The sequence below is a fragment of the Cannabis sativa genome, chromosome 3 (genome assembly GCF_029168945.1).
Source record: "Cannabis sativa cultivar Pink pepper isolate KNU-18-1 chromosome 3, ASM2916894v1, whole genome shotgun sequence".
Classification (NCBI taxonomy): Eukaryota; Viridiplantae; Streptophyta; class Magnoliopsida; order Rosales; family Cannabaceae; genus Cannabis; species Cannabis sativa.
Genome location: NC_083603.1, coordinates 7,642,219 through 7,714,307, shown reverse-complemented (window position 1 = coordinate 7,714,307; position 72,089 = coordinate 7,642,219). Strand labels below are relative to the sequence as shown.

The 72,089-nt window shown below is 31.0% G+C and overlaps 3 protein-coding genes and 1 pseudogene across 4 annotated transcripts; 2 read left to right on the top strand and 2 right to left on the bottom strand.

Annotated features, from left to right (window-relative positions):
* Positions 1-23,841: 23,841 nt before the first annotated feature.
* LOC133036403 (small nucleolar RNA Z247) lies at positions 23,842-23,980 on the top strand (annotated as a pseudogene).
* Positions 23,981-34,026: 10,046 nt separating this feature from the next.
* On the bottom strand, positions 34,027-37,926 carry LOC115715302 (carboxyl-terminal-processing peptidase 3, chloroplastic). The gene is made up of 12 exons (XM_061111605.1): positions 37,246-37,926; positions 37,072-37,153; positions 36,862-36,992; positions 36,544-36,630; positions 36,127-36,205; positions 35,851-35,939; positions 35,629-35,664; positions 35,352-35,471; positions 35,037-35,123; positions 34,768-34,917; positions 34,571-34,678; positions 34,027-34,456 (listed from the first exon to the last, which is right to left on the bottom strand). The coding sequence occupies exons 1-12, from the start codon at positions 37,603-37,605 to the stop codon at positions 34,205-34,207; spliced, it is 1,581 nt and encodes a 526-aa protein (XP_060967588.1). The 5' UTR covers positions 37,606-37,926; the 3' UTR covers positions 34,027-34,204.
* A 2,874-nt stretch (positions 37,927-40,800) lies between these two features.
* LOC133035595 (target of rapamycin complex subunit LST8) lies at positions 40,801-44,468 on the bottom strand. The gene is made up of 10 exons (XM_061111606.1): positions 44,082-44,468; positions 43,505-43,606; positions 43,281-43,393; positions 43,138-43,207; positions 42,515-42,592; positions 41,869-41,985; positions 41,692-41,786; positions 41,517-41,596; positions 41,367-41,426; positions 40,801-41,184 (listed from the first exon to the last, which is right to left on the bottom strand). Exons 1-10 carry the CDS (start codon positions 44,187-44,189, stop codon positions 41,057-41,059), a joined length of 951 nt encoding a protein of 316 aa, XP_060967589.1. The 5' UTR covers positions 44,190-44,468; the 3' UTR covers positions 40,801-41,056.
* Positions 44,469-48,806: 4,338 nt separating this feature from the next.
* Positions 48,807-51,890, top strand: LOC133035594 (uncharacterized). 2 transcript variants are annotated; one of them, XR_009686739.1, is made up of 3 exons: positions 48,807-48,894; positions 51,016-51,359; positions 51,467-51,890. XR_009686739.1 is itself a non-coding variant. In XM_061111604.1 (2 exons), exons 1-2 carry the CDS (start codon positions 50,732-50,734, stop codon positions 51,493-51,495), a joined length of 657 nt encoding a protein of 218 aa, XP_060967587.1. In that variant the 5' UTR covers positions 50,730-50,731; the 3' UTR covers positions 51,496-51,890. The 2 variants fall into 2 exon arrangements, 1 of the variants encoding a protein (XP_060967587.1); XM_061111604.1 differs by lacking the exon at positions 48,807-48,894 and having other exon boundaries at positions 50,730-51,359.
* Positions 51,891-72,089: the final 20,199 nt, after the last annotated feature.

Sequence of the window (72,089 nt, the reverse complement as noted above, 5' to 3'; positions counted from 1 at the left end):
GACACCAACCTTTATAAAGACTTAGCTAATAATTTGAGTGTTAAGATCTTCGTGTTCACGTGTCCCTGTGTGGTTGGTCCACGTATATTGTACAAAATCAGGGGCAACAAAAACAAACATAATTCTGCACAAAATTAATATAATCAATTGAAATACGCCTCTAAAATACTTTATAAAATGCACCTAAAACTAGCCTACCCAAACTTAACCTATACTCGCCCTCGAGTAAAAATCAACACTAAATTGAACTAAAGATAAAAAAAAAAACACTAGCAAGCTCCAAGCCTTACTTGAATTTACACTACACTACCACTACTCACAAGATTCAATTGTTATAAGACAAGATTTTTAATTTGATTGCTCCCAATACTCAACTTTAACATTCAAACTCGAAAAGGAAAATATAACTTGCAAATGACAAAAACTATTAGAACTTAATATACATGATTGAAATCAATCTATCTTGTCCACAACCCGATTATCAATAAGGGTGCAAGCCTTATCCACTAATGTCAACAACATGTGCTTTAAAATCAAAATGACTTAATTGGGTTACAACGTTAGGCTTAGACAAGGGTAGATAAAATTTTTTATTTAGGCTTACTTATACCATAAGTTTTTCCAAGCAAATCACCCTACAATTTTTACATATGATCCTGATATCTCTTTTTTCTCTAAATACATAAGAGAACGTTTTCTTTGATAACCTTGCAACAACTTTTTTTATGACACAACATTGCCAATTTTTTTTTTCAAGTTCTTTGCAAATAATTATATGTATTGAATGTATCTACACAATATATTTATTTTTCACAAAATAACACAAAATTTTCCATTACAATTCCCCAATCTTATGATCCACGGTATAGTTAAGGACAATGGAAATGCTAATGATAATTAATTGGGTAAATACCATTTTGGACCCTGTGTTTTGTAAAAGTTACCAATTGGACCCTGTATTTTGTTAAATGACAAAATGGACCCTGTATTTTCTAAAATAGTACAAATAGGACCTTGAATTGATTTTTAAAGTTTAATTATAATCCGATCTAAAAGTGCTATGACAAAACTGTTTACATTTTTTGTATCTGTTCATATTAGGAATTGTCTTCAAGTTGGTTGTATTAAAAAAAAATTGTCAAAAATTAAACTCAGGGTCCTATTTTTACCATTTTAGAAAATACATGGTCCATTTTATCATTTAACAAAACAGATGGTCTAATCTGTAATTTTTGTAAAACACAGGGTCCAAAATAGTATTTACCCTAATTAATTTGATGTAATTATATTTACAAAATAACAATAATAATAAATAAGGATATCATTAAAGACGTCTACTGTTTTTTTTAATCAAAAGAATAGTTAAAAAAATAGTCAAAGTTCATAACAGAAAATCAACTTAATCTGTTTTAATCAATTTTGAATAATATTTTATTTTGTAATCTAGTAAAATTTTTAGTGGAAGAAACCAAAATTTTTGAAAAAACTAACTAAAATAATATCTTATGATAGCACGTCTCCTAGGGGATACGAATTTCTCTAACTACAAATTTGATAATTTTATTTTTCCTAATAGACATAGATAATGATACGAGACAAATCTAGATAGTTTCCTTAATTACCACAATAAATAGTATATATATATTCATACACACTTGGTATCACAACACATTTCATCTCTATTCTCTACTCATAACTTCAAACCCTAAAATGCTTTCCAATCTTCGTCTAATAATAATTCCTTCATTGATGATTAAAAACACAACCAAAATTATTACTAAGTACCACTACTATTACTTCCCTATCACCCCAGACTAAACCAAAAATTAAAAACCTAAGTACTACTCCCTCTCAAACCCTAAACCCTAATTCATTTTCAATATTTGAAAAAATAAAACTAAACATATGTCAAAATGTTTGGTCTAAAGTTAAAGAAGAACTCAAAGAAAAGACTGATGTTAATCAGTATCACCTTCATCGGTAGCCCCGGGCCGATGAAACTGTTGGTAGATGAGGATGAGCTTGTCATTTCGGTAATTCGCACCGCCTTGAAATGTTACGCTCAACAACAACGAAGACCTATTCTCGGGACTAATGTCCATGATTTCGTCCTATATTATCCAAATTTTGATTCTCTAAGTCCTCTAGACAAAATTGGATCCAAAGAAGTAAGTCATAATTTTATACTTTACAAGAAACAAAAGGAGAAGAGGAGTAGTAATACTTCTGGCCATGGAGGATTAAGGATTTGGAAGGTGTGGATGCAAAGGAAAGAGTGTGCCATGTCAAATAAATGGCCTCATTTAATTTTTTAACCATGATAATGTGATGAAATTACAGCAACAATATAATAATAATTTTTAAAGATGACTAATTAAATCACATAATTAAGAGAAGAAATCACGTACGATCACACGGTAATGAATATATATGCGTACGTAGTAGTTAGCATAAGATATAACCAACAATGATCAATACCATATTTATATCATTACGTGCTTAATTAGCTTGTAATGTTTCATTTCAATAATATTTTTGTTTGCGTAATTTTTTATTTCATATATATTTGTGACAAAAATTTATATAATTTAAATTTTACATTTTAATTGTAGTGCAAATTATGTAATATATATTTTATTATATTAAGGTGATGTTTGGTAACACTTTTGTTTTTTAATTTTTTAATCACAAAATGAAAGTAAAATTTTTGGTGTCGTTTGGTAACACTTTTGTTTTTTAATTTTTTAATCACAAAATGAAAGTAAAATTTTTGTTTTTAAAAAATTTATTTTTTAAAAATAAAAATACGTTCTATAACCACTTTTATTTTTCAATTTTAAAAACAGAAAACAAAAGTGTATTCTGTAAAGTTCATTTTTATTTTTATTTTTTGATTTTATTTAAGTCGGGTCTAGGTCCGGGGTCGGATTCGGGTTCAAGTCAAAAGCCGGGTTTAGCGCCAGGGCCGTAGGGAGGGGATTTGGGTCCGGGTCTGGTCGTAATCTAAAAGATTGATTAAGAAAAAAAAACTGTTTAAAAAAATATTGAAAGTGATTTTTTTTATTTTTAAAATTTTGATTTCTAATTATAAAATTGAAAAGTAAAAACAGTTTTATAGAACATGTTTTTGAAAAATATTTTCACTTTTCTACTTTTAAAAACAAAAAACTGATTAAAAAAGTGTTACCAAACACCACCTTTGTTTTTAAAAATTTTGTCTTTAAAAAACAAAAATGCGTTCTGTAACCACTTTTGATTTTCAATTTAAAAACAGAAAACAAAAGTATGTTCTGTAGAGTTTATTTTCATTTTCATTTTTTGATTTTATTTACGTCGGGTCTAGGTCCGGGGTCGAATTCGGGTTAAGGTCAGAGGACGGATTCAGTGCTAGGGCCGTGGAAGGATTTGGGTCCGAGTCTGACCGAAGTCCAAAATATTGATTGAGAAAAAAAAAAATCTGTTTAAAAAAATATTGAAAGTGATTTTCTTTTGTTTTAAAATTTTGATTCTCAATTAAAAAATTGAAAAGTAAAAACAATTTTATAGAATATGTTTTTGAAAAATATTTTCACTTTTTCAATTTTAAAAACAAAAAACTGATTAAAAAAGTGTTACCAAACGCCACCTAAGCTAATTAGAATTTTTATTCCCCAAATTTTGATATATATTAAATTATGTCTTCTAAATTTTTCAACACGTTAAAACTTCTCCCGAATTATTGGAGTCATGGATTTTTGTCCAATTTCGTTCAATTATCTCTTAACTTAAAGTAATATTTTTTAGCGCTACACTACACCAACCAAACTTTATTATAATTTCTCATTATTTAGTATTTTATTTATACGTTAATAATGTTTTTGAGGGGCCGCGGAGGCATACGTCTATGAATTGCTTATTGATTCAAAACTTTAACATGTACTAAATTATCATCTTTATACTTTTATACATGTCAGACACCCGTCAATAAAATTAAACGGAAGTGCTTAAATAATTCAAAGTAATTAAAATTGGGTTATTTTATAGAGTTCCCCTAACATAACTGGGCACACATACACTAAAATGAAATAATTAATATTAGTAGTAGTAATGTATGATGGTTATTAAACTCATAAAGACCAACCCATCAACACATAAATTCCTGGTCCATTATGATTGTTATTGTCAAATTCAGAGATATTAATTTGTTACAATAATTATTATGATTTTCTTCAATCAAAACCAATATATAGAATTCAAAAGATTGAAATTATAACAAGAAAAAAATTTTGATTATGATGGAAACATAGCAACTAGTTTTTTCAACTACAAAAGTAGTACTATATGATCTTAATTAAGCAATGGCAGCTAATTAAACCTTATGATTGTTTGGGTCTAACAATCTACATTATTAACAAGCAGCTTTGCCATATTTCTACATTATTAATCAACCTGAAAGATCAAACCCACCTCATTTACTTTCTTCATATAATAATATATTTCATCCCATCCCACCATATAAATATGAGTATATTGTTATTATTTATTGGTCACTGGTCAAAAATGAAAAGACATATGCTTACATAAAATTCTTCATATATCTTTTACCCAAAGTCATCTTCTATTGAAATTTGAGTTGAGTGGTCATGGCTCATGTGTCCTTTTAACTTGAATATATGGTGAAAAAAGAAAAAAAAAAATAAAAACATTCCTTGTTAGGTAACATTAAAAAAATTGTTTTCCTTGATTAGAGGGTGTGGAAGAAAAGGAATGATATGAGCTGTCTTTGATTGATATAAATCAATAAATAACTAAGTGTAAAATTTTTCTTATTGAACCAATAGTTTCCTTCCACGTGTCTCAATTTCACACTACAAGTTTTTTCTATAAATAATGCTAAAGAGTAACTTGTGTGACTATTACCCTCTTATGTGTTACTATCGCTATTGGTCTAACTAAGTATCAGGTCCATATAATTTGATATAATAATTTTTAGAGAGTATCGCTAGCCAATCACAATGCGACATGTCTAAAGTTATTAGGCAATAGCAATGCTCCAATTGAATATTAATTAGGCTCACCTTTTTCCCTACGAAAATTAATTTACAAAAATTGTGGTTCCCACTAACCGTGACCAAAAAGGTAAGCCAAAATATACACATCAACCATTCTAGATATGTTAGTTTTGTGACATTTGAAATTTCACTCAATTACCTAGCCATAGCTTAAACCCTCTTAATAGTTTCATATAAATATAAGTAGTTCATTCAATTCAATCTCATACAAAAACCACAAAAACACCACAACTAGAGAATTGTCTCATAATTTCCAAACCTAATATATACAATTACAAGCAAAAAAAACAATAGAAAAATTAATGGAGAGCTTTGGTACTCGTTTTGTTATTGCATTAATGATGGGAATATTATTGGTTAGTTTAGTAACCAAAACCATGGCACAAGACCTGGCCCTTGCTCCCACATCCGGGTTAGAAACCGGAGCCGAAACTGGAGGCGGGTTCGCATTGTCGCTTTCTGGGGCTTCGACATTCTTTTCTCTCTTCATCTCTTTAATGGCACTTCTCCAAAGGTTTCATTATTAGTTGATCATTGTTCATTATTTGGAATAATAATATGGTTTTAGTATGAAGCTCTACCACACCTTTTTTTTTTAATTTTTTTTTTTTTTTTTTTTTTTTTTTTTTTTTTTTTATGTTTGGTGATTATATATTGAGACATTATAATAAATATACAGTGTGGTATTTTATAATAACGATTTATTAATTACTTTTTTATTTTTATGTAATAATATGTGTTTATAGGAATTTGTTTTGGTTTGATCTTTGATTCTTGTATATTAAGTTTTGCTTGATATTAATTGAGACAATGTTATAATTGTTTGCTTGATTATCAGAAATAAAAGCCATTATTACATATTTGTTCACAAATGATCAATTGCTATTTATTTATTTATTTTTTTTTGATTCCTACCTAGTCATTATAATAGCTTTTATTTTGTAATATTGAATAGTTTGATGAACTATTCAAAAGAAATGAAGAGCTTTGTGGAACTGGAAATCTTACTGAATTATTACACATGATCAATCAATTTTTGGAGTTCGAAATAAAATAAAATAATTCCGGAATGGATATATGAGATTCAATGAGAGTTATATAGAACTTAATTTAAAAAGAAATTACTTTATATATTATTTTTTATTTTTTTTTTAAATTTACGGTTTGGATCATTCCAATAATTTCTATATAAATTGTTAAATGAATTTTGGTTGCAATTAAAGTTGCTCCGTTAGTTGCTATAAAAAAAATTATTTTAAAGTGTAAAAAAAAAAAAAAAAAAACACCTTTAAAATATTATACTATATTCAAATATTCCACATTGCCAATCTGGTAGCATCAAAAATTTAGTGAACACAATCTAGTCATATAATATTGAAACATGAATCAAAACTATGGCCAACTGTACTTTTTCTATCTTAATTATAAAACAAATATTATAATCTCAATATTAATTCTTAGTTTTCTATGAAAGATTACAAGGTGCAATATGCATGCATTCTGTTATTACAGCAATAAGGCTGGCTCTAGGCTCACACAGACTAAGTTTCAAAAATATTTTCTTATTTGCAAAATTACCATATTTTCTTATATATAGATTCATAGAAGGATTCCAATTTTTTTTTTTCTATTTACCCAAAAAAAAAAATTAATATATATGATACAAATTTAATTACACTAAATATAATATTTTTTTAGAGAAAAACTTAAAAACATGCAATAAATCATTATAGATCAGAAAAAATACCATAAAAAACTTAAAAACCCCTACATAGATTTTACTTCTACATAATCAAAATCAATTTTCTAATAAAGAAACTAATTTCTTAATGAAGCATTTTTTGTGAGTTTTGCTCTGATCGATCGTCGCCGAATGGATAAAAAATTTTAAAAAGCGTATATAAATTTTACTTCCATATAAAAATCAGTTTCCTAACGAAGAAACTAGTTTTTCAAAGAAAAAATCATTTTCTTAATAAAGAAATTAGTTTTTTTTTTTTTAATTTACGGTTTGGGTTTCTAAACTGGTTGCAGCGCTAGTTGCAATAGGGGATCTGTACAATTTTTTGTTACAATTTAGATTGCAACGCTAATTGCAATAGGGGTTTCTGTGTAGAATTCTATAAAAATACAAAAAAAAAAAAAAAGCTGTTTTGAAGTGTAAAAATGAAAAGGCTCATTTTTTATTTTTACACTTCAAAGTATTTTTTTTTTGTATTTTACAGAAATCTATATAGCAACTCATATAGCAATTAACAGAACAACTTAAATCGCAACCAAAATTCATATAGCAACCCACATAGAAACTACCAGAGCAACTATCGAAACAACCCAAGCTGTAAATTTGAAAAAAAAAATAAATAAAAAATAGAGTAATTTCCTAAATTTTAATTTATGTTGATAGTTAAGTTAATTTACATATGAACCCAACAAAAATCTTTAGTTCTGCCCACTAAAATTTTTATAAGATCCTTCATCCATCATCTAAATTAATGGCCCAAACGACAAAATAAAGAGGAAATTACACTTAGTATGGGATTTTAAAAGTTCTTATAATAAATATGGCACATTTAAGTTTGGCCAATTTATATGGTATTTTTTTATTTTTAGGTTTTTGTATGGTATTTGATATGCCATATATATGTAATTAGGTTTCTAAATCCTATGTTTAATGTTTTTATTTGTTTAGGAAGTTTTATTTCTCATTGATGCCGGAAAAGTCATCGGAGTAGCGGTCGGTGCCAGAAAAGTCGTCGGAGTTGCTGCCGGCACCGGAAAATTCGTCGGAATTGGCATTTTCGCTGGAAAAATCACTGAAAAATCACCAAGAAACCGGTTTCTTAAAGTCTAAGAAACCGGTTTCTTGAAGTCTAAGAAACCGGTTTCTTGGTGATTTTTCCGTTGACAATGCCAATTTTGACGACTTTTCTGACGCTAGCAGCTACTCCGGCGACTTTTCGGCACCGACAGTAAACTTCAGAAAAGTTATTAGAATTGGCATAGTCGCCAGAAAAATTACCAAGAAACTGGTTTCTGGTTTCTTGATGAAGAAACCGGTTTTTTGGTAATTTTTCCGGTAATTTTTCTGACGATAATGGCCTGACGAATTTTTTAGCGTTGGTAGCAACTCTGACGACTAATACACCGACTACTCAGGTGACTTTTTCGGTACCAACGATAAACTCTAGGAAATTCGTCAAAATTGTCATTGTCATAGGAAAAATTATCGGGCTAATCACCAAGAAAGCTGGTTTTTTCGGTTTCTTGATGAAGAAACCGATTGTTGCTTGGTAATTTTTTTATATTTTTTTCTCTATTTGGTTGATTGATGAAACTGGTTTCAATTATTTTCAGTGTATATCATTTTTGTTTTGTTTTCATAATCTTTATTATTGTTGTGTAACAAAATTAGTTCCTTGATGAAGAAACCACTTTCTTGGTGAAGAAACCAGTTTCTTGACGAAAAAACCACTTTCTTGGTGATTTTTCTAATGATTTTGCTGGCGACAATGCCGATTCGACGACTTTTTTTACGCGGCAATAACTGCGGCGATTTTTCCAACACCAGGAACTACTCCGGAAACTTTTTCGGCACCGACATCAAACTCCAGAATAGTCGTCGGACTTGGCATTGTCCTTTGGTAAAATTAGAAAAATCACCAAGAAACCGGTTTTCTAACATCAAGAAACCGGTTTCTTGGTGATTTTTCCGGCGACAATGCTAATTCGACGACTTTTTGGGCGCAAAGAACTCGGCGACTTTTTCGACCGGCGGCTACTCCGACGACTTTTAAGTCTTAAACGGTAAACTCCGGTGAGTTTTCCAGCACGAGTGACAACTTCGGCAATCACTATAGTTTTATTTGTTTTATTTTTTTAAAAAAAATAAATATGAAGAGAATTTTAATATTTTTTATAGTAATTTAATTAAGTTTTTATTTTTTATGAATTTTAAATTCAGATTTCTTTTTAATGTTTTGTATGGTTTTTTTTAGAAAAAAACCATATTTTTAGTTTGATTGGTTAGATAATGCCATATTTAGTGGTATTTACTTTTTATGCCATATTTATCATAACCTTAATAATTTTTCCCATATTTTTAAAAATAGCCCCAAAATAAAAGGAGGAGTTTTTACAAAAGTATTAGATTTTGGACAAAATTTATAATTTTACTGTCACACAGAATTTTTTATAAAATTACCGTCTTTTTATAAAACAACCGTAAAATAACAAAACAGTTAAATTAAAACAACAATGAAACAACTAAAAAGCAATCGTGAAATAACTTTAAAAACTTAACACAATAAACAATATAAAATTTATACAATATTTTTTAAAAAAATTCACTCCACAGTAAAAGAATAAGAAAATTAAAAATTTCAATGTAGGTAAAAACCCAATAAAAGAATTGGAGGAAGATGAAATATAGACAAGTTTCGTATGAAATTGTTTGGGAGATAGAAACGACATGTCGTTAATCCGCATGAAATTGTTTGTGGGACAAAAACGACATGTCGTTAATATACCGTTTGTAATTCTTTACCGACTCAAATGGGAAATGACAAGGAGAGAAGAAACAACAACGTGGCAGAATCTTACGCGGCGCCGTATAAACCGACCATATTTCATCACAACCACTCTATAACGTAAACCTCTTTTTTCTTTTTTGTCAGAGTAACGTAAACCACTTTCTAATATTTTTATTTTATTATAATTATTCCAAATATAGACATATTATTATAATTATATTATATATAAAAGAAAAAAAAACACGTTAACATGGCCCAGTGCAGTGATAGCTGTTATATCATATAGCCGTTACCACTCCATTTCTTACCGTTATCGTTAGCCCAGTCAGTGGGTCCCATACGCCGCTTCACAAATCACCCCCTATAAATACCCACTTTACTCCTCTTCTTTCTTCATTCACAATCACAACTCTCACACCCAAACATTACAATCTCTCTCTCTCTTTGAAACCCTAACTTTCTTTCTCTATAAAATTATTTCAGCAATGGCTCAAGTAAGCAGTTCCTCCGCCAAGGCCTTTTCCTTCTTGATCGTCCTCTTCGTCGTCGCCGCCGCCACTCTAGTCTCGGCTCAGGATCTTTCTCCGGCACCGGCGCCGGCTCCAATGTCAGCTGGATCCGGTTACTCATTGCCAGTCTCCAGCGCCTTTGTTGGAGCTTCTCTTGTTCTCTCAGTCTTCGCATTATTGAAGCAATAGAGCATTTCTCTGAAAATATATATATACATATGTTTATGTATTGTGTTTTATTTGGGAGAGTGATATCTTTTTTGATCGAGATTTGATATTCTATTATTTTTGGATTCGGAGAGATTTATTTTTGTATGTTTAATTGATTATTATTACTTGGTGAATAAAATATTATTATATATTTTTTTAATTTCTTTTCTTGTCATTTTAAGTTTATATGATATTAATTTTTTTATAATCAAAGTAAAAAAGGAATAGAAGTACAGGCCAGAAAATTATATATATGGTTGTAATCAAAGTAAAGCATATAATAATGTAATATGTCCAAACTTAAAGAAATAATGTGGAGTAAAGGTAAAATATAGAGTTCATTTTTGGTAATGTATTTTTTGTAAGGGTAAATACTATATTCTTGTAAAAGTTATTAATTAAATTTTTTATTTTGTTAAATTATAAAATAGACTTTTTTTTAAAATTGCATAAATAGAGGATTTTTTTTTTTTTTTATTAAAATAAAACTTAATAAAATAATCTGATCTAGAGATTTTCTGTATCTGTTCCTTAAAAATTATAAAGATGATTTATATTAAAAAATAAAATTATTAAAAATTGAGCTAAATATTATACTACTCATCTAAGACATTCAAATTTTCAAGGGAGAGGGAGAAATTGAGTTGAAATGTGAATTTGTAAATTTAATTAGTTTTAATTATAATAAAACCGGTAAAAAATAATTATTGTTTTTAGTGTTTTAATATTTTTTAATCAAAATATTAGTTTGATGAACATATTATAAATTAAAAATACATTTTTATTAAATTTTTTAAACGATTTAACATTTTGATTATTTTTAACTAAAAAAAATTGAAGTGGTTATCTATTTATTTGTTTATTTTTGAGCAAGAAGTATTTAAATGTTTGATTAACCAACTTTGGCTATTATCACAATAAAAAATACGTAAGTGCTACATTATTTAAATATTAAGTATTTTTGTGGCAATTAACCTAAAAAAATAAATTGATCTTAAACTAAAAGGAAAAAAAATATTAATAAAACGTTATGATATCATTTTTAAATATTTTTGTTATTAATTTAATTAACTAATATTCAAAAGGAAAAAAAAATATATATAAATTACAGCAAGAATTTAGAAAATTGATTCCATGTTTTTTTTTTCTTTTTTGAATATAATAAATTAAAAGGCAAAAAAGCCAAAGCTTTTTCATAAGGATTCAAGAAACATCTATTAAGCTTTGTTAGAGATATTATAGAGCTTTAGAGGTTGTTTGGTTTCATAACTTAAAAACTGTTTTTTGTTTTTTAAAACTGAAAAATAATTTTTAAAAACTAATAGGAGTCGTTTGACCAAATTTTTTAAAAACAGTTTTTTAAAAATTGAGTTTTAAAAAATTAGAAAACATAAACATCAAAAATGTTGTTTTTAATTTTTAAAAAGATTTTTTTTTTTGTCTGACATATTATATTTTATATTTTTGCTCACATACTTAGATCTTAGACTAATACAAAAGTCACAACTGGGTAACTCTCTAAACAATCAGAGGTTAAAAGTATTATTTAACTAGACATCTGCTATTGAGTGGGAGCTATCTGAGATGTAATCAAATAGGGAACATTAGAAGATATTCAAGAAAGATTTAAGAAAGTGATCTATATGTTAGATATTAAGGAACTGTGTATCAGTTATCCTTGTATCTCACAATCTAATTTCGAAATCTATGAGATGGTGCTTACTTTGGGGGTGGAGGAATTATTGAATAATAATTCAAGCTCTACCAGAGAAGAATTGTAACTTGGTCTATTCGAAAATACCAGAAAGTTATATCACTGAAGAAAAGTCTACACTGTATTATCTCAATTACATATTTTAAAATATGAGAGATATGTCTTCTGTTTATTCAGATGTACTTTTAAAACAGTAAAGATTTCAGTATCCCTTGATGAGTAAAGCATATAGTAAATGATGTTTCATAAGTGAATTTATGAACTAGTTTCCAGTAGTTTGGGTGGATTCAAATATACTACACTCGATCTGAAGATCAAGACATCAGATTGACCTATTTGCACAGTTTGTTTTATATTAGTGCAAGTGGGAGTTTGTTGGGTTTTATGCCCTAAATAAAACTCTTTACAATCTGATTAGTTATCAATATAAGAAATTTGAAGTGATTGATGTTTGCATGAATTTTACATGCTAATGGTTTAATATGTTTAACATGTTTAAATATGTTTATTACATTTACACACAAAATCAGTTAAATCCAGATCATATGTTTATTCACAATTACAGTATCGTCAACACAGTGGAATGTGATTGTGATCATATGAATCAAAAGTTTTGGTCCCTGTTTCATCAGTGTTATTGGATTTACACTAATGTGATAATCAGCGATGATGTGTACTTACACTTGGAGTAAGTGTTATGTTCTTTCCAGGACATTAGTAAAGTATACTAGTTTCGAATGTATGGAGTATACATTGGACTGGACCGATATTGTAACTAAGTTAAGATATTACAAACTTACCGTTATACATATCTTTCCAAGTCAATATCAGTATATAGTTGATCTTAAGATTAAAAGAATCTAAATCCTGATATGCTTAGGCTCAACTCAGGAGTGCTATTCATGTTCTTAGATTTATTAGTTAAGCCTACTTTTGGGTCAGGGTGATACGTATATTTTGGGAACATGATAGTATGATTGAGTGGGAGTGCTGAACATAAATATGGAATCTATAGCTTCTACTGGTGTATAGAAGTCAAGTGATGATTCCCTTCGAGCTTAGCAAATAGAAGTAAATGGATGAGCTCTTGTTTAACTGACTAATTATTAGATCACTAAACACCATTTAATGGTAGCTAAGTGTTTTAAGGGGCAAAATACATTGAGGGGTGAGAACGGTAAAGAAATCCCATCTCGATGTAGATCATCTATATAGAGGATCTTTAAATCACAATAAGATTATAACAATGGTTAAATGAGATAGCATATTGATATCGTGGAGCATACAATATGCTCTATATAAGTCTGAGAGTGCAATTCTAAGTTCTAAGAGTGGATTCAACGAAGAATTAATAAGTAGGAATTTACTTGGTAAATTTGGTTCACTTATTGGAAGCTCAGCATATAGATCCATGGTCCCCATTCTAGTTGAGAATATTCTGCTTGTAAGACTCATTAATTGATTCGTGATTGATCAATTATAATTCTAAAGTTAGACTATGTCTAATTTTATGAATTTTCACTAAGCATGGGTGAAATTGTAAAGAAAAGAGTTTCTAGGTTTATTTATTTATTAATGGACTTTATATGTCTAATTAATAATTAAATTAAATGACAATATTATTTAATAATCTATTTTAGTTATTAAATAATTAGTTTTGGCATTTAAAAGGTTAGAATTGGAAAATTGGCGTTTTTGAGTAAATAGAGATAAAATTTGATAAAACTGCAAAATCAAGTGAGGCCCAATACAACACCATGGCCGGCCACTTAATGTGGGATTTCAAATTAATATTTTCATTATTTTAATGCCAAAAAATTCTTAACCTAAACCTAGTAGTTGCCTATAAATAGAAAGTGATGGCTCAGTCAAATTACAAGTTTTCATAATATGCTTTCATTAGTAATCTGACAGAAATTTCTCTCTTTAGAAAAACTGAGCCTTCCCCACTTTCTATACCTGGCCGAAACCCTCTCTCCTCTTTTCTCCTTCATCAATTTCGTGACCCTAGTGAAAGAGTGAGTGCCCACACACAGCAAGCAGTAACTCAATCATAGATTGGAAGACTGTGAAGGATCAAACTTGAAGAAGAAGGACATTCGGGCTCAGATCTTGATTATACTCTGCTACAGAAAGGATACAAGAGTTAGGGATCTGAGTGAAAGGAGACATTAATTCCGCTGCATCAATGTAAGGTTTTCTTAACTTTATATGTGTTTATTTTATCGTTTTAGAAAGTTCATATTTAGGGTGTTTAAACAACATACTTGTGAGTAGATCTAAGATCCTGGTAAAATAATTTCCAATAACTGGCCTCAGAGCCATGGTAATTGATTTACTTGCATGAAATTTGGACTTTAAAACGATTGTTTGTTTATTTTTGGATGGTATCATGTTGTATTGAGTGTTATTTGATGATTGATTGATGTTTGTAAATTTTCGTGAAAAGTAATTGCGATTTTGTTTCTGGAATTATTTTTATTGGATATTATGGAAAAAAATTAAGCAAGTTAGCCTTTTACAGAACTCAATTTCGATTTTATTTGAATTAGTTATGAATTTTTGAAGATTTGAAAAAATCAGGGCTGTGCTGAAATTTTCCTGCGATCGCGAAAACTGTCCGTACAGCTCACAATTTTTTCATTTTTCTTCGATTTTTCATGCTTTTTCATGGAATTAACTTCTGATTTTTTGTATAGTTTTGTATATATACTATTACTATTCCTAATTCAATTCTAATTATCATTTTGAATTAATTTAATATTTTTTAAAATTTAATTCAAGATATTAGTGTAATTTGAATTTGAATAGAATTAGTATCTATCTTCTTGCTTAAAAATCTATCTTATTTTTAAATTTGATTATATCTTATCTTATTTTTAAATTTAAGGTCAGATTTTATATATATATTTTTTTTAAATTAAATTTTTTTAAGATATTTTGACCTTATTTAAATTTGAAATAAGATAATTATAATCATGTAATTTTAAATAGATGTAAGATATTTTGCTAACTTTTAAATTTTATTATTTTATTTATTTAAATTAAATTTAAAATCTGATAAGATATTTCATTTATCTTTTCTAATTTTTATTTAATTTTTATTTTTAAAATAACATTTAATTTTTAAAAGTAGTTAGCAAATTTTTGAAATGATATTTAGGTTGGTTGAAACCTAATTTTTCAAAATAGTAGGTTTAATTTTAAATATTTTTTTAAATAATCTCGAAATTTAAATTTTTTATTTTTGAAATAAATATTTATTTTTTATTTATTTTTCGAAAATTAAATTAATTTTTTTTTAATTATTTAATTATTTATTTTTCGAAATTGTTTATTTAAAATTAAATAAATCCTACTTCCAACTATCCAGCTAACCTTGTTGCAGGAGTATGTGGTTTTAGCTTGTGTGTAAGTTTTCAAAACCTATTATTACTTGATTGCAAATAGCCATGGTTACTTTTTGCCAGATCTAATGATCTGATGGCTCCCTTGGTCAAGTTAATAATTTGTAACAGGTAAATTTTACAATCTTCTTTCATCTGTGTATGACCTAGCAACATGATAGGATCCATCCAAAGTGTGCCTGTGTGAGCCTATATGTTTATTTTGTTTTAATATAGATACATATAGGTTGTTGCTAAATAAAATGTCACACCATGATAGATTTTATTTAGGTCCATTTAGTTATTGGACCTATTCAATTAATAACAGTTATTTATTTTAAGGTTAAATTCCTCTCTTTTGGGCCTTGTGTGAGAGTTGGGAGCCATAGAAGTGGGTACGACATATTAAACCCAGCACCCCCTCACATGAACTACCCCAATTGTGAAGGCCCATTTGCCTGATTTGAATAACTGTACTAGGTTAATTATATTAGTTTGACCTAATAAAATTGAATTAGCAACATAATTAACTTTAAAATATATGAAATTTATTTTCATTTTAATATTTTAAAGTTAATTTTAAGAAAAACACTTTTAGTTTAGATATTATTTCTAGACAAACTATTTGTATTTTTCTTGTATTTAATTAAATATAGAATTTTAACTAACTAAGATTCTTTCTGGAGCTTATTTAATTAAATATTCCTATTTAAGTTATAAATTAGTTGTATCAACTGATTTTTCTTATCTAACTTAAATTTGAATATTTGATTTAAATTTTAAATCAAGTTGAGGAATCCTAGGCATTAGTTATTAAAGATTCTTAAGATATTTTTTAAGTTAATATCTTTTTGAATATTAACTTAAAATGGAATATTTTAGATATTTTTTAGGTTAATATCTTTTCAAATATTAACTTTAAAAAAATATCTTCAAATTAAGTGGTTACAACTTAATTTTTGATATTTAATTAAATCTAAATTTGAAATTATTTAAGTTTTAGATTTTTCTATCTAACTTAAATTAGATATTTTTCAATTTTTTTTTTTTTTGAAAAGATACTTAGTCAAATAAGATATTTTCTAGATAGTAATTTCTAGACTACTTATTATTTCTAATATTTAAATAGGAAAAATATTACACTTTGTGAAATTAATTATTTAAATAATTAATTTTGGTACAATTTTATTAAGTATATTTTTCCTAGTATTAAATAGAAATTAATAATTAAGCCTTCTCTACACTTAATTATTTATTTCTTGAATTTAATACATTTAATTAACTTGAAGAATCTAAATATCTAAGTTGATTTTTATCATGATACTATAATATTTATTGATTTTTCATGACACTTAATTAAATAGAAAATTATTTTTAGGTTGAAATTTAATTTTTCAACTTAAATTTAAATAATTTTCAAAATATATATTTTTTCTTTATTTTATTAATCAATTTCGAAATTTGCATTTTAATTATGCAATATTTTTCGAATTTTTTATCTTGAAAAATAGATTGAGTTGTAAATTAATTATTTATTTTAATTAATTCTTGGACCAACTCAAGTCAATGATTTTTTTTTTCATTTAATTGATTAATTTAAAATAAATGAATTTAAAAATATATATATTATTAGAAATTGAATTAACTAGTCAAAAGAAAATCTAGATAGGTGATATTTTTGCTTGAAGTATTTCTTTTCTATTTTTATTATTTTCGAAAATTGTATTTTTATATACTTTAAATTTTCGAACCCAATAAATATATTCTCAAAGGAAATTTTTAAGTTGCTAATTATTTAATTTAATTCAACTTAAATTAATTTCTTTAATATTTATATTTAAGATTATTACTAAGATGGAAATAATTAATTTTATTTCAATCACCATCAAAGTATAATTTTATAAATATTATATTAAATTCTTATTTTTGAATTTTAATTCTTAATTTAGAATTTAATGAGATTTATTTATTAGAATAATAAAGAAAATACATTTTAAATAATGAGCTTTATTATTATTAAGATATTCGATCTCCATTGTGGGTTTTACACCGCGTTTTTTTTAGTGAGTAATCCTCCCTAATGGAGGAACGTTCATTAGCAATTTCGCACCGTTTAATCTCGCATGATAAGTGGTTTGTAAGTGTTTTATATGGTATAGATCACCCTAATGGTGGCGACCATATTTGACTTGCAAATTGCGAAACAATGGTAGAAGCTCATGAGATAGAATAGCCTTGACTCTCGCCTAAACGGGACAACGCTGGATTCCAATCTTGATCGAATAAAAGGTTGCTAGAATTTTTAACATTTTAGATGAGCTGACAACTCTATTCAATGGATGGTAGCTTTGACTCTCGCCTAAACGGGACACTGATATCAGTTTTTTGAAAACCTTGGAAATTATTTAGGATTGAATTTTTTAAGTATTTTCTCATATCATTCCTACTTGCTATGTGCTTATAATTTCTGAATTGATTTTGTGTTAAACCATTATTAATTTCTATTTGTTGATTTCTATTATTTTGTAGTATCCTGTTTTGTCAAAATGAATCTCATGTTATCACTGTTGACTGAAAACAAGCTGAATGGATCTAACTTTAATAAATGGAATGAGAACATTAATATTGCTCTCATAGGAGAAAGTGCCTTGTTTGTTTTAACTGAGCCGTCACTTGATGTGCCTGGGGACAATGCTTCCAAAGCTGTGAAAGAAAAGTATGAGCGTTGGCAGAAAGCAAATGACAAAGCTCTATACTTTATGCTTTCTAGCATGGTTGACACCCTCAAAACTCGGTTTTCTAAAACCGAGAAGGCTGCTGAAGTAATGACGAAGTTAAATGAGCTATTCGGTAAGGCATCACTTCAGTCACGCTTTGACGCGACTAAGAAGTACATTAATGCACGGATGGAACCTCATCAAAACGTGCGTGACCATGTTCTCCTCGTGTCCAGTTATTTCCAAGAAGCCCAGGATCATGGTGCTGAAATGGACAGTGCTACTCAAGTTAGTCTTATCTTGAATAGCCTGACTCTAGCATTTCTACCATATACATCAAATTATGTCATGAATAAGAAGGAAATTGACTTTCATGAATTAGTCAATGACCTTCAAACTTATGAAAATTTGATTGGAGGACCCAAGAAGAAAGAGAGTAAACCTCACAATCCTGGGAATGGTAATGGGACGATAAAACCTGAAGCAAATGTTGCCTCTGCTTCAAAGCCCAAATCGAAGAGGAAATGGCACAACACCAAGAAGCGAACAAAAGCCAATAAAAAGGCTGCTCCTTCTGGTGATGTTACACTTAAAGGAAAGTGTTTCTACTGCAATGAGAAAGGTCATTGGAAACCCCAGTGTCCTAAACTTCTTGCAAAGAAACAAGGTATTTCCATTTATAAACTTTAAGAGTTTTAGTGAATTATTATCCAATTGAATTTATGATTCTGGACTAACTTTGTTTATTTGTTTTCTTCTTCTTATAGGCCAAGCTACTTGAACTCAATTGAGTTGGATCAGAAAGCTGGACCAAGGGTGAAATCGTCCAGATGAAGATGAAGCTCTTCATTTTTGAATTAATTGTTTTAGTTTAAAGACAATTTGGATTTCAAATTTAAGTTAGGGATATTTATCCCTGTTTCTCTCATATTGTTGCAATACTTTTTTTTATTATTAATAAAGTTTTTATTTTCGAAATCAACATTGCAAATTATGAGATTGAGCTTCATTTAATTTATCTTCATCAATTATTACCACAATATATTTGTATGTTTGTATGTGTAAGTGTTTTTATTATTGATGCAAATTCTATAATATTTTCAACTCTTCATAGAGTTATATTATATAAACACTAGAAATTATTTCTATGTTTATCAATAATTGTTCATTCTCATACAATTATTAAGAATTTGTTTAATAAAAGGATCTTATGATCTGATAGGGGTGGAGAAAAGTTAAGAAAACTATGCAGTTCAACGATCTTTTATATCTAATGAACTCTGGATAGTATTCAACTCCACAATAAACTCTATCACACTAAGAGAATCATGATCTTTACTACCTTTAGGGGTGGATCATAATCTCTATATACTTAGGGGTGGAGGTTATCCACAAGTACCCTATATGTATATTCTTAGGGGTGGAGTCCATTCTACAATTCCCTATGAAACACATATCTTGTTTAAACATGGAAGTAATATAATGAGTCAGCTATTGTCAATATAAATTCTTGATCTTGATTGTATGTTCCATTTCGTTTTTACTGTTGTAAGTAAAAGTTTGATACCTTTGAAAGTTCTTTGTTAAAGTTTCACACTACCTTAATTGAGTGGGAGAATTTTAAAGTTCTATACCCATCTTCATTAGGTTGATAATTGTGATAGGTACTTAAGAACACTACTGAAAAGCAAATCTAACCATTCACATGGATAGGTATAGCTTATCAGAATTATGAGAATAAGATAAAGAACTCTATTTCAGTCCATTCGAATGACTTGAACCAAGAATTCTTAATCCTCATAAAATTTTATGGTATCTTAATTTTGATTACTTTATCTCTGGCATGTATTTTTCACTTCAAATACTAGTCTGCTATGTTGATGACTTAGTCTTAACTTAAAGTTTCAGACTAATACAAAAGTCACAACTGGGTAACTCTCTAAACAATCAGAGGTTAAAAGTATTATTTAACCAGACATCTGCTATTGAGTGGGAGCTATCTGAGATGTAATCAAATAGGGAACATTAGAAGATATTCAAGAAAGATTTAAGAAAGTGATCTATATGTTAGATATTAAGGAACTGTGTATCAGTTATCCTTGTATCTCACCATCTAATTTCGATTTCTATGAGATGGTGCTTACTTTGGGGGTGGAGGAATTATTGAATAATAATTCAAGCTCTACCAGAGAAGAATTGTAACTTGGTCTATTCGAAAATACCAGAAAGTTATATCACTGAAGAAAAGTCTACACTGTATTATCTCAATTACATATTTTAAAATATGAGAGATATGTCTTCTGTTTATTCAGATGTACTTTTAAAACAGTAAAGATTTCAGTATCCCTTGATGAGTAAAGCATATAGTAAATGATGTTTCATAAGTGAATTTATGAACTAGTTTCCAGTAGTTTGGGTGGATTCAAATATACTACACTCGATCTGAAGATCAAGACATCAGATTGACCTATTTGCACAGTTTGTTTTATATTAGTGCAAGTGGGAGTTTGTTGGGTTTTATGCCCTAAATAAAACTCTTTACAATCTGATTAGTTATCAATATAAGAAATTTGAAGTGATTGATGTTTGCATGAATTTTACATGCTAATGGTTTAATATGTTTAACATGTTTAAATATGTTTATTACATTTACACACAAAATCAGTTAAATCCAGATCATATGTTTATTCACAATTACAGTATCGTCAACACAGTGGAATGTGATTGTGATCATATGAATCAAAAGTTTTGGTCCCTGTTTCATCAGTGTTATTGGATTTACACTAATGTGATAATCAGCGATGATGTGTACTTACACTTGGAGTAAGTGTTATGTTCTTTCCAGGACATTAGTAAAGTATACTAGTTTCGAATGTATGGAGTATACATTGGACTGGACCGATATTGTAACTAAGTTAAGATATTACAAACTTACCGTTATACATATCTTTCCAAGTCAATATCAGTAGTTGATCTTAAGATTAAAAGAATCTAAATCCTGATATGCTTAGGCTCAACTCAGGAGTGCTATTCATGTTCTTAGATTTATTAGTTAAGCCTACTTTTGGGTCAGGGTGATACGTATATTTTGGGAACATGATAGTATGATTGAGTGGGAGTGCTGAACATAAATATGGAATCTATAGCTTCTATTGGTGTATAGAAGTCAAGTGATGATTCCCTTCGAGCTTAGCAAATAGAAGTAAATGGATGAGCTCTTGTTTAACTGACTAATTATTAGATCACTAAACACCATTTACAGGTAGCTAAGTGTTTTAAGGGGCAAAATACATTGAGGGGTGAGAACGGTAAAGAAATCCCATCTCGATGTAGATCATCTATATAGAGGATCTTTAAATCACAATAAGATTATAACAATGGTTAAATGAGATAGCATATTGATATCGTGGAGCATACAATATGCTCTATATAAGTCTGAGAGTGCAATTCTAAGTTCTAAGAGTGGATTCAACGAAGAATTAATAAGTAGGAATTTACTTGGTAAATTTGGTTCACTTATTGGAAGCTCAGCATATAGATCCATGGTCCCCATTCTAGTTGAGAATATTCTGCTTGTAAGACTCATTAATTGATTCGTGATTGATCAATTATAATTCTAAAGTTAGACTATGTCTAATTTTATGAATTTTCACTAAGCATGGGTGAAATTGTAAAGAAAAGAGTTTCTAGGTTTATTTATTTATTAATGGACTTTATATGTCTAATTAATAATTAAATTAAATGACAATATTATTTAATAATCTATTTTAGTTATTAAATAATTAGTTTTGGCATTTAAAAGGTTAGAATTGGAAAATTGGCGTTTTTGAGAAAATAGAGATAAAATTTGATAAAACTGCAAAATCAAGTGAGGCCCAATACAACACCATGGCCGGCCACTTAATGTGGGATTTCAAATTAATATTTTTATTATTTTAATGCCAAATAATTCTTAACCTAAACCTAGTAGTTGTCTATAAATAGAAAGTGATGGCTCAGTCAAATTACAAGTTTTCATAATATGCTTTCATTAGTAATCTGACAGAAATTTCTCTCTTCAGAAAAACTGAGCCTTCCCCACTTTCTATACCTGGCCGAAACCCTCTCTCCTCTTTTCTCCTTCATCAATTTCGTGACCCTAGTGAAAGAGTGAGTGCCCACACACAGCAAGCAGTAACTCAATCATAGATTGGAAGACTGTGAAGGATCAAACTTGAAGAAGAAGGACATTCGGGCTCAGATCTTGATTATACTCTGCTACAGAAAGGATACAAGGGTTAGAGATCTGAGTGGAAGGAGACATTAATTCCGCTGCATCAATGTAAGGTTTTCTTAACTTTATATGTGTTTATTTTATCGTTTTAGAAAGTTCATATTTAGGGTGTTTAAACAACATACTTGTGAGTAGATCTAAGATCCTGGTAAAATAATTTCCAATAAGATCTTGATTATACAAATCTTGCTACGAATTGTGCAAATCGCAATAAGAATCCAAGCTATTCTCCCTTTCCTAGTTCACGACCTTCCCCTTCAAGTACATCTAGTCGAGGTACATGGAATCCATATTCTATGAATCCTCGCAGCAATTTCTCCTCTGGCATATCTTCTCCTCCTCCTGGATTTGTTAAAAGTACTCCCCTTCAGTTTCTACCTAACACCACCTCTACTTCTGGTAACACAAAAAGACCAGTATGTCAACTCTGCTCAAGAGTTGGCCACATTGCTTCCCTTTGCTATCAAAGATTTAATATGGAATTTCCAAGAGTTTGTGTAGTTAATGTTGATAGATAATCTGCTAACAAAGCAGCTTTTGATACTATTTCAAATGTTGTGTGGTACCCTGATTCAGGAGTATCAACTGAAATAGTCTGTTGCAATTCAGTTACTTTGTTTTCTGTTATGTTTAACTGTCTTCCAACTGCCTTGTAATTCTTTTGCTTATAAATAAAGGTCTTAACTCCTTTTTCATGAGTTAAGCTTTCAAGCTATTCCTCTCTGTTTCGACTCTCTCTCTCTCTCTCTCTCTCTCTCTCTCTCTCTCTCTCTCTCTCTCTCTCTCTCTCTCTCTCTCTCTCTCTCTCTCTCTCTCTCTCTCTCTCTCTCTCTCTCTCTCTTTACTGATTTTATGGTTCATACCAATTATTGCTAAGCTTGTTAAGTTTCTACATGGTATCAGAAGTCTCCCATGGAGTCCTTAATTCCATCTCCCGATCCTACACCTTCCACTGTTACTGCTACTCCACCTGCCATGTCTGCCCATTCTTCCACTCCCAGCACCCCTGTTTGGAATCCATTTTCCAGTTCTTTATCCACATCTCTTACAATCAAGTTAGATCGCACTAACTTTCTTTCTTGGAAGTCGCAAGTGGTGCCTACAGTCATCGGCCATGATCTTGATGAAATACTCTTCAGTGGTGTGCCTCCTCCTAAAATCTTGGTTGATGGTAATATCAATCCCTCATATCAGCAATGGAAAAAGAGGGATCAACTGCTTCTTTCCTGGCTTCGTTCCTCCATGACTGAAGATGTTCTTGCTTCGGTTGCTAATCACCACACATCGTTTGCTGTCTGGCGTGCATTGGAGCAAAGATTTACCAGTCAATCTCGTGCTCGACTGCTCCAATTGAAAGGTCAGTTCTCTAACGTTCATAAAGGCAATCTCTCCATAGCTGATTATGTTGATAAAGTTCAGATGCTGGCTGATTCTTTGACTATTGCTGGGTCTAACATTAGTGATCAAGATGTGGTTCTTCAGATCTTAAACGGTCTTGGTGCTGAATTTGATCCTGTCGTTTCTGGAATCACATCAAGAAGTGATTCTTTATCTCTTGATGAGGTTCAGGCTCTTCTCCTGTCCCATGAGAGCCGACTCGAGCATCACAGCACCATAACTGATACTGCCATGAGGCTTCAAGCCAATCTGGCTCTTGGAAATAATCGACATAACCCAGGCAGATACATCCGTCCACCTGCTCGAGGAAATGCCAATGAATCATCTTCAAGAATTGTTGGCAGAGGTGGCTATCGTGGTCCATTTCAGAACCGGTTGATGTGTCAATTGTGCCTCAAAAGTGGCCACACTGCTGCGGTGTGCCACTACAGATTTGACAAAACCTTTGTTCCCCCTAAACCAAGTGTTGCATCACCTCGGGCATATATTGCTGAAGTTGACATGGACAATGAAAGTCAGGTATATAACACAACTATTTTACCTGACTTTGGTGATGATAATCTTTGGTTTATTGATACAGGAGCTAATTTTCATGTGACCAATGGATCTGAAAACCTTGACACTCTCACTCCCTACAATGGAACCGAGTCCTTGGCTGTTGGTGATGGTAAGCAATTATTCATCACTCACATAGGGTCCACTCTTTTATTCCCACATAGTTCACATCCTTTGCACTTACGATCTGTCCTTAATGTTCCTACCATGAAAAAGAATTTAGTTAGTGTCTCTAAGCTAACACATGATAATGATGTCTATCTTGAGTTTCACAAACATTGTTGTTTTGTCAAGGACAAACTCACATGAGCTGTTCTTCTCAAGGGACCAGTTAAAGATGGCCTCTATGTGCTTGGTGATTCCAATTCCTCTGCCCCTGCTTTGCAATGTAATCTTGCTACTATGTCTCAGTTGTATAGCATTCCTAGTATTCCTAATATTCATCAAGATTGTAATCAATCTACTGCTATACCAGTAGACTCTTGTAATATACCCAACATTAATAAAACAAGTAATTTTGACTATATCTCACATTGTTTACCCACTGCTTTATCTACTACTTCACAGCAAGATATTAACATTTGGCACCAAAAACTAGGGCACCCATCACCTGCAATATTGAGCAGAATTTTACAAACTCTTCCCCATTCTGGCACTTTAAAAGATCTGAATTTTTGCATTGCCTGTCAAAAAGGCAAGAGTCACAAGCAACCTTATCCTATGTCTCTTAGTCATGCCTCACAACCTCTAGAGTTGATTCACACTGACCTTTGGGGTCCTTCTCATGTCTCTTCTAAAGAGGGTTATCAATATTACATCCACTTTATAGATGATCATACTCGATACACATGGATTTATCCTTTGACTCTTATATCTCAAGCATTTGATGTCTTTCTTAAATTTAAAAGTATGGCAGAAAAACAATTTAATTTGCCTATCAAACGTGTCCAATCTGATTGGGGAGGGGAATATAGGCCATTTGCTAGATTTTTAATTGATCAAGGGATCCATTTTCAGCATCCTTGTCCACATGAACATGAACAAAATGGACGTGCTGAAAGAAAGCACCGGCATATAACAGAAACGGGTTTGGTGTTTCTTGCTCAAGCTGGTTTTTCTTTATCGTATTGGTGGTATGCTTTTCAGAGTGCCGTGTTTACCATCAATAGACTTCCAAGTGCTGTTCTTGGATTTAAAAGTCCCTATGAATGTCTCTTCGGCAGTCCACCAAATTACAAGATACTCAAGCCGTTTGGATGTGCTTATTTTCCGCACTTGAGGCCATACAACAATCATAAACTTGATTACAGATCTGATCAATGTCTGTTTCTTGGTTACTCATCTCACCATAAAGGTTATATTTGTGAATACTCCAATGGAAGGATATACATAGCCCGAAATGTGGTCTTTGATGAGAGCTATTTTCCAGCTCATCACAGTGCTCATTCACATCAGGTACATGTATCTCAATCATCATTATTTCCTACTTCTTCTTTTTCTAATGATACTACTGATGCACCTCCCTTTAATGGTTGCTATACTACTGATATTGCCTCTCCACACATCCAACCACAACAACACCAACCTCCCATCTCTACCCGAGGTTCTACACCTGCCATACCTTCCTCACATACTTTAGATCAGCCTCCCACACCAGCAACACCTCCCATTATTTCAGATATTCACCAACCAATGGTTGTCCAAAACCCATATGTAGATCAGCAACATATCCCAGATACAATGCCATCTCAATCCGATATACATCAGCAACATATATCCCTGCCCATTGCACCAGTTACTCAATCTGCCTCTCCTCCAATTTCAGTAGTGCAGCAACCTGTTTTTGCAGGTAATACGCCAACAGATGCTAGTCACACCATTACATCTGCAGCTACTGTTCTTCCTTCCAATTCTAATGTGCATCACCCACCACCAATTACTTCTACAATTGTATCTCGGATACATCAAATGAAAACCAGATCTCAAAGTGGTATTTACAAACCAAAGGCTTACTTGGCTACTCGACACCCTTTACAGGAATCTCTCCTTCCAACTGAACCAAAGTCATTTCAGCAAGCTCTTAAAGATCCCAATTGGTTTCAGTCTATGCAAAGAGAGAATACGGCCTTGATCAGATCTCATACTTGGACTCTTGTTCCATATCACCCTGATATGCATGTTATTGACAACAAGTGGGTATACAGAATTAAGCTTAATGCTGATGGGTCTCTCAATACATATAAGTCAAGACTAGTGGCAAAAGGCTATCTTCAAACACCTGGAATCGATTATGAAGAAACCTTTAGTCCAGTAGTCAAACCTGTGACTGTTAGGACAGTTCTCTCTCTTGCTGTCACCTCCAATTGGCCAGCCAAACAGTTGGATGTTAGCAATGCCTTCTTGAATGGTGATTTGCATGAGACAGTTTATATGAGGCAACCAAAGGGTTTTGAGGATTTTGACAGACCAACTCATGTGTGTCATCTTCACAAAGCTATCTATGGTCTGAAACAAGCTCCTAGAGCTTGGAATGAAAAATTGAGGGATACACTACTTAAGTGGGGCTTTCATGCATCTAGATCAGACACCTCTCTTTTTGTCTATGGTAAAGACTCCAACTTGATCATCTTACTTGTGTATGTTGATGACATCCTAGTAACTGGGCCTAACTCTGCTCTTATCTCCAAATTAGTGACTGATCTAAATGCTTCATTTGCTTTAAAAGACTTGGGTCCTATTCATTACTTTTTGGGTATTGAAATCTATCGAGATGCTAGTGGTATGTATCTCTCTCAAAGCAAATACATCACTGATTTACTTACTCGGCTTCAACTTGATGGAGTCAAAAGTTGTCCTAACCCTGCTAGTTCTCATCAGAAATTTTCATTAACCGATGGTGATCCATTTGAAGACCCTACCCTTTATCGAAGTACACTTGGTGCTCTCCAATATCTTACATTGACTCGGCCTGCTGTAGCTTTCATCATCAACAAACTAAGTCATTCATTCAAGCTCCTACTGTTACTCATTGGGCAGCATGCAAACGGCTCCTTCGATATCTTAAAGGGACAGTTACTGATGGCTTATTACTCAGACCAGCAGCTTCTATGGACATTTCCGCTTACTCTGATGCTGATTGGGCTAGTGCGATTGATGATAGAAAGTCCACTGGTGGCTATGTTGTTTTTCTTAGAGGAAACCTTGTCTCTTGGTCTGCAAAGAAGCAGGCTGTGGTTGCACGATCAAGCACTGAAAGTGAGTTTCGAAGTCTAGTTAACACGGCTGCTGAAATCAAGTGGTTAGTTCACTTGCTGTCTGAACTACACATCTCTCCTGCTTCTCCTCCCGTTATTTGGGTTGACAATCAAGGAGCTGCTGCTCTTGCTGCCAATCCCATTTTTCATGCCCGATCCAAACATATAGAGATTGATCTTCACTTTGTGAGAGATCAAATTTTGGCAAAAGAACTTTCAGTTCGATACGTACGATCAGGTGGTTGACTCTCTTACCAAGGCTTTATCTACTGACCGGTTCATGTATCTCAAAGGCAAACTCAAAATGGCTTCTACACCTTTTCGTTTGAGGGGGGATATCAACTGAAATAGTCTGTTGCAATTCAGTTACTTTGTTTTCTGTTATGTTTAACTGTCTTCCAACTGCCTTGTAATTCTTTTGCTTATAATTAAAGGTCTTAACTCCTTTTTCATGAGTTAAGCTTTCAAGCTATTCCTCTCTGTTTCGACTCTGTCTGTCTCTCTCTCTCTCTCTCTCTCTCTCTCTCTCTCTCTCTCTCTCTCTCTCTCTCTCTCTCTCTCTCTCTCTCAGTCTTTACTGATTTTATGGTTCATACCAATTATTGCTAAGCTTGTTAAGCTTCTACAAGGAGCAACATCTCACTGTACTATAAATGTGAACAATTTCACTCACAAGGACCCTTACTTTGGCTTAGAACAAGTTCATATGGGGATGGTTTAGGTATTCCAATTCAGAATGTTGGTAAGACTTCATTCACTACTACTTACTCCTCAAATCATTTATATCTTAATCAAATTATTCATGTTTCCATGATCACCAAAAATTTAATGTTTATCTCTTAATTTTCCTCTAATAATAATGTCTATTTTGAGTTCTTCCCTAACCATTACTTTGTCAAAGATTAGGCTTCCAAGGAAGTAATCTTGCAGGGTCAGCTTAGCCAAGGACTTTATGTCATTCATCCATCTCAAATGCATTAAGCTCATCACTCCTCTCCAATCTCCTCATCCATGTCTTCTTCTACATTATGCTTTCTTAATAATATTATAGATTTTGTTGTTAATGTACCAAATTCTTCAAAATTTTCTTAGTGGCATAGCAGGTTGGGTCATCCATCTGCAAAAATTGTAAAAGGCATCATGCTAGCTTGTGAAATTTTTTATGTTAATATAAGTGTTCATGATTTCTGCGAAGCATGTTGCAAAGGTAAAATTACAAGTTTCCTTTTTCTAACTCTAAAATTGTTTACACTTTTCCACTGCAACTCATTCATACAGATATTTGGGGTCCCTCTCCCATTCTTTCCTCAAATGGATATAAGTAATACATACATTTCATTGATGCATACTCTAGATGTACTTGGGTTTTTTTGTTGAAAGTAAAATTTGAAGCTTTACAAACGTTCATAAATTTTAACATTTTCATAAAGTCTGTTCAATCAGATTGGGGCAGTGAATATCATTCTCTTGAACCATATCTCATAAAATTTTATATTTCTCATTGAGCCATTTGTCCCACCACTCATGATTAGAATGGTGTTGCTGAATGCAAACACAAACACCTCATTGAGTCTGCTCTCACCTATCTTGCTCATACATCCGTGCCTCTCTCTTATTGGACGAAGCTGTGAGAACTAAAGCCTTTTGTTATAAATAGATTGCCTACTATTGTGCTTTAGCAACAATCTCCTCTTCATGTTCTATTTCATAAACCACCTGATTACACCTCCTTAAGGGTATATAGTTGTGCCTGTATTCCCAACATCAGGCCCTAGAACAAAAATAAGTTTCAGTTTAGGTCTATCAAATGCACCTTCCTAGGCTATAGCCTAAAACACAAAGGCTACAAATGTTTGTCTCCCACAAGCAGAATTTACATCTCTAGAGATGTGTTGTTCAATGAATTTTCTCTCCCCTAAACTACTAAGTCAAATTATGTTCTTGTGTCTCAAACTAGAGATCACTCCATGCATACTGCTACACCTGTTCTTATCTTATGTCTACCACCACCACTACTCATATCTCTGATCCCATTATCTCTCTTTTTCCTTTTACATCTACTTCATCTGTGTCTCCCTCCACTTCCTATTCCTCTTCCATCACAATTCCACATCCACACCTCATCCCCCCTCCCTGGCGACACTGCACTTCATCCTGCCCCTCTCCCTGCCTCTGCTCCCACATCTCTCAACACTCATCTTATGGTAACTAGAGCCAAACCTAGCATCTCAAAACCTAAAGCTTTGCTATATACTATTATACCATTGTATGTTACTAAAGCTTTACAAGATAAGAACTGGAACAAAGCCATGGACATTGAATGCATGCTTTAGTAAGGAACAAAATCTGGACTTTAGTAAAATTACCTAAAGGGAGAAGAGCTACAGGCTACAAATGGGTGCTAAGAATCAAAGAAACCCCTAATGGCACCATTAACAAGTACAAGGCCATTGGTTGCCAAGGGTTTCCTATATCAGTTTAGCTTTGATTTTCAAGAGACTTTTAGTTGCATGTGTTGTAAAGCCAACCACCATTAGGGTTATTGTGACAGTTACTTTATCTAAATAATGACAAATCAAGCAACTGGATTTCAACAATGCTTTCCTTATTAATGGTGATATAACTAAAGAGGGTTACATGCTACAACCCCCTGATTTCGTTGGTTCAGGCAAACCTAATTCAATTTACAAACTGAATAAGGCTTTGTATGGCCTAAAACAAGCACCTCGTGCTTGGTTTGACAAGCTCAAAATAATCCTTCTGTTATTTGGTTTTGTATGCTCCAAAGCAGACAATTCTCTCTTTATTTGTATTACTCATCAACACACACTTTTTGTGCTTGTGTATGTTGATGACACAATTGTCACTGGGAGTTCTAACACTGTTATTCAGTTCCTCATCACTCAACTGCATTCTTCTTTTGCTCTTAAAGATCTGAGTGATCTTAGCTACTTCCTTGGAACACAAGTTCACCACACTACTATATAGGTTTTCATCTCTGTAAAAAGAAGTACATACACGATATTTTAACAAAGGTAAAAATGCATGATGCCGATCCTTTGCTAACCCCTATGCTTGGGGGTGAAAAACTTTCAGCCTTTAGGAGTGATCCTATTTCTGAACCTTTCCTATACATAAGCACAGTGGGTGCTCTCCAATATGCCACTGTTACAAGGCCAAAAATTGCTTATGGAGTAGACAAGGTATCTCAATTTGTGCAAACTCCATTAAAATCTCATTAGAAGATTGTCAAAAAGATCCTGAGATCCCTTAGAGGAACATTGGATCATGGTCTTCATCTCAAATCTGCTTTAGCATTGCCTCTCACTGGTTTCCGTGATATTGATTGGGCATCAGACCCTTATGATAAGAGGTCTACATCAGGCATCTCTGTTTATCTTGGCCCCAATTTGGTGTCCTAGTCCTCTAAGAAACAAAGAACAGTTTCAAGATCAAGTACTGAAGCAGAACACAGGAGCTCAGCAAATGCTACATATGAAGTTGTGTGGGTTTCAAGATTTTCAACTGAGATTGGCCTTCATTTGCAGCAACATCCAACTATCCGGTATGATAACAAAAGCATTGTTCTTATGTTAGCCATTCTTATATTGCATTCTCGGACCAAACACATTAAGTTGGACCTATATCTTGTGAGAGAAAGGATCTTGTCCAAACAACTACAAGTTAAACATACCCCTGCTCATGATCAGATTGTAGACATATTAACAAAGGCTCTCTCTAGCACTAGGTTTATGTTACTTAGAGATAAAATCGACTTATTCTCATTGGTCAAGTTGAGTTTGAGGGGGTGTTAGAGATGTTATAGAGCTTTATCTTTCTGTTAAAATGTTCATAGGTTAGCTTAGTTAGGTAACTTATTCCATGTGTAATTAGTTACAGTTAGTTATTATTGTATCATTTTGTTAGGCTTGTATACATAGAGCTTATGCTCATTCAGTTAATAAATTATCCATTTCACAATTCAATCCTCTCTTTCTTTCGATTATGTTATTCCTCACAAGCTTGGCCACCACACTTTACCATATCCAAAGATAAGGCAATTTTAGCAAGATTGTGAGCAAAGGAGTTCTGTAGGAAAAATTAAAATTGTATCCCTACACAACTCTCTCACACACACATTAGTGTACAAGGTCATTTTTGACCTTTCCTGGATTTTGAATTGTGGATAGAATTTTGACACGTTTTTCTTTTTATTACTTTCTTTAAGTTTCTTTAATTTTAACTTTACCAAGTTGTAAATTGTTCTAAACAGGATTCGAGAGATACAATCTCAACCAGAGCATAAATCAATTGAAATCAACAACTCAAGAATATGACCTCAATCAAAGAAAGCAACAAAAAACTAAAAAATTAAGCAAAGAAAAGAGATGAGAGAAATTGAGAAACAAGCATAGAATTTTACAAGGTTCACCACCAAATTTGGGGATACATCCTTGGTGAGATGCCTCAGAGAAAGCTCAGATCAAATCCACTATCACGATCAACGATTACATTGAGTTCCAAGTCACATTCATCGACTGGTAACCCTTCTCCTTCAAACTAGGTAAGAATCACTCCTCTATCACTCTTTTCTTCTCTGGATCAAAATCGATTCCTCTCTTTTCTCTCTCTAACTCCTCTTCTTTTTCTTCTCTCTGCACTTGAGAGCTTCTCTCACTAGGTTCACACTCTGGATCTCACTTCACTCAATCCTGGGAAGAATTTTCTGAAGTTGTGTTATTTCTACTCTTCTTCTCTTTTATTTATAGTGGTTGTGTAGTTGGGTGAGTTAGTAAGAGCAACTAACTATTTGCTGATCTTGATTTGTGATTCTATTAAGTTGGTCAGGATTTTATCTTAGATGATTTGTTTCTGTTGTGATAGGTCAACTTATATAGGGAATTAGTTCCAACAAGTTCGCAGAACGATTACAAAAGAGAAACTTAGAAACATTAACATGATTACAAATAACGTAAATGTGTTTAACAATCATTCAAAAGAAAGCCAAAAACATGTCTCTCTTCTTCAAGATATGAATAACACGTTGCAATCTGATTTGACCTCCACATTGTTGATACCAAGGCGCGAACAAAGAAGTAAGCCATGGAAAACTGCCATAGCTTCTACCATTGGTGGGTAGCTTCTACCACTTGTGGGGAAAGGGATCCCAAATCTGGAATAGTCGCAGAAGCCAAACAATTACCCCGTTGATCACGCACCACTACCCCGTACCCCACATGTCGATCCGTAAAAGCCCCACATCAACATTCAGTTCCAGCTGACTACCACCAAGCAACACCCATGGAGGAACAATCAGGCATAGAATAGGTGGAGCGAGACACTCAATAAGTTGAAACTTCTTCGCATTTGCGGCCTGAAAATTCTTTGTGAACTTAGAACTCCACCCTAAGACCCCATCAGTATCAAGCAATTTCTTATTATGAACCCATTGATTCCTACGAAACCAATTTCTCCAAAGAAGGACCAATAAAAAATCCATCTCATCTCTAGTTAAAATCACTTCATGTTCACAGATTGCATAAAAATTGGCCAAGGGTAATGAGGAAGGAGAACTCACAAAATAAATTTTCTTAGTAATATCATGGAGACCGGGCATTCCCAAAGGGCGTGGAATGATGATGACTCCTCTGAATGACACACAAGACACCATAAATCAATAAGAATCTTATGAGTAGCCAGATTACGCTTCGTAGGGAACCAATCTAAACAAGCCTTCCAAATATACACTTTAATTTTTATAGGGGCGATTAGACTCCAAATGTATTTCCACTAAGAAAAAGGCTCTGAAGAAGAATCAAAATAACTCTTTCCCACGAGTCTGATAGCATTCTAGTAACCACTTTTCACAGTATACTCACTTAAGGAGTTACAGTGCCAAATTGATTTCGTGATTTGATTAAATTTATCTAAGAAAATTCTCTCAGCTTGAAAGTCATATGAAAATTCCTGAAAACATATTACAGCAAATTTAAATAAATCACTTAATCAAGTTTTAAATTTTTTTTCTTAGTGGTGAGGAGGTTGGGAAAAAAGAAAGTTTATGGGTTCCAACCCTAACTTATTAGTCTTAAGATATCACCATAACGCTATAATGCTATAAGTAAAAAAATCTGTTAAGTTGAGAAATAATTTTTTTTTTTTTGTATCCATTAATCAAAAATACTCTTATATTATATTTCATTAAAATTTAGTCACTTTTTAAAAGTAAATTGTCCAATATACCCTCACCCTCTACTTAAGTCTAGCACATAATTTACATTAACCTAAGGGATATAATAAGGACATCATCTATAAAAGTAAGTATATCTTAAAAATTATACAAATAAAGATAAAAATTAAAACATATAAAATAAAATAAATATACAATATATATTCCTAAAAAAATCAAATACTGGTTAAATGATATTACTTAGTGATGATATTTAGTATTTATTATTATTATTTTTTATGTATATAGTGTTATCTGCTGTAAGTAGACTTGTGTTTAATATTTACGTATAACATTTACAAAATACAACTGCCTAGAATTATCTCCACTACACCTTTCAAATCAACTCCTTTGGTACAAATTTGATGATTCCTGTTGTTCAAGAAGCTGTTCCTTTGGATTCTTGAACTTCTAACTCATGTTCAGCAACTAAGATACACGAATCGGCTTCGAGAGTTGAGGAGGAAGAGTTTTTCGACTTTAATATTGATTCCTTAGAAGATGTTAACATATCTGCAGTGCACTGTACATCAGGAGTAATACCAACTTTATCGATGTCATGAAGCGCCGGGGATAAGTACTTTGCCACCGTAACAAACAAGGCCGATCCATCATTAAGCTCGGTCACAGTCTGCAGATAGAGATATTAGCTGTAATGTTAAGGGTATCTTTAAACTCAATGAGTTTTGTGTTTTGATAAAGTAAAAATAAAAACAAACAAGGACCTTTGACAGTTGGTGAATACCTGGATTCTTCCTTTCCCAAAGGTTTTGCGTCCAACAAGAATAGCTCTGCCGTTGTCATGGAGTGCTCCCGCCAAGATCTCACTTGCACTTGCACTTCCCTCATTGACCTGTTTGACATGACGAAAACCAGATCACCAATCAAAACATATTATGAGAAGGAGTTTATACTGTCTGAAGAGTTTGAATATTAACTCACAAGAACAGCAAGTGGATCATGGGTTATAGCATGTCCATTGACCATGTTAATTGGTTGCATATTCCCCTCTCGATCGATTGCATTGACCAGTGTCTCATCCCCGTCTAACCATATTTCGGCAACCTCAAGTCCTGCTCTTACTAGTCCCCCCTGAGTCACAAATAACAGGATCATATAGCAGAGTAAGCTACCAAATGTTTAAAGCCAAACATAAAACTTTTTAAGGATTTTCCATTTATGAAAGTGGAAATGTAAACAGAAAACATTACCGGGTTATTCCGCAGATCCAATATGTATGAATGCACACCCTGATCTTCCATTTGATGAATAGCATTCTCCATGTCCGGGGCAGCAGTCTGTCAAAAGTCGCACGAAAGGATTAGGAACACCCAGTTAAAGGTGTCGTCGTATCACTAGGCTATGCCTATGATTACAAGCAATATTGATATATAATTTTACATTTTCTTTGGACTTGTATTTAATGGGGTTATTGTTATCCTATAAGTATTATGGTTATTATTAATAATAATAAAAAGAAAACCAAGCACTTGCATGGTTCAAAACCCTTGTGCATGGTAACTTACCTGAGAAAATTCTCTCAGCTTGACATAACCAGTCTTTGTTACATGTCCATCTGGGGTTATGTGATTGATAATAGCACTTGAAATTGGAGAAAACATGATCTTCTCACGAGAAAGTTTGACCTTCAAAAAGAGATATCTCATTACAAAAATTGTTAATCTTGATTAATACTATGAAAATACAAATATTATAGAGAGTAAGATTTAAGATGCCTATTCAGGCATATTAGCCTTTCATCAGGTTATGCCCATATACTATGAATGATCTAAATTCTAATACCTCTCTTAATGGAGACTCATTTCTGGAATTTGTTCCCTGCATAACATAACATATCGTCAGTTGAAACAATTATGTATTTACGAAGACATAAGTCAAACTTGTATGCTCGAAATGCCATCCCAAACCAGTTTCAAGAAAATTGGTTAAGCTCAAGACTAAGAATCAAAGAAATTATATTCCAGATTTCTGCTATAACTTCGGAAAAAAGGGGTCGAAAATTACACTTTGAACTTTTAATGTAACCGTTGTTCCAGCACGACCTCTAAGCTTCATTGCAGCGGCTTCACTGTCTATACCATCAAGCCTCTCTCCTGAAGTCAAACCAAAATCATTTGAAATTGTTTTAAGCAAAAAGTGAATCTGTAGTATAATGTCTCTTCAGACAGTTTGCTGGATACAATGTGATAAAGTTAAAAGGTTCTAACTTCATTCAATCTAAAGATATGATTTCATTTTGTTACATAGTAAGAAGGGTGAGATGCATAAAAAATAAAATACCGTTAATTTCCACCAACTCATCTCCGTCTTGGATACCAGCACGAGCAGCTGGGCTATCCTCTACACTAGACAAAACAACCTGCATTTCAAATTCAGAAGTGAATGAGAAAAGAAAAACACAAAGAATTATGCTATTGTTGATGCTATTGTAAAATCAAAATATTTTGCTTACTTCAAAACTCTATTACCAACAAATATTTTGCTTCAATTTATAAAAGCACAAGGTGTTTTGTCTAACTAGGGTGACAAATTATCCTTCTTTTACCATTTGGTATTAGATTCAGATAAATATGCACCCCAAAAGATTTAACATCCAAGCTACGAGGAATATAGAAGAACAGATGATTCAAACAGAATCCATATCGATGCAATAAAGATTAGAAGGGCCAGAAAGTATTGTTTTCTAAATATACCTACCAAATGGCCAGTGTTTGGTTCAACAGATATGAAAAGTCCAACTCCCTGAAGATTTCCATCACTCTCAATCCTAAAACTTTGGTAATCCTGCAAGTACAACAGATTATTAGTTGGGCACCAATGATTATTTCTGATGTAGAGTCTCACAATTCATTAAAGAAAGATTTGTTGACTCCAACTCAATACTCAAGTTCAAACACCAAGTAAACAAAAATGAAACTACATGAACATGTATTGTGGCCAATAAATTCAATTATGTCTGTGAATCATAACCAAATACAAATTTTAACACCAGAGGAAATAAATGAATAGTAAAACCTTGGGACTGATAATCCTAGTAAAAGGGTCTCCAAGTGTAGAGAGCATTGCACTGATTTTGGTATATGCTGCATCAGCTGAGTTAAGGGGAAACATCTCCACCATTGTCTGCTGCAACTTCAGATCCCAATCTGTAAAACCACTCTCTTCAATTCAAAAAAACACTTGCAAATTATAAATTATAACTTGGTGAAACTAACAACCCATTACCTTGATGATTAAATGTTGGGTCAACAAATGTCTCTCTAATCAAACCCCAAGCCTCCACAAGAGTTCGTTGAACTCTATTCACCTAAGCAAACAAGACAAAAACACTTCATTCAATCAGTGATTCATCCAAATTCACAGCCCAAACATAAAAAATGATCCCAAAATGTCAATCACCTCAGGAGCTCGAGAAACAGGAAAAGCAACAGTAAGAGACTCAGCAAGAGCCGGGGAATCGCAATAAACCGAAAACAAAGCCGCCGCAGCCGCTGCAAACCCAACAAAGCCTTTTCCCATCGATTTCAACCATACCCGGCTGCCCATTTCCGACTTGGAAGTAGTAGCCTCCTCCATGTGCCGAGAACAGCAAAATGACACCCTCCATTTAGAGCTCAAACGTCGATTTGAGGTTTGATATGGATCAAAAGGCAGAGAAGGCGAAGTGGGCAGTGCAAATTTTGATGGTATAAGCGAAAAGCGGGGTGTTGTTATGGTTCTGAGGTCGAGACTGAGACTGGGGTGGCTTAGAAACTCCATTTTTGTTGGTGGTTTCTGGTTGTGATTAGATTAGAGGAAATTAATTAGGAGAAGAAAGTGTTTGTGTTTGGATTCTTGCGGGGTCCATTAGAAGAATCTGTGAAATTTGTGGCTGTGAAGTAGAAGAGATTCAGATCCATTAGCAACCATTTGCGTATACAAGTAACTAAAGTAACCATCTTTTTTACAAAAATCCAATATTTCCTTTTGACTATATTCTGTGGTAGCCTTTGTTTGTACTCTTCTTCTTCGCTACTACTCTACTCTGTTTAACAATAATGATATATATAATCAATTTTGTATAATTACCATCATTTTTGTTGCTTATATTCACTCATTTGATTTTTTTTTGAAAGCATTTACTTTTGTAGTGATGATGAATGATTGTGTTGTATTGACAAAAACTTTGGTGTGGAGCTCAGCTTTACGATACCCATTGTTCCTTAAAAGAAAATGTAAAATGTACTTGATAGAGAATAGAGGCATAAGTAATAAAATTTTATGTTTGCAAGAGTTGTCGTGTTCTTTATTAACACTTTTTTTAATCAGTTTTTTGTTTTTAAAATTGAAAAGTGAAAATATTTTTCATAAACATGTTCTATAAAACTGTTTTTACTTTTTAATTTTTAATTAAAAATCAAAATTTCAAAAACAAAAATAAAAATCACTTTCAATATTTTTTTAAACAGTTTCTTTTTCTTAATCTATATCTTGGACTTCGATTAGACCCGAACCCAAATCTCCTCATGGCCCTGGCGCTAAATCCGGCCTTTGACTCGAATCCGACCCTGGACCTAGACCCAACGTAAATAAAATAAAAAAATGAAAATGAAAATGAACTTTTGTAGAACACACTTTTGTTTTCTGTTTTTTAAATTAAAAAACAAAAGTGGTTACAGAATGCATTTTTGTTTTTCAAAACCAAAATTTTTAAAAACAAAAAATTTACCTTCATTTTGTGATTAAAAAATTAGAAAACAAAAATGTTACCAAACGGCACCTATAAATTTTTATTTTTATTTTTAGCATAATGTTTGTAAAACCATAATTTGATACTACCTGTTTAGACTCAATAATCCTACTTAAGATAATAACACTATTTACCTTTCTGTTATTAAAGTATTTATGTAGGAAATTGAAGTTATTTTCATTCAACAAACACCAATTAGGCAATTTCAGTGGAATAGACAAATCAGCCAAATAGGCCTCACTTGCAACAAAGGGCAATGTCCTATCCCAAATAGCAGAGGCTTTTTCATTAAGAGCCACTTTTTGATAGACAATGAGCAGCTACATTAGTAGCCTTAGGACTAGGAGTAAAACAGAAATTAATCAAATGAGAATTGGTTGCAACACAAGTTTCTAATCTATTTCATAATTCCCTCCATGTATAGATTTTGTCAATGTGCTGCAATGGTGGGAGAGAGGCTGATCAAAAAATGTCAGTTTGTGCTGCATTAACCTTCCCCGAAGCATCTCTAGCAATCGCACTAGTACTAAACTTGTTGGGTGTGTAATCAAAGTCTTACATTGATTAAAAATGAAAAAGATCATGAGTATGTAAGGATTGATACTATTCCATTTGTACGAGCTCTATTGGAAAAGTGCCTAAAAATAAAAATGTAAGAGCTTAGACCCAAAACAAACAATATTATACTAATGTTGGAATCAGATTGAGGTGGTGGTCCGACAAGGCAGAAGAATAGGCCCAACAAAACTGACCACATGTGAAATTTGTAGCAGTATCTACATTTGTTTTAATGGTGTTTAGTGGTGGACTTTCCACCTCTGTGTAGGCTTGTTTTCCTTTGCTTTCGAACCTTTATTGCTACAATGCATTAGAAATTGCCTTGCCATGTTTCAAGTTATCCTTAATGTTTCAATTGTGCCAAGACACCACAGCATGCAACTCAAGATCTTTCCTTGGAATGACTATAAGGTCAGCCATTCTACAGCTAAGGGAGATGAGGTCATTTAATTTTTCATGCTTACATTAAAAAACTTGAAACTTATTTTCGAAAATTGAAAAAAATATTCTCACATGTATTTTTGGACACAGAAGTTGATCAAGAAATTGTAAAAAGAAGTTGATGATAGCACTCCCCACTTTCTAATAATTACAAAATATTCACGCATACCCTTAATGACAATAAAAAGGCACACATAGTTAAGCTAGCTCACATTTTATGTTTAAATAGTTGAATAGTTAAGTTAACTTTGTTTTGATTTTATTTGATACAATTTTTAATTTTTTTTTGAAACTATTTTATTTGATACAATTTAGGTAGGTCAGATATTAATTAACTTCAAATAATTTTGGTAATATGTCTTATAATTTTTTTAATCTAACAACATATTTAGACCTTGATTAATGATTATATAGTAGTTATGGAGTAAAAATGTGTTTGAATCACTTAATGATAAAGCTTTAAGTATTGATTTAGTTAGTGGTTTATATATTTGATTTTGTTATTGAATACCTTACTATAAAATAAAAGTTTGGAATTTTTAAGATTTGTAAAATTAGATTAAATTTATTTTGTATGTTGAATTGCTTTAATCTTTCACTAATTTTCTTTATAACTTATATATAATTTTGAAAAATATTTTTATTATTGTATTTTGTTAGTCTCTCCTCTCCTACAATCCTTGAACTTGTGATGTTGAAGCAAAGTCTTGAGAGTAGTACTATTCTTTTACTATTTTTAATGTATGATATTAGCATTAATTAGATTGCCCAAGCTGGTGAGTACATGAGATAATAGGTCAATTGCTTTTTTCATCTTGTTCAAAAGTTCTTTAGTTTGCATAATTTTACTATTCTTAATGTATGGTATTATTTCAATGACTCATATCGTTTGATTGGAATAACTACTTTCTCTTTCCTCCTTGATGAATGAAATGTGTTGTAGCTTATTGTTCATTATTCCAAGTATTCACTTTTGAGTATTTTATAAAAATCTATTCACTTTGAAAAAGTTCTTGACTGAAAAGCAGAAAAATTCTTTCTTACCTTTAATTTATAAAGGAATTCGAGAACATGTCTTCCTGAGTATTTTCAAGTATGCTGAGTTTTAACTTTACATGAATGTATAAAGACATAATCTTTGTGATTTTTATTTTTAAATATGAAAGTAGATTATTTCTTTAGCACAGGTGAGAGAATAAAATAAACTAATTAATGGTCATCTTGAATTTGGGATACAACATTGGCTCAGGTTTTGAAATTTATAAGCCATTCTAAAATTCATCATACATCAACCTTGTCAATTAGGAAAAATAGAATTTTTGGTTATAAAACTTAAAAACCCAACATGGCATTTTTGGAAACAATTTACAAACAAACAAAAAAAAAAATAGGCACAATAAACTAATTAAGGTAATTTAGTGAATTTTGATAGATGCTTATTTGAAACCACTATGAACAAACAAGTGAATAATTTAGATGGTTTCATGATGAGGAAGGTTCAGCACCATCATGTAGAGCACAACAAACAGTGGCTTTGTGGTGCCCTTGATACACTCTTATATATTCACCAGTTGACATGGACCAAAGCCTTGCTGTTGTATCAGAGGAAGCTGCAACAATGGAAGACTTTTGAGACAACAACATTAAAGAAAATGACATTGTTCATCATATTACTTATTGAACCTAGAAAATGTACAAGAGATAATGAACCAGTTGGTTTGGTTTGAAGTTTTTAGTAGCAAAACAAGGGTAATTAGAGTAACAACCTCGAGATAAACAACGAATTCAATACCTGTTATAAGATAAGCACCGTCAACTGAGAACACACAATCCCACACCCACCGTTGATGTCCTACAATATTAGGAAAGAAAAAGTAACACATCAGGTCAATGAGAGAATATGAAATTGATTTATTGAAGATTCTAAATTTGCAAGAATTACCAACTAGAGTCTTCTCCAATGTAAAACCATCAACATTCCAAATCTTGACAGTGTGATCTGAAGATGCAGTGGCCAGGTATCTAAAGTACACAAAACCAGCACAAATAACTAAATAAAACCATGACAAAATAAAGAAGAGAATGAATAGGTATGAAAACGGGTTTCCCGAACAAACCTGTGTGGCTCGCAGAATTCAGGCGAAAGAAGGCACTTAAGAATGTAACCCTTGTGTGCTTGTAGCTTATGAAGTGGCTCAAAATTTGTCATTGTCTGCAAGGGAAATGGAAGTTATGACACAAGTCAAACATGACACACCAGACGTCAAATGAAGTGTGTCTATGAAGATACCAACCTGAGTCCCTCGCAACAAGCGCCAAACATAACAAGTCCCATGATTATTTGCTGCAACTACCAGGCTCCCATCCCACATGACAGTTAGGGACCTCACTGCTGTATCCACCTCTGGCACCTATGTTACCATGGATAGAAAAAAAAATGTTCTTGAGATGGGTCAAAAGAAAATTATGACACATGGAAACTATGTTTGCTAGAGAATGCCTACACGAGAGGAAACAGCTAGGAGAATTTTAAAAGCATCAATCATCAAGTAATATCTTGACTTGAGGAAGATAATAGTAATAGACAAGAGATTATGACACTGATGTAAAATATGGTATTAGGAGTGGATTATAGAATCATTGTTAAAATAAAACACTGTTTTAAGGGTTTCGATGATTGAATCATATGCGGTTGGTGGTATTATATTGTTTTCCTCAAATTTCATTGCGAGTTTCTCTGGAATGCTAAGTGATGCTATTCCATGTATCATATGCCATTTAAAAACTCTAAATTTTTACATAAAGCCGTTCCCAAACAAATGGGTAAATGTTTTATATAAGTAACTAAGGTTAGAATTTGTGTGATGGAACAATTTAGATTCCTAATGAAAATCTTACACGCCACAAAATGAAGAATAAATAAGTCCAATATAAACTTACTAATTCACAGCTGCATGAATTTGCTGTCAAATCCCAGACACGAATGTTTCCATTTTGATCCCCAGATATGAGCTCTGTCTGCAAAATAACATTCAAGCCAGTTATTAACACATTATAGCTATCAATTATCTAATGAGAATAAAGAAGCTTCATCGGAAAAATCCTAATTGGCCAATCACAACAACAGATCAATTAGCTTTTTGTTTTTGAACATATTGAGAAAGTTTTCCATCACTCACAATCCTTCCACTTTTTTTGAGTGACGTCAACCTATCCTTCTTATGCATTTGGTTCCTATCTCTTTAAGAAAAACAGAGTCTTTTTCGTTTTAGTTTGTTTAATATGGGTTAAAAGACAATCTTTTAAAACTATCCTTTATTGATTATGGGTTTCACTATTCTTGGGGAGATTCATATATTATCTCCAAAATGTTAAAAATTCATTTTTTTAAGTGGTGCATAAGAAGAGTTATTCCATATGTGAAAAAGAAACGGCTGGAAAACAGCATTTCACTTAAAAGAGCTTGGAAAAACATAAACATAGCATGGCAACAAATAAGTGAGTCATGTAAGAAGCAGCATTAACAAATGCAAAGCATTAAAAGCGTAAGACGTCGTCAATACCTGATTAGGGTGCAGAACAACAGTGTTAACGGCAGCACGGCTTTCATATTCCCTTTGACACCCTGGAGCTCTTTTTCAAATATTAAATATAAATAGAACCAAATGAAAGGCAGAAACATTAGATAATCACATTTGCAATCTACCTTATGTCCCAAATCTTTACTGTGCCATCCTCGGAACCTGAATACATCCATTTACCATCACACTGGAATCCCACTGCCATCACATTACCAGTATGTAAATCATAGCTCATTTCCTGTTACCACAATAAAATAAGGGTTATCAGATGATACTAAAATAGTATATCCCTTTTCCCCCTTCTAAGAAAAAAGGAAAAAAGCAGCAAGGGAACCCGTGATGAACTCACCGGCTGAGGGCTGTTCGAATTAACATCGAATAATCGAATATGAGAATTACCCGCTGCAGCTAGGTGTCTTTTATCTGGACTTATCTCAAGCCTATTAACTTGCTAATGACAAACAAAAAATCAGATCCCACAAATAGCAGAGATACAGAAATTAAATTTAAACCCATTAATACATGTTAAATCTTCTGAACAGCATAACATGTTGTCATTTGCCAATAAAATAAGTGAAAAGAAGTCAATTTAGTACATCCTTTCCCTTAAAGGGGATCAAATATAGATAGGCATAAGCATATATGACAGCCTTTTATAACCCTGGTGGCATTAAAACCAAACATCACAAGCAAAAAGTTCTAGAGTATAAAACCAGGGAAAATGACATAATGGGTACTCATCAAATAAAAAACATTAACATTTAATAGAGGAAAAAAAAACAAAGTAATTGAACAAAGAATCACATATCAAAGTCCACAAAACATTCAAAATAGCCATATTTGCGTATTAAAAATTAAATTCCAATGCCTAAATAATTTTGCAGCAATTAAAAACACAAAAAAGTATTAAGTGAAACAACACTAACCGAATCAGGGTATTGTATGGTTCGATAACAGCGACCACTTTTGGCCTCCCAGAACCGAATAGTGTGATCATAGCTAGCAGTAGCAAGTATGACCGAGGGTTGGGTCATCTTTTAAGTTATTCCAACTAAACCTAGAAAAGGAATCATAAAACAAAATTATGCAAGGAATTTAGTTGAATATTCGAAACCATAAGATGTTTTCAGAGAAATCTGGGTGTCCATGGATGTGAGTTTGGGAGAATAAGGGTGTTGAAGTTGATGGGTTTTAGAGAGCTCCGACATGAAAGAAAGCTTCGTTGGATCACTTCCTTTTAGGTCTCTAATCAACAAAATTAAAATAATAAAATATTAAAAAAGAAAAATTAATGGGCTTTTATTGTGGAAAGAAGCCCAAAATATTTAGAGGAAATTTGGTGGTGATATTTTCATAAATACTTATAAATGACAAAAAGTTTACAAAAATACGGATTTTAAATTTTTTCTTACAAAACTATGAATTGTTTTTTTCTGTTGTTTTTTAAATAAATTTTTTTTCATGTTACTATTATGGGAAAGTAAAAATAACATTGTAAAAAAAAGTGCAATTTTGGGTAAATTTTTTTTCATGATTATCCAAAAAGACAAAAAATTTACAAAAATACTGATTTAACGTATTTTCAACATTTTGATTGATTTGAAGTTTTTTTTAAACAAAAATAGAGATAGGTGTTTTGTGTTGTTTGATGCTACATATACAGGGTAAATACCATTTTGGACCCTCTGTTTTACAAAAGTTATCAATTGGACCCTGTGTTTTGTTAAACGACAAAATGGACCCTGTATTTTCTAAAATAGTACAAATAAGACCCTGAATTGATTTTTTGTCAAAATAAAGTCTAATTATAATCCGATCTAAAAGTGCTATGACAAAACTGTTTACATTTTTTGTATCTGTTCGTATTAAGCATTGTTTTCAAGTTGGTTGTATTAAAAAAAAAGTTGTCAAAAATTAAGCTCAGGGTCCTATTTTTACTATTTTAGAAAATACAGGGTCCATTTTGTCATTTAACAAAACACAGGGTCCAATCTGTAACTTTTGCAAAACACAGGGTCCAAAATGGTATTTACCCTACATATACATTATGTTGTTTTCTATAAAAATATCATAAGAATATAAATCAAAGTCCGTAAAAAGGAAAAATTAATATATATATATATATATATATATATACTAGAAGAAAGTTACGTGCAAGGCACGTATATTTAGTTTTATGTTAGGTGTTCTATAATTTAATTGAGAAAGATTCAATAAATAATCATATAATTTAAAATGATTTAAAAACTAATTTTAATTAGTGTGTGGGGTTATTTGAAAATCAATAGTGAAAAATCAAATTTAAAATTTGCGTGAAGAGAATAGGAGAATGGAGATTAGCTTGAAATATATTTAAAAAATAATAATGCTACACACTTACTATGGACACTTAACTCGAGCCAGTAATAATAAAATTATAAAGAATAAGGGTAGCAGGCATATAACTGGACATATGAAAGAAAGAATATAAAAAACAAGAAATATGATAGCTTCCAAATAATATTATAACAAAACAATGCTCTCCAAATTTATCTTAATATCATTCTTCTCTTGAAGCTTCTCATCAATCTCATAGCACTCCATGATAGATTTAACAAAATATATGTGTTTATGTATATTTGGATTCAACAAAATATATGTGTTTATGTATATTTGTTTTGAGCAAATCAGTAAATATATATTTTCAACAAATTAACCCGATAAACTCAAGATCCACATATATATAGCTAAGTATTCAAATACAATTGTAAAATCTAAACTTAAAACAAAATCAAATGGACAATTCATGCTCAACTAAAGTTATATATATATACTGTTATGATTACATCAACTCAAATATTCTTACTTACTATAACCGAATTATAAAAATTCAAAAGTATAATTTGAGATACATAGACTAAAATCATCCAAATAAACAAATAAATTAGTTACACATAGAATTATAAATGATACTTTTTTTAGAGTGTGTTTGAAGCTTATGTGAAATTTTTTGGATCTCTTCACTACTATTTTTTATCTCTATTTTTTTTTTGTATAAATATATATGTATATAGAAAATTTATATTAAAAAAATGAAAAATATATGTACATATATTTTATTGTTGTTAATTAAATTCAAAATAGTATAGTAATTGAGAAAATTTAGAAATTAGATTTTTATTATGAATTTTTATTTATTTAAAATAATTAACTTTAATAAAAAAAAATTAGAAAAAATGAGAACGTACAAGATTAGGTATATACATATATTGTTGGTTTTAATTAAATTCAAAATAGGCTAATAAATTTATAGTTTAAATAATATCACATGAGAACAATATATAATATTGTATATATATAAATAATATCAGTTCAAATATCAAATATCAGTTTAAATGGGATTTGTTTTATTTTTATTTTATTATTTTATTATATATAAATAATATTTTATTATTTTATTAAATATAAATAAAAAGTCACACCCATGAATTTCTCATAAATCAAGAATTCAGTTATATAGGCACACTTTATATAGAATATATATATATATATATATATTTGGGTTATTTACAATGCACCTCCTTAAAAGGGATGTATTGATGTACCCTTAACTTGTTTCTGCATCCAGAAAAATTTTTTAGTCTATTTTTTTTTTTCATATTCATGTACGTTATAACTATTTAAGATATCCTACAAAATTTTGAAAAATTCGGAATAATTTACAATATAAAAATCAATGTTCAAATAGTCTATTTTACACGCGTATAAAATAAAATAATCACGCGTGCAACACACTGTTTGAACATAATTTTCGGCGTATTAAACTTTTCCAAATTTCTTAAAATTTTGCAGGATGTCTTAAATAACTATAACGTACATGACCATGAGAAAAAATTTGACTAAAAAATTATTTCGGATGCTAAAACAGATAGGGATGCATCAATATATCCATTTTAAGGGGGTGCATTGTAGAATTTTTGTATATATTTATATATCATATTTTATGTAAAAGAATCAATTTAAGATTTCAAAATTTAACTTAATATTGTTTGTAAGCATGTTCCTTTTACTAATAATAATAATAATAATAATATTGAAAATTACAATCAATTTGAACATATTAGCAACCTTTTTTTTCTTATTTTTTTAGTTTCATTTTGGACATGATTAATCAATTACCTAGTAACTAGTAATTTGGAAAAATGGGTAATTGGTTATAACACCTATAGTTGATTTTTTTTAGCGTACCAGTAATGGTTAACTAGTAACTATTAAAATTAGAAATTGGTTGCTAGGATGTACTAATCCATATATATTAATTATTGTGTCATGTTTTTAGTTATAGTAACTCGTATAACCAAAAATGTTTTCGAAAAGAAGAAGGAGCATGACGAGAAAAAGAGGGAGGAGCATTAATTAGAGAAATATTTTGATGCATACAAGTAACTATTTACCAACTAATATTGAATACACTGGTTACTACAATGTGGTTCGCAATTTTTATTTTTATATTGTGTTTTTAGTTATGGTAACAAGTAACTGGTAGTGTTTTTCAAAATGAAAAGGAGAAGTATTTTGGTAATTTTATATGGGATCTCAACATTTAAATCTAGTTTTCAATAATGGGTTTATAATATGATTTAGATTGATGACTTTCTAATTATATATTATTAGTATATGTACTTTTAATGATAGTTGGTCTATTTGTTTAATATGACCTATATATAAGAGTTGTTGCAAATACATAATTAATATATATGCTGTGAGAAAGGAAATCTCTATATCACAATTTGAATGTTTGATAACATTAATTAATGCACCCTCTGAGAATATTTGCTTCTTGAGTTATTGATATTATGATTATTAAATGTTATTACATATAATATATATGATATGAGGTCCCAATAGATTATATGTTTTTATACATGTGAATTTATGTTGTGATATTCTTTAGTGGTAGTACTCTATGTTTTAAAACAATGCTTGAGTAAAGTATTAATGAAGATAATTAAAGGCAAATTTTAGCTCTCTTTGAGGTAATGTGTTAATTTGAGGAAGCCCAATCATACAGGTTGATATGGGTTCTTAGCATCTTGTTTAGAATAATATTCTAATGTGATATTATTGCTTATTATATTCGAAAACCTACGTAAATGTGACTTAAAAGTAAGGATTTTTCTCTATTTTATTTTAAACTTGACATAATTTACGTAATTTGCATGATTAATAAGATGTTTTGAAGTTATTTTTAAAGTCAAAGCTATAATCAAATGCTAATTACTTATCTAATTTAAAGTTATTTTATGATTTTTTTTTAAAAAAAAAACTATGAAGAAAAACAGTATAAAGTATATTCTGTTAGACTTTTTATTTGGGCTTACATTAAATTTTATTGGTTTTATTAAAACTTGGGTTGATTGGATAGTTCTTTGCTGTGTTAGCCCATGTTGTTGGTGATCAATTGTTAATGGGCTTAGCATCTGTGAGTAAAGTCTAGGTGAAGCAGAAGTGTGGGCTTTTCTAGTTGACTGAAGCCTTTGATGAGCGAGCCCGGCCAACTAGGGTTTTGTAGCTAAGTCCCCTCCCTAACTCTATAACTACATATTGTCTCATCACAATTGTATACCTTTTGATAATCGAGAGAAAATAAGCCGCTTCGATTTAGAGATCTAGGGAGGAAGACTTAGTTGATAGTATTGCACTATCAAATTGGAGTAACTGCTGTGGATCAATCAGAGATAATTGCTATGGATCAATCAGGTACACATACTCAATTATCATATACTACTATTGTGTTCTATGTTATATACAAATAGATCTTGGGTATATTATTAATTTTCTAACATGTGGTATCAGATTGCCTATTGTATATGATTTAGAACCTATAATTAGTATAATTAATTTGTATATGTTAATTATCCATAATTTCATATCAATTTCGTTATTATTTTATGTGTAATTTTTTGTTTTTAAATCTTAAAACTTTAGGGGTTTTGTTTATTATTAAATTCTCGTTCTATTGATATATTATATGCATGAAATCATTGTGTATATTAAGAGAATTTTAAATTTAAAGTTTTAGGGTTTATATGATTATAATATGAAATTATATTTTGTGTATTTTGATTTTGTTGTTTTTAATCTAAAATTGATTATAGATATCTCATTATTAATTGTTTATGAATGTTCTTAAATGATTAATTTTGTATTTTGATTAAGATTGATATTCCAAATCAATTTTTTTTTATGTTCTTTATTTTTGGATAGCTTTTCTTTAGATCTATTGTTTTTTAGCAATTCATAGCCGAAATTAGACATTTAGATTGATTAGAAATCGATTCCCGAACAAAACCCATCAAGAATCGCGTGTTTTCGTCGATTTTTTGGCCGGAAAACACCCCAGACCCGAATCGGAGGAACCGGGTCGCGTGACCCGCTTTCAGACCCGGCTGGAGGAAGGAGATGGACGCCAGCCAGCAACGCCCACTCGCGGCAGGTGGCGCGTGGGGCGCGTGGGGCCTCGTCCGAGGTCCGTTTTCGACGTTTTTTTTTTCCATCGTGCTTAAAATTAAATTTCTGATTTTTCTATGATTTTTAATTAATTTTTTGACTCCGTTTAATAATTATTATTATTTTAATGATAATTATGCAGTTAAAAAATTATTAAAAATAATTTTTGATGATTTTTCGAAATTTGTCAATCATAGAAAATTTTTTGAGTTTCTTCTCGTTCCATAAAACATAGTCACTCTCTTGTTTAATTTATCTTGACTATGTAATCTCCACCAATATTCTTTATTTCACATTTTTCCATTAATTGTTGTTCTAAAGTTATAAAACTTGGTTATTTGATATAAAAATAATGTGTTATGGTGGACACTTTATTTTTTTATTATCAATATAATAAAAGCAATTATATATCTCTTTTGGAAATTTGGTTGAAAATTATTAATTTTCAATGATTGTTTTATCACCAAATTTCACATGTTGAAGAAAATATTATATTTTTGGTTGACTATATGTGTAATTATTTGCCCAAAGGTAGTATTTACATATATTAGTTCACATTCCATGAAGTGAGTTAATATTAAATGTATATATTTTAATTATTTGCCCAAAGGTAATAATTTAAATATATAAATTTATTATTATTTTTTGCTTGAATTAATACATATTTTTAAGAAATTTATTTGCCCAAAGGTAATAAAATTCTTAAATGATATGTATTTTTTCTTTGTTGTTAACTTCATGAAGGTAGATCATGTGTGTGTTATATTCTCACCCCAAAGGGGAGTTTATAATGACCAGTTGATTCTACAATATTTTCTAATACATTGCTCATATTGCTTATTCAAGTTTTAATTTTTTGAATTTTTCAGTCTCCTTTTCTGTGAACAACAATAATGCTTCCATCCATATTTTGAATGCTTCCAACTACAAGACATGGAAACGAGATGTGGAATTTACTTTAGGCATAATGGATATGGACTTGTGCCTACGAGAAGAAAAACCTGCTGAACTTACTGACTCCAGTACATCTGCCGAGAGAACTCATCATGCACAATGGGAAAAGTCAAGTCGTCCCAGTCTTCTTACTATGAAAAGATCCATTCCTGAACATCTATTGAGTGGTTTGCCAGACACTACAAATGCCAAAGAGTTTTTCAATGCGGTAGAAAAATTATACGACACTGGTGAAAACGCTGAAGCTGGACATCTTATGGATGAAATGACAACCATTAAGTATGATGAATTAAAAGGAGTGCGTGATTTTATTCTGAAATTGGTGAATGTTCAGTCCAAGTTGAAAGATCATAATATTCCTCTTCCTGACTCTTTTATTATTCATCGAGCTCTTCATGCTCTTCCTGCCTCTTTCAGCCTTATCAAGACAGCCTACAACACTTACAATCAAACATGGACTATCAGCGACCTAATTTCTCAGTGTGTGGCTGAAGAAAGCAAGCTTAAAAGGGAGAAGAATGAATCTGCTAACTATGTTTCTCACCTCAAGCCCAACAAAGGAAAAGGAAAATTCAAGAATAAAAACGATGGTGCTACTAAACAGAATGGTAATGGTAAGGAGCATAAGAATAAACAGAAAAATAACAACGGAAAGTCCAAATACTCTAATGTGAAGTGTTACTTTTGTGAAAAATTGGGGCATCGGAGAACAGACTGTCACAAATTTAAGACTTGGTTAGAAAAGAAGCAAGCACAATCAGGTAATCCATTGGCACGTGTTTGTTTTGAATCTAATCTAGTTGATGTTCCTATTGATTCTTGGTGGTTAGACAGTGGTGCTACTGTTCATGTTTCTGCTTCCTTACAGGGGCTAAGGGATCTCAGGAAGCCAAGTGAGAGGGAGTCCAAGATTAAAGTGGGCAATGATGTTGGAGTTGACGTTATCTATGTTGGAACATTTATTCTTGAATTACAGTCTCGTGATAAGATTATTCTGAACAATACTTTTTATGTTCCTACTTTTAAAAGGAATTTAGTTTCGCTTCCGCTTTTGGTTAAACAAGGATATTCTTTTCATTTTGCAAATGATAATGTTGACATTATGCTTGACTCTCGAATTATTGGAAATTGCTTTTATTCTGATGGTCTTTACAAGTTGTCATTGGCTCCTTTAGATTCCTCTTTTAATGTTGTGAATTCTGTGGGTAAAAGACCTCATATTAAGGAAACATCCTTATTGTTATGGCACAAAAGATTGGGTCATATTTCCAGAGAAAGGGTTGATCGTTTAATTAAATGCGAAATACTTCCTCCTCTTGATGCTTCGATTGGGATACTTGTGTTGATTGTACTCGTGGAAAATTGACTAAAACAAGAAAGAAGGCGCAAATCGCGATCAATCTTTATTGGAAATTATCCACACAGACATCAGTGGTCCTTATTCCACCACGTTGTGCAGAAACAAGTATTTTATCACTTTTATCGATGATTTTTCTCGTTATGGATTCACCTATTTAATTAAAGAAAAATCGACGCCCTTGATAAACTCAAAATTTTTCGAAATGAGGTTGAGAAACAATTAGGAAGAGTCATCAAAGTTGTTCATTACCGATCGTGGAGGAGAATATTATGGTCGTTATACGAATCTGGACAACACATGGGGCTTTTTGCGAGTACTTACAAGAAAATGGTATAGTTGCTCAATACACTATGCCCGGTTCACACGAGCAAAATGGCGTTCTTTGAAAGGAGAAATCGCACTCTCATGGATATGGTTAGAAGTATGATGAGTAGAACAAATCTTCCAGAGTTTTTATGGGGTGAAGCACTTATGACCGCAACTTATATTTTAAATCGTGTTCCCGGTAAATGCGTTCCCAAGACCCCTTTTGAGTTGTGGGTAGGCGGAAGCCTAGTCTAAATCATCTTCGAGTATGGGGTTGTCCAAATTTGAAGTAAAGATTTATGATCCTAATTTGAAAAAGTTAGATCCGAGAACAAATCGTTGTTATTTCATTGGTTATCCAATGCGCTCAAAAGGCTATCGCTTTTACTGTCCCACTCGTGGTACGCGAATTGTTGAATCTCAGACTGCTAAATTTATGGAATTTGATGTTCTTTGAAAAAATTCCTTCAACATCTCTTGAAATGGGGGAGTCCTCTAAAGGAATTTGTATTCCTATGTCATTTTCAAGAGATGATAATAGTAGTCTTCATCCTACTCCAGTTGGTAATGCTCCCATTGTTGATGAATATATTGCTCCCGATATCGAAGATGATGAAGGTCCTATTATTGATGAAGGGCCTATTAATGATGAAGCTCCTATTGTTAATGAGAATCCTGTTATTGAAGAAATTCCAGTTGTGGAAGATGTTATTCAAAACAATGATCAACAAAGAGAAGTTATTCCAGAAGTACCTCCTCTAAGAAGATCTCAGAGACAAAAGAAGTCAACAAAGTGTCATGATAATTTTGTTTATCTTGGAGAAGGAGAATATGATATTGATCATTTTGTGGATCCTGTCACTTTTAGTGAAGCACTTAATAGTCCACAATCTTCAAAATGGTTAGCAGCTACGGATGATGAGATCGACTCCATGAAGAAAAATGGTGTATGGGAGCTAGTTTTATTACACGATGGTTTTAAACCAATAGGTTGTAAGTGGATTTTAAAGGCTAAAAGGGATAAAAAGGGATGATTGAAAGGTTTAAAGCGCGTTTAGTGGCTAAAGGCTTTACTCAAAGAGAAGGTATTGATTACACCGAAACTTTCTCACTGTTTCCACTAAAGATTCATTCGAATTATTATGGCCTTAGTTGCGCATTTTGATTTAGAGTTGCATCAAATGGATGTTAAAACTGCTTTTACGAATGGAGAATTGAATGAGGAAGTCTATATGTCTCAACCTGAAGGCTACAAGGAGAATGGAAAAGAACACTTGGTTTGCAAGTTGAAACGATCCATTTATGGTCTCAAACAGGCATCTCGCCAGTGGTACTTGAAGTTTGACCAGGTTGTGACATCGTTTGGTTTCGTAGAGAACAAGTTTGATCAGTGTATTTATATGAAGATCAGTGGGAGTCGTTATATTTTTCTTGTTCTTTATGTAGATGACATTTTACTTGCCGGCGGTGATTTGTCACTACTAAATGAGACCAAAAATTTTCTTCGTCTTCCAATTTTGATATGAAAGATCTTGGAGAGGCATCCTATGTTTTGGGGATTGAGATCCATCGTGACTGGAATCGAAAAGTTCTTGGCTTATCTCAAGAAGCTTACATTAATCGTGTGCTCAAAAGGTTCAACATGGATTTATGTAAAGCTGGTTCTGTTCCTATTCTGAAAGGGGACAAGTTCACTAAGCAGCAATGTCCTAAGAACGACTTGGAAAGAGGAGCAATGAAGAACATCCCTTATGCAAATGTAGTAGGGAGTTTGATGTATGCTCAGGTTTGCACTCGACCTGACATAGCTTTCGTAGTAAATGTTCTTGGGAGATATTTATCTGATCCTGGCCTTGATCATTGGGTTGCAGCCAAGAAAGTTTTGAGATATTTGCAAAGAACGAAGAGTTTTATGCTTGTGTATAAGCAGGTTGACAATCTTCGAGTTGTTGGTTATTCAGATTCAGATTTTGGTGGTTGTGTAGATGATTTAAAGTCAACTTCTGGCTATATTTTCACCTTGGCGAGTCTTTGCCATTTCTTGGAAGAGTGTCAAACAGACTTTGATCACATCATCTACTATGTATGCTGAGTTTGTTGCATGTTATGGGGCATCTTTGCAAGCTTTGTGGCTGAAGAATTTTATTTCGGAGATACGAGTGGTTGATTCTATTTCCACACCTATGCTAATCTATTGTGATAATAATGCTTTCGTTTTCTTTTCAAAGAATAACAAGATTAGTAGTGCTTCTAAACACATGGAAATAAAGTATCTCCGTCGAGAGACTTGGTCAAGAAAGGAGACATTGTTATTGAAAATTGCAAGACCGAGTCGATGTTAGCCGATCCTCTAACCAAAGGGTTAAGTGCCGTCTTTGTTTAATAAACATGTTGTTAATATGGGCATTTTAGAATCTTTTGATCTTTTGGGTTAGTGGGAGTTTTGTTTTCTGTTTGTTTTTAGAAATTATTATTTATAATTTTCTGAATAAAGTTATGAACTACATTTTATGTTTCAATATTTTTTTTTTTATTATTGAATGGATATGTTTTCAATTATGTTTTGTTATATTCTCGAGAATGATTGAATTGAAAGCATGTGGTTCATATTGTTGTGATCATTGTCTTTTAAATCTATTTGCTTATTGACAATGATATGTTGTTGGCTTAATTATTTAAGCAAGTTTAGTGACACTTACTTATTTTAAGTGGTGTATGTTTAATTTCACTGGCTTATTTATTAAGCATCACGGTATCAGTGAAATTGAGGACTGATAAGGATATTATGTTATTTTTAAATTGATCACATGTTGAACATAATTCCTTACCACACTACTAGACTTATTGACCATGTCGATTTAATACTTTGGTATTTGTGATTATGAATGTCTTTTGTTGAGTTAAAAACAATATGACTGTCATAGTTCATTATCAAAGGTTAAATTGGACCGGTATGTTGAGATGCTATCAGAGAACTATCAGTTTTTAAAGTGGCCACAAATGTTTTTCTGTTGTTCAACCCATGAGTCGTTTTCAAACAAAATTATTTTGATATATAATATATATGTATTAAAATCAATGTAGCCCAAGTGGGAGAATGTTAGACTTTTTATTTGGGCTTACATTAAATTTTATTGGTTTTATTAAAACTTGGGTTGATTGGATAGTTCTTTGCTGTGTTAGCCCATGTTGTTGGTGATCAATTGTTAATGGGCTTAGCATCTGTGAGTAAAGTCTAGGTGAAGCAGAAGTGTGGGCTTTTCTAGTTGACTGAAGCCTTTGATGAGCGAGCCCGGCCAACTAGGGTTTTGTAGCTAAGTCCCCTCCCTAACTCTATAAATACATATTGTCTCATCACAATTGTATACCTTTTGATAATCGAGAGAAAATAAGCGCTTCGATTTAGAGATCTAGGGAGGAAGACTTAGTTGATAGTATTGCACTATCAAATTGGAGTAACTGCTGTGGATCAATCAGAGATAATTGCTATGGATCAATCAGGTACACATACTCAATTATCATATACTACTATTGTGTTCTATGTTATATACAAATAGATCTTGGGTATATTATTAATTTTCTAACATATTCGGCCTAACAAGGTAACTAGTCACCTTAAACTGTTTTCTTATATAGATATATTTTAAACTTTTTCTAAAAAAAAGCATGAAAATTCCCTCATTTAAATTTACTAATCAGTAAATAATTCAACCATGTATGAATTAATTGATCTTATTAATGATTTTTTTTTTTCATTTTTTATGATTATATATATATTTTTATTTTTATTTTTAAAAAGATCAGGTTTAAATAATTACATAACTACCACTACTGTTAGTTACTCCCAAAATTAAACACAGATAAAAAAAACTTATTAAATGCATATATATACACGTTAAACAATACACATGCATGTAAAGAAAATATTTCAAAAGCATATAAAACACACATATATATATATATATATATTTAGTTACTCTCATTGTCATTGATATGAATATTATTATAATATAGATGGTGATATATTGAATTAGCTAGCATGTATACATCTTCATCTGGACCGTTTTATATTACAATTTTTTGTTGGCAGAAGACTAGAGATTACTTTGTTATAACTCATCACAGCGACCCTTTTCTGAGTTGTGATTGTGATTGTGATTGTTCATCTAACTATCCCTACAAACTCTGTCATAAATCCCACACTTCAATCAACACACTATTCCTCCCCTGGAAATAACCAAACCTAATTCAATGTGTCTAGGTACACAGTATATATATATATATATTTATATATATATATATATATATACTTTTATTATAATTATCATGCTTGGTATATAAATTAGTTGATCATTAAATTGCTTTTAGCTAATTAACTAATGTATATATGTATTTTAATATTTGAGTGTGTTTTTCAACTTCTTCAAATGGTAAAATATGGACAATTAATACTAGAATATTATAGGACTATTATATTAATTAATTGCAATATATATGCTAATTACCATAAAGAATATATGTTATGAATATTTAAGCTTTTAGAGAACTCTACAAACATATATACCTGGGGAAGAGATGTACATGTGAAAACTTGCTTTATTAGACATATACGAGAGCATTGGTAGATATTAGTATTTAGTAGTGCTTAGCATCACTTAAGTGATTGCTTGTGCGGATCTCTACAAAAATCATAAGATTTATTAATTAATAAATTCGATCAAAACAATAGAACGTACTTCATAGGAACAGTCATCCAACTGAAGCACACGACCTGTAGAGAGACAAGAGTCTCTTGCCAAACAATGAGCCAACTTATTTGCAGATCGTTTTACAAAACACAAATCAACAAAAGATAAAACCAAAAGCAAATTTTGAACATCTTGAACAATAAAACCAAACTGTGAAGGCATAAAAATACCGCTCTGAATTGCTTGGACACACACCAAGCTATCTGTTTTCAACATGACTCTCTCTATCTCACGAATGAGTTGTTATCCAACTCAATGCTTCTTTAATGCCTATTATCTCACCAATTTCAGGTTGAACACATCCAAACTTTTCATTCTTGAATGCTTCTACCATAGCACCATAATGATTCTGAGCTACAAAACCCATGACAAAAGACAAGACTCGAACCAAAGGAAAAGATTAAAAAACCATGTCAAAAGACAAGACTAATGGAAAAAACTAAAAGGAAAAGACTAAAGAACCATGTCAAAAGATAAGACTAATGGGAAAACTAAATTACTTTCAACACATAAACATGATCACAACATTAAAGTTAATTAAGGAATGAACTCCTTATAATTCTAACCCCATAAAAACATTAATTGGAATTAAACTAGTAATAGTAAATTAATAATGAAAACAAAAATCTGAAACGGAGGATGTCATTGAGCCGAACCGAACCACTCTCAGACGATTGCTCTTGAACCCCTCACAGAAAAAGACGTTGACGTTGTATTCCCTTCTTCTTTGTGTACAGTAAAGCAGATTTTCTCATGCCGTAAAGATTCAATTCTCATAATAAGACTTTCACAAAATTCAATGATCTGGGTATGGCATTGATTTGCGGGAGAAATAGAAGGAGGACGATGATAATAATTTTGATTCTGAGACTAGATACTTAATTACAATAATAGCGATATTACATATTGAAAGAATACTAAACACTACTACTATTACTTTTAACATTTTTCTATATAATACCTTCCAAGTAATAAAGATCAAGAATTGAGGCACTAGTATCACATTATTTTCTGGTACCATTAAATATATATACACATATTTTATTTTAGAATAAACATTATTGACCTTGCATATTATCAGTAGTATCTATTATTTGTTAAATGATAATTTACTCTATGTTTTTTTAAATAAAAATATCTTCAGTCGAATTTCGTTCATTATTTTTTAGGAAAGAAGTTGAAGAATAACTCTTTTATGCATTAATCAAATTTATATCGATCTAAATAAAATTTAATTTAAATATATATTCTTTTATGAGTATAATATATCCAAATTACTCTCACATCCTCACATAATCAACACACAATTTCAAACATAATAGATTGTGTTCTTTATGGATGTGTAGGTTTGTCAAAAATTTATTAGGACAAAATTTTGGTTAAAGAAGAATAGTAGAGACTTTAGTGATAAATGTAAAATTAGTAGAATGATTGAAAAAAAAAATAAACATAATAAATTTTGAGAAAAAGAGTAAAAATTAAATATATCAATTTTAAAAAGATATGTAGTGTAATTTTTTTTAGAGTACGATTAGATTCGAAACTGGGCTACAATTACATATTAGGGTTCTAAAGTGAGGAAGAGGAAGTTATATAGCTAGTGTTATCTTTAATTTTTTTTTTTTTATATATATATATTTTTTCATTAAAATTGGGCTGAGTATATATAATTATGATACATATCATTATGATTTTATTTTGCAAAATATAGAGTTAGGCCGAAACTTTTATAAAAAAAACAAATTCAAATTGATTTTTTCTTTCCTTTTTCTATATAAAAAAAATAATAATAACAATAGTGTACTATATATTTAAACATACACAAACAGTAACTAGAAATATATATACATACATATATAGCAGGGAATGGGTTTTTAATAACTTCTTTATATAAATGATTTGTAAACACGAGCTATAGTATATAGGTTTGGCAGAGAAGCCAGTTATATAAATATATATGTATATATATATATATATATATAGATATCAGAACACAGAGAAGATCCAGTAGTGATAATCAAATAAGGGAGATAGGAATAATTGTAGAAGAAAGTTACGTTACATGTGCATATTATACCATAGATGATGTAAATTCAGTATATGAATAGTCTCAAAATATCATTTTCTTCATAAATGTTATTATATTTTGTCGTTTTCATATCAAGTGTCTCATTTGGTGGTACAGTATATATAGTAGTGTTTAATCATCAATTTCTTCCAGTTTTGCAATTAATGAATATAGATGTATATATATAGTTTTAAATTTTAATTAATTTTTGTTTTCTTGTGTACATATTCTTTTTGTTGAATAATAAATAAATTATCTATATCTTTATATAGATATAACCAAATAGTAATATAGTACTATACTATACAACTGTGTTTAGGGTTAACTAGGGTTTGGGACCATTGGGCTGAACACTGTATAACCCATATGTTATTATATATAATATATATATATATATATGTGAAAAATTCAAAATGTAATGGGCAAGTTATATAGCCTTGGATTGAGAGTCCATTAATTGAATTATTCGTTTCATCACCCTTATATGGGTTGGTAGCTAGGGTTCAATTTGGAGGAAATGCCAAAGAATATTTACAACATATATATACATATGTGTTATATATGTATTAATTATAATAAAAATTAATTAATTAATTAATATATGTGGTTCCCATGCATATAATAAAAAGTAAGGGACAATCTTCATTTTAAGTTTATTTTTGAATGTGAACAGAAGAAACCAGCTCTGATCAACTACGGACAAGTTTTCCTGTATATGAAGTGGGAGACAAGTTTTACAGTTCATTAATTTGCCTTATATATATATTTATACAAATATATATATATATATTAATTTTCATTATAATTAGTATTTATATTATATATATATATGTGAGTCATTTTAGACTTATATGGACCACTAAAATAGTTTCTTTCTGTATATATGATTGATAACTATATATATTAAATGAAGTCATGTATACACACATGATGACAATTCAGTTAATTAATACAGATCTAGTTAGAAGACATTATAAGAAAATGGAAACAATATGTTAAAATGTTTAAAAGAAGACAAATATTAAACCAGCTAGTTAGCTAGAAAATTAAATATATATATATACACATCAATATAAGAATAGTTATATATATATGTTACCCAATCAATAATTAATTGTCATTACTCATGTACATATATATATATAATGATTCTCAATTTGTTAAGAATAATTTAGCAAAATTATTTTTGCATGCATGCCTATATATTAGTATATATATAATTAATGTTATATATTAATTACCTTATAAATTAATTGATCACTATTTTTTTTTGGTTAATTAATTATATATATATTTATATAGTTAGGGATTTGTAATTATTTGCAGCAGAAGAGAGATGTTTGGAAATGTTAAAACAAGACATGGACATAGAAACTCAAAATAATGTTTACTTATACATATAACTATGCAAACACACTCGTGCTATCTTGGAAATATAATATAATTTAATTAATTAATTAAAAAGACTATATATATAAATATTAATATTAGGTAGCATGGGATCTCTGGTCAACAAACAGACTCTTTTTGCTAAATGTTCCATTTTATATGTAATCTAATATAACATTCTCTATACTTGTTAATTAGTATAAATATATCCACATTCTACTAGGGTCAATAAAAGCTACTGTGTTCAATATTATCACTATATATTGTATTCTTTTGTTTAAAAAAATTAATATATGTTATTAGTTAAATAAAGGAAACCCTAGTGTATATACATACATATATGTATATATATGGTGTTTCCCCCAAGTACTATAGTGCACCATGTTCTCCATTTACTGAAATTGTGCTAAGATGTTGGGATATTACTTCTTCTAAGAAAACTTTGCTCCTTCATTGATCATTCCAAATTCCAAAGATTAATTCTTATTCTCTCTCTAGCTTTGAGCTAATAATAATAACAATAATAATAATAATAATAATAATTAGAATTATCATATATACTATTTTTTTAATTTTTTTTTCAAATTTACATTTTAGATTTTTAAAGTGGTTGGATGCACTAATTGTAATAGAGATTTCTGTACGATTTTCTATTGCAATTTAAGTGGCAGCACTAGTTGCACTACGAATTTTCTATATAAAATTCCATAAAAATACAAAAATAACTGTTCTGAAGTGTAAAAATAAAAAAACTCCTAATAATAATAATAATAATAATAATGTATATACAGATAAATATTGGTAAAGCTTTTCTGTAATAGTATCGATTGCTAGCTTTAGAAAAAGGAGAATTTAAAATAAAAAAGTTGTGGCTTTAATCTATGGGAGCATACTTTATAATTATGTGACATTATAATTAAAAAAGATATATATATATATATATTTACATATGGATATCGATGGGTTTATTATAGAGCCTGAATTTATGGTGCTCGATCTAATCTTTCATATCATCACCACCAAAATTATAACATTATTTCAGAGATAAATAATAAAGACAAAATGTCCCCTTTTGCATTGTCGGAACCCATTAATTACATACATAAATTATTTATATATATTTGCATGTGTAAATTAAATTAATTGTTGTAATTAGCCCATCTCATAACCTAATACCCAAATTATATGATACATAATAATTATTATATATGTATATAGTGATGGAATCTCGTCCCCACATCACAAATACATTGACTCTCTGTGTCTCTTTCTCTATCTCACTCCAAGTGGGTCACTCACACATCTTTATTAAGTTTTTCTTTAATTTCTTTTTTTTTTATTATTTAATAATTATTTTTTCTATTTATTAATTTGGCTGAATCTCAGAGCGTTGGGTAAGTTAATTTTTCAGGAAGATGTACACTTTACTAATTAGCTTTTTTATTAAATAGTATTTGTGTGGAAGTACTTTCTTATTTGATCATTAAAACACTACAAGAAATGTCACTTTTACCAGCACAGTTCGCTGCTACTTTTACCAGCGCATTTCACAAACTGCGCTGGCAAAGAGATCAAAGTTTTACCAGCATACATTTGCAGTGGCTAAAATCTAACTTTTACCAGCATATTTACGCGCTAGGAAAAGTCTTTTTTGCCAGCACTTTTCATTTTATGCTGGCAAAAGTTTTAATACCAACATTGATTTGCCAACCCCCTTTTACCAACACATTATAGGTAAATTCTATTTTACCAGCGCATTACTAACTTTTGCCAGCACAAAAATGTGCTGGTAAAAGTGACATTTCTTGTAGTGAAAAAAACTGTTATTCGGTGACAAAATCTCTTAAAACCAGATTAATTCTTGTTGTTTTAACCACTTGTTTATTGGTTTGTTTTAATGTTATTGTTTCTATTAGACTAGTTTTAGTCTACTTTTTTTAAATAAGTAAAAAAATTAATATTAAAATATTTTAATTAAAAAAGAAAAAAAAGAACTCTAATCTCTCTTTAGCTTTCCCCACACTCTTCTCTCTTGCTCTTTCTTCCTCTCTCTCTCTCTCTCTCTCTCTCTCTCTCTCTCTCTCTCTCTCTCTCTCTCTCTCTCTCTCTCTCTCTCTCTCTCATTGGCTAATGGAGCTCTTTCCTCGTCAACGACCGATGGAACTCTCGGCGCCGACAATCCTGACGAGCTCAACATCGTCTCTCTCTCTCTCTCTCTCTCTCTCTCTCTCTCTCTCTCTCTCTCTCTCTCTCTCTCTCTCTCTCTCTCTCTCTCTCTCAGTTTCAATGGTAGACGAGCTATACCTTGCTCCACCGTCAACCATGGGTCTTGTAGCTGGTTCAAAAATTCAAATATCGTAGCTCGAGTTCGCTCTGCTCAACTTCTCCCTCTCTTGTCTTCTCGCCAGATTCAATGCAGAATCACCGTACGTCCCCAAGCTTCTCTTGCGAAAAGACGAGATCTATGACATAAAAAGCTAAATTTAGATGGGTTTGGTAAAATAAAGAAAGAGAAGATTATAGAGGTACGTATATATAGAGTGCTTGATTTTTTTTTTCTTTGGCCATGTTTTCTTCTATAAATATAATATTGAATAATGATGAACATACGATGGAATGTTGCTATTTATTTGTGTATAAATTTGAGTATAGCCTTGTAACATCTCTACTTCAAGACTCCATTAGGTTCTTACACACATAGAATAATGACTCTTATACACAAGTACGTTATTATGGATGTTTCACGGACTGATGACTGACCTTACAAACTAACACGGGTGTTTACAGCGTGCTTTGTCCTCACTCACAACTTTCTTAAGAAAACTTCTTAGGAGGTCCACCCATCCTGAAATCACCCTAGGTCAAACACGCTTAACTGTAGAGTTATTTCATGATGGGCTACCAAAAAAAAAGATGCACATTGTTAATATGTGTAGTACCAATCAATCCATTTAAGGCCTCTTCAGCTTTATAGTCCCATACTTATACAGTCTCAGAATCATCACACTTGACCATCCCCAGGTGTTGTAGGATTGCACAACTTACTTGATATTTTTCCTTACATATCACAAGATTACTGACTGTCACAATCAACCCCCCCTTTCAAGGTCTGACATCCTCGCCAACCACACTTTTAGCTGGGTCAAGGTTCTGATACCATTTGTAATATTCTCACTTCAAGCATCCATTAGGTCCTTACACTCACAAAATGATGGCTCTTATCACAAGTACGTCACTATGGATGCTTCATGGATTGACGACTGATCCTACAAACCAACACGAGTATTTACAACATGCTTTGTCCTCACTCGCACACTTCTTGGGAAAATATCCTAGGAGGTCACACATCCTAAAATTACCCTAGGTTAAGCATACTTAACCGTGGAGTTCTTTCATGATGGGCTACTGAAAAATAAGATATACCTTGTTGATAAAAGTAATATCAATCAATCTATTTAAGACTTCTTCAACTGTGTATACCTACAAAATCTCAGAATCAGCACACTTGACCTTTCCCAGACAATGTGAGATTGTACAACTTATCCAGTGTTTCTCCTTACAGATCACAAGACTACAGACTGTCACAAGTCTGTGTAGTTGTGAATTGGTTTAAGTTCAACAAGTTTGAATTTAAAATTTATTGGCTTGTTGATAATTTATGGGTTTATTTGGATTTGAGATTTTATTTGTTTATATAAATTTGTTTCTGTATTCTTGAAAATCGAGAATGAATAGGGAAAAAAGAGTGAGTTGATAAAGATAGGGTAAATCTTTTTTGGGTTACTTTTTTTTTTTCTTCTTTGCGTTTGGAGTTGAAATTTCTGGTTCTGAATTTGGTCTTTTTGATGATGAAGATATGAAATTATAGTAAAGTTCTTTTAGTCAGATTATTAATTTTAGTGATTTAATTGCAGATATTTAATTTAATTTCACTAAAATGAGTTTTAATTTTTTTTTAATTTTATTTAAAAAATTTAAATTATTTTTTATTTAATTTTAAAATGATTTTTTAAAAAATTAATCATGTAGTTATCAAACTTAAGGAAGTTAATTAACAATTAAAAATAATTATTTAATCAAAACACTGTTTTTCATTTTATTTTCTTAGATTTTTCTTAAAAAAATAATTTTCAAATAAAAAATAAATAATAAATAATATTTAAACCTAATAACCACTAGCCTGTATATATAGGTATACCGACCTACGGAAGATTTATACTAGTAACGAAATATATTTTTACCATTAAAAATACGATTTAATTACTTACTACTCGACATAAAATTTAAATATTTATACACCATAAATTACTATATATATTAAATATATTAATTAAGAATATGAAAATATGTGTGAAATAGTGAAAATCCAAGAAAGAGAGAAGAAAATCTCAAGAGCTAGTACGAACAGCTACCAATAGCACATTGTTGACCCTCAAATTAATATACCATCATGTGCTATATACACATATATATAAATATATATTATTAATATATATATAATTAGAAGAAGTAAGAGATATTAATTGTACAATAAAAATTGAGTTAGATCGATGTTTGTGCATGTCTGCTATATTTTTGTTTTCTCCAAATTTATTTTTCTTGTCTTCGAGATCACTTAGGATTATTCAAACAACGTACGCCATATATATTGTTTTGTGTGGCTTAATTTAATTATATGAAAAATCAAAAAGTGATCACTACGTAACAATATGATGGTTTCAATATTAATTAGGGTTATAATTAAGCTTCTCTCTTAATATATATAGTCGTTTCACATATTGAACCAAAATTTATTCTTAATAGTATAGTTTTTCTTTGTCTTCCAATATTGACTTTTCAAACATATTTAAAGTGATCATCATGAGATAATATATAAGTCATCACCAAAACCAACAATAGTAGAAGTTGAGTACTGTATATATATATATGTATAAAAGCTTTTTTATTAAAGTGTACGTACACCAATAGTCTCATCATTCTCGATCTATTCTCTCTTTTTTGGCATACAATATCTATACCATAATAATTTAGTGAAGATTATATATCTTGATGCTCAATTAATTAAATTATATATTCCTTTCTTTTTTATTATTCTTATACAAAAAAAAAAAAAAATTACTCACTATTTTCGATCATAATATATCATATTAATTAGTAAAAAACAAAAGTTATAACTTAATGCAACATTAAGTGTAATCAGTAATTAAAAGTCTTTGTGAGAGCTAGGTAATATTAATTAATATTACTTAAAAATTGTGTTACATATATTATATTTGATGGTATTTTTTTTTGATTACATCTTTAAAATCTTTAATTAGCGCCAAAAACCAGATTTTTGTAGTTATCACAACTTATTTCATCTATATAAATTATTCCTTTCATTGTCAAATAATTTGAATGCATATATATAGTAAAATTTCCAACACATTGTTCGGCAAGAAAAAAAAAAGAACAATGAAAAAAAACACAATATATATCTTCTTTTTGTTTATTGAATTAGGATAATAATTTGTAGCAAATTTTGTGCATACGTATTTTATAATTATAATTACAAGAAGCTTAGACAAAAAAGAAAAAAATGATAAAGTAACTAATCATGATCATGATACGATAATATATAATCTTATATATATATATACGTTGAATTCTGGCTGTTGTTGTTTCTAATCACTTCTTTATATATATAATAAAATTAAGATTATAACCTAATAGTAATTAATTATAATTAACTTATACCCACTTCAGTCACAATAATTAATTATTATTTTTATGCTATCACTAAAAAGTTTGTAGTTAAAAATAGTAATCACAAAAATTATAATTTATTGTTATTAATATATAAATTTGTATTTAAATATACTACTAGTGACAAATAATTAATTTTGTGGTAACCAAAAATAGTATTTAGTTACAAAAATATAAATTGCAACTAAAAAATTATCAATAAGATTTTGGATAATATCTACTTATAATTAGTGCTAATGTTAATTTGTAGATATAATGGATATATATGACCATATCTTTTATCTTTTGAAGATGATCTGATTAGGGTTTTCAGTTTTTGAGATGAGGAGAGATCATATACATATATATACATATATAAATATATAGTAGTACATAGTAGTATAGAGGTAGCTGAAAGAAGTAGATAGATAGGGGTTTTGTAGAGCTTAGTCAGTTTCAGACGTCAACTAAGGTCACATCTTTGGTTCTTAGCTTAGCTAGGTCAAAACACACCTCCATATTAATTCTCTTCTAATCACAAATTATGATCACTTCCCTAATTGCATATCCATCTCTCACTACAAAAAATATATTAATTTTAGTCATAACAAAATTTTTATAACTAAAAGTAAAAAAATTGTGACTAATTACAAATTATTATTCCTATGTCGTGACTAAAAAATTCGTAGCTAAATGTATTAGTCACAATACTTGTTGTGACTAAAACTAAATTAGTGACAACTTATAACTAAATATTATATTTTAGTCACAAGTAACATTTTATTGTGATTAAAAGTCACATTTAATCACAAAAAAATTATATTGTGACTAAAAAATTGTCACTAAAAGTTGCAATTTTTTGTAGTGACTTCTACTCTTATTCTAATTAGGGTAAATAGTGGCATACGTACTTAAGTTTTGGGTTTTTAAGCGGTATAAACCCAATGATTTTTTTTAGCGGCATAAGTACCCAATGTTTATAAAACTGTAATTTTCTTCCCGTTTCATTAGTACAGACTCTGTTATTGTCTTAAACAGGACACATATAAGACTCAAATTCTAAATTATTTGGTCTGGATGAAAATATGTAGTATCAGTTACCTCCAAAACTTTTTTTAATAAATTTAAAACGGAACCTGTACTGACGAAAATAGAGAAAAATTACAGTTTTACAAACATTGGATACTTATGCTACTAAAAAAATAATTGGATTTATGCCGCTTACAAAACTCAAAACTTTGGGTACTTAAGCCGCTATTTACCCTTCTAATTATTATAACATAGATATACTTTCCATTCAAAAAGAAAAGAATGTGAGCTTTATATATATAGCCTAATTAATAAGGTTATATACTAAAAAAAATTATATTTTGTGACAATTTTTTAGTTATAATAAAAGAAAATTGTGACTAAATGTGACTTTTAGTTAAAACAAAAAAGTTATTTAAGACTAAACATGGTATTTAAATACAAGCTGTCACTAATTTAATTTTACTCACAACAAGTATTGTGACTAAAATTATATTTAGTCACAATAAATTGTAATTTTTGTAACTAATACTTTTATTAGCCACAGACTTTTTTAGTCACAACGTAGGATTGATAATTTGTTAATTCCATTTTTGGCATATTTAATTGACAAAAATATTTTATTATTCATTGTATATTTTCGGCTGGTATACATTAATATAGTTTCCTATTTGGTGTATTCAAACTTGAAAGGAAAGTTGTCTAGCTTTCCTATTTTTGGAAAAAAGGTAAAAATGGTAAGTTTGGTTACCCATTTCGTTTTTATCTAACCAGCTGTGTAATCTGATCTTGTGTTGAGTTTCCCATTTTCTTAGATCAGGTTTCTTGAAGAGAAAACCGGAGCTAGACTTTCCTTTTCTATAAAAGGAAAGTTGTAGTTACTGCCCACGATTACGTATGTACGAAACGAAATTCCTGGACTGATTGAAGAATTATTTTAGGGAAGTTTCTAGTGGGTTGAGGTCTTGTTCAGACCGAATGTAAGCTGTCTATGAGATGTATATTCATTATAAATACATCCTATAGCTGCTAGGTTTTGCATCTCTTTCATACACTTAGAATTAGTTTCATATCTTAAGGAAAGAGTGTCTTTGTTTAGTACCTCTCTTGGTACCTCTCTTGTATCTTTGAATTTCATTCATATCTTTAGAAAAGAGAGTCTTTGATTTGTAGAGAAGAGTTGTTCTACTCTTACTCTGTTTATTTGTTGTTTGTATTGTCTTGAGTCTGTATTCAAGTCTACAACGAAGAAGAACATCAGTGCACCTTCGGGAGAAGGGTATTTACAAGCTTTCGGGAGATTGCTTTTGAAGTCTTGCATCGGGAGGATACAAGCACACAACCTTCGGGAGATGGTTGTATAGGCTTTCGGGAGATAGCCTTTAAGCCTTGGATCGGGAGGATTCAAGCACTCTTCAAGGTGATCGAAGGGAGTTCGAGCTCTTGGAGTTTTATCAAGATTCGGTTAGTAGGTGGAATACATCAAGCTTGCGGCATACAATAAGAGGGAGTCTATTTATGCATAAGTCAATTACTTTGTATTTTTGATACCGATCTAATGAATCTTATCTCTGGGCGTGGCCCCGTGGACTAGTAACAATCTGAAAGGATTGTTGAAACCACGTACAAAAATCTTGTGTGTTTTTACTTTTATGCACTGTTTGTTTTTCTGGGTTTCTCTGGAGTTACAGAGTTGCATTCTGTAACTACAGAAAACTGTTTTTAGTACCAGTTTTATTATTCCGCATTTAATTAATCATTTAATTAAATAATCAAACTGGGAATATTAAAATACGGAATTTCATAATTTATAATTAGTCACAATTTTTTTTATTTTTAATCACAAATTTTATTATGATTAATAGTAAGATTTTTATTTGTAGTGTAAAAATATTCTTATAAGATAATATTGGAGTTAATTTTGGAAAGAGAGTATATACGAGAAATGATATGTGTACACAAATATATACGTACACATAGTGGTTTCTACTTTTTGGCTGAAAAATGTCTAATATTGTTTTAGTGTATATCTATCTTATGTAATATATTAGGATTTGTATTTTCAGAATTCTGATATACATTAAATTATGGTTTTTAAAATTTTCAAATCATTAATTATTTTTTTTAAAGTATTGAGATTATTAAATTAATTCTAGGACTTATGTTTAATTTTACTAACACATGAGTATTTAACATGAACAAAAGTTGAAAAAGTATAATATAGTACATGTAAAAATAAAAAAAAAAAAAAAACAGAATTTGACTATAGAATTTTCTAGTATAAACTCATAATACTTTATATATTTTGGATTTTATCAAGAAAGTTTAGTAAAAATAAAATGTCCACTTTTGAGTGTATTTTTAAAGGACAATTATATATGTACGTGTGATATTCAAATTATATTGTAAATTTCTTTTATTTTAATTCAATTTAGTCTCACAAAAAAATTGCTGCCTATTTTTGTTTTTATAAATTAGTTTTATTTATTTGTTTCATAATAATATATTTATTAATTATGCTTTCTTCGCTAATTAATTATTATTTGAGAGAAAAGTTATATATATATATGGACATGTTGGGGCCAAAATTTAGAAGCTTTTTATAATTGTCATTATTAGATACATATCTTTACTAAATTATGTTGTGGCCTTTAATGAATGAAATACATCTATCATGTATCCTAGTAATATTGATTAAGACTGCCAATTCTAACTGAAATATGCTTAGAGAAAAATTTATAATAATGTATATTATAGAACTTAATTTATTATATTATATGTGTAAAAAAATTTATTTATAAAAAATTATAAATTTTTTTAACTATTACAAATATATTCTTATTTTTATGTACAAATTATATATGATAATAAATTTATGTACTAATTTAATACTGTTAATTATTTAATCTTATCATAATTGTATCACAATTTTATTATATTATTAATACATTTTATTTTTTTGAATGAAAGATCAAATTTTATTAACTTTCAATCTTAGTTACCAAACAGATAACAAGTTAGTTTGAACATACTCCAAACTGAAACGACAATTAGTAGTATATGGAGGCTCTAACAAAGTTATAAGTCACCATATTTACTGATCGTTGAGCAAAATAAATAGAAATAATACTCACAATACTAAGTAAAGCCTTACAGTCGTTAACCACTTAACCAAACATGAAAATCCTAACTATAGAGCTACGCAAGGCTTGAACTAAAGAAAGGCAGTCTCTTTCGAGGACCACCTGAGGCCATTGTTACTCTTTTATCCAGCTTAGAGCTTCTCGAATACTAATAGCTTCAACAACTTCTGCGGACACCGAGCCATGGAACAATCTGGTGCAACCTTCTACAAGTAAACCATCACCATTTCGAGCAACAAAATCGGTCCCATACTTACGAGCCTCACTAAACAAAGCAACGTCAATATTCACCTTAATGCTAGAACCTTGGGGGGCCTTTCATTGCACAACACTGTCCTCTGACATAAAACTAGACCACGAATAATCCATAACAAAATGATGAGCAAACAAGCCATTTATTAAGGTAATTCTTAGCTGACATTATAATGCTCTCCACGAGCACCACTTTATTTTCCACACTCAGTCGTTTCTAGAATTCTAGACAGCCCAGCAGAGAGCCACCAACAATCTCTTCTGATCCAGATCAAGCACAAAAAAGACTACAACACACCAGTCTGTAAATGTTGAATTCAGTTGCAAACTTGTTTCAATGCCCACACGATCCCAACACTTTTAGCAACTAGACAAATAATCAAGGCATGAAAAATTGTTTCGTCATCTAAAGAATAGACAGGACAAGTAGTACTCACCTCCACACGCTTTGAACGAAGTTGAGTCATAGTAGGGAGGCACCCTTTTCCCGCTCTCCAAAGCAAGTTTTTCATTTTTGGGAGGAGTTTTAATCTCCAAAAAAGACTTCCAAAGCTGATCCATGGTGGGATTATCGAGAGTAACTACTCCATGAGTCTCTTAAGCAATCGCTAATAAGCAATTTTTATAGTGTACAAACCATACAATTCATGGGACCAATTAAGACAGTCATGACCTGGAAGATTTTACACTAGAATTTGTAAGATCAAATCTTGATCTCTTTGCTCAAAAAGGTTAGCTCGAACTTCACTATCCCAATCTGTACCATTCATGTTCAGAAGATTACCAACCTTAGCCCCAATAAGGCTAGGGTGTGAGGAGATATCCGTAGGATTTAGTTTATCAGGGAGACAAGGTTCACCTAAAACTGCAATGTTTTTACCATCTCCAACAGTCCACTAAACCCCCTTTGATACTAACTATTGTGCCTCCAAAATACTATGCCAAACAAAGCTCAGATTAGATCCATTGGTAGCTGAAAGAAAAGCACCATGAGGGTAATATCTGGCTTTAAATATCCTAGCCACTAAAGATTTTGGTTTAGAGAGTAGACACCAACCTTGTTTCCCCAAAAGAGCTAGATTAAAATTTCTCAAGCCACGAAAACCCATTTTGCCCTTTGTCTTATGCTTACATAGATGCTTTCAAGACATCCAATGAATACCATTAGTAGAGCTAGTAGAGGATTGCCACCAAAACTTTGACAACAAACTCTTCATCGATCTCTCTAATGGTCTCGAAAGGTAGCAAGAAAACACTCATGACATAATTTGGAAGATCTTATGCTACCATCTTAATTAAAATCTCCTTCTTAGCTCGAGACAGAAACTTTGGTACCCTAACCTTGAAGCCTTTTTCTTATTTTTTCTTTTAGGTAGCCCAAATTAGTAGTTTTATTGCGACTCATAGTACTAGGGAGTCCCAAATAAAGACTAACCTCATCAGTAGCCACATCCATGCCCAAAAAATTACTA

Bases quoted from the DNA above. Each gene is read 5' to 3' on its own strand.
- LOC115715302 (XM_061111605.1), bottom strand. From the start codon at position 37,605: ATGGAGTTTCTAAGCCACCCCAGTCTCAGTCTCGACCTCAGAACCATA. The intron at 36,206-36,543 runs GTAGGTATATTT...TTTGAAATGCAG, and splicing joins AACCAAACACTGGCCATTTG to GTTGTTTTGTCTAGTGTAGA. The intron at 35,665-35,850 runs GTAATTTTCGAC...TATGTTATGCAG, and splicing joins TTACATTAAAAGTTCAAAGT to GGAACAAATTCCAGAAATGA.
- LOC133035594 (XM_061111604.1), top strand. From the start codon at position 50,732: ATGAAAAGATCCATTCCTGAACATCTATTGAGTGGTTTGCCAGACACT. The intron at 51,360-51,466 runs GTAATCCATTGG...GCTTCCTTACAG, and splicing joins AAAGAAGCAAGCACAATCAG to GGGCTAAGGGATCTCAGGAA.
- LOC133035595 (XM_061111606.1), bottom strand. From the start codon at position 44,189: ATGACCCAACCCTCGGTCATACTTGCTACTGCTAGCTATGATCACACT. The intron at 41,787-41,868 runs GTTGGTATCTTC...TTTCCCTTGCAG, and splicing joins GCTTGTTGCGAGGGACTCAG to ACAATGACAAATTTTGAGCC. The intron at 41,185-41,366 runs GTATTGAATTCG...CCATTGTTGCAG, and splicing joins CGGTGCTTATCTTATAACAG to CTTCCTCTGATACAACAGCA.